Here is a 62918-nt window from a genome sequence, read left to right as displayed (position 1 = left end):
CACCCCATCCAAGGTCTCCAGCTCTGGGAATTGGAACAACCAGGCCGCCTGGAGCTCCGAGGGCAAAATGGAAACTTGGCCAAGGGATGCCCAAGTTCTCTGACAAAGCTCTGGATCCAGGGGACCAGCTAATCCCCAACGCAAAAGGCGCCGGAGTGCAACTCTGGCCACTGGCCAGCGCCTCTTCTCTCCTCCCCATCTCTCCGGGACAGGGGAAGGGACGGGGCGGCATCCTGCAACTTTGGAGGCCCCGATGGCGCGCAAGGCCGCGTTCACACACCCCTGACACACATACTCACCTACTGGAAAACTCACAAGCACACCCCAGCCCCAGGCTGTCAGGCCTTAGGAAAGGGCCGCCGCTCACCCGGTGCCTGGCGCTGGCTTCGGAAAGGGAACGCGCACGCACACACAGGCCCACGGTCCCTGCGCTCACATTCGGGGCCACACGCGCATTCCGACACGCGAGGATGCCGCGCGCCACTGCGCCCCTCCCCGACCGCGCCGTGACTACCCGGCTAGTGCGCGGCCCGGGCTCCTCGGCGCCGAAGGACGCTCCTCGCCCGAGGCGCCGGTCAGAGCAGGGTCCAGGAGCCCCGCCCGAAGGCTTTTGTTCCTCCTGGGTCCCTTCCAGCTGCTCCCCGGCACCTGTCCCCGCCGCTCCGGTCCCCGCGACTGTCCCCCTTCCCCACCAGCGCACACACCCAGCGGGGCACTCGAGGTTGGCCGAAGGGGCTATCGGGGTCACGCAAGACGTTAGCTCCCTACCCTTCCCGGACCGCGGCGAACTTCGGCCCCAGAAGCCCGCGGGCCCCAAGCGTCCCCAGCGGGAACCCCCTCTCCCACCCGCCCCACCACCGCGCGCTGGGACCGTGGGACCCGAGAAGTCGCCACTCACCAGCTGGAAAGTGCAGAGGAAGATGAGCGTGCAGCGGCCGGAACAGCAGCCCATGGTGTCCGCGCTGTCCCGGATGCCGCCTCCCCAATTCTGGACCCCGAGCCACCCGCGCGCCGGATGCGGGGCGCCTCGGCCAGCCGCCCCTGCCGCCCCCCCATTCCCGGCCAGCCCCGCGCTCCCTGGCCCCACCCCGAGGCGGCCCCGACCCCGCCCCACAGACTCCAGACCAAGGCCAGCCCGGTCCCACCCCGCACCCCCCGCCCTGGCCAGTCCCGGGTGCGCCCCGCCCCTCAGCCCCGGGCTTTCCCCCCCCCCCCCCCCGCCCCAACCTCCTGGCCCAGCTCCGCCTCTCCGAGTAACAGCTGCGCCGCCACTCTCTCCTTCCCTCGGGGGCTTCGCGCCAGTTGGGGAGGGACGCGGGACCCCCTTCTTAAAGCGGCGATGGCGCGGCTCCTCAGGAGGCTTGGAGCGGCTACCGGCGGCGCAGCGACCGGACTGCAGGATCCAAGCGCTGCGAGCCTGTCCCAGACAAGTCTGACAAAAGCAGCAGCCCTCCCCTCCTCTGCCTGTCACCTCCCACTAGGCACCTCCTGCGTCTGCCCCCGTCGACCTCCTCCCTCGTGAAGCCCCAGGTGCACCCGTCCCCCAGGTTCCTGGACAGGGTTCAGAACTCAGAGGTCCCCTTCCAGGTTTGAGGACTCAGGAGTAGGAGGAGGGGTGGGATGGTCTACCAAGAGCTCACCAGCCCAGAGGCTGTGGCGAGACCTGGAGACCAAGTCTGCTCTGTGTCAGGGGCAGGGAAGGGTCAGGCCTGAGGGGTAGGGACCGTGGGGAGCCCCAGCATTGTGGGCAGCCTTGAGCATAGGTCTGTGTGTTGGAGGGAGGGCTGGGGGACAGCCCTGCTGTGTGAAGGTGTGGAGGTGGGACTGAGCAGGGCCTCGGGGGCAGATGGGAGAAGGGAGGCCAGGGAGGTGGGATGCAGAGGCTTTGTGCCCCTTCTGGGTTGAATTTTATCCTTCAGTTGTAGGGAGCCGCTAGGGTTCTAGACCAGTGTGAGCCATAATCAAGCCGGTCCTCAGGAAGCCAATCCTATGCTGGGAGCCAGGAGGCGGTCCCTGAGCAGAGCACACAGGGTGTGGGGACTAGCGTCAGCCTCCAGGGCAGCACAGCAGGCGACACTTCAGCCTTGGGCCATTGCTCTTGGCTCCTGCAGTCCAGGGCCCAGGGTCCCAGCCCCATGGTGATGGCGTCCCAGGCTGAGCAGCTCCAGCCTGCAAAGGGGCGTCTGGAGCGCTCTCACTGCATACGCTCCGCTCCTAGGAGATCTGAGCACCCCATTGTCGCCAGCCCCTTCACAGGGCGGCCAACTGAAATCAGTTTCCCATGATGACCTCAGTTCCTGACCCCACTCCTGGGATTTACAGACCACCAAGAGTTTTCACCTATATGACATTGGTTAACAGTCCCACAGTCCACCAGACAGAAGAGCAAGGCCACGTTCTAGATCTCTAGCAAATTAGAGAGAAAGCCACACCAGATCTCCAGCCCAGGCTCTACTGAGAGGTGCAGCTCTCAGACCCCCATAAATAGGAAAGGTTGGGAGGAAAAGTTTGGTGGAAGGGGGGAGTGTTCTCAGATGGAGGGGTTTGCTGATGGGAGGGAGGGAGGGAGCATGCAGGATGGGGCACAGGGAGGTCCCTGGAGATCACTCAGGACAGCCTTAGTGGGGCTGGGCCAGGGGAGCAGAAAGGGCCTCTGAAGGACCCCCCCCATGGGAAGTCCAGTTCCTGACGGGATGACTCAGCAGGCTTTGGGGGGGGGGGGCTACAGTGACAAGACCACGCATGGGAAACTTGGACTCACTGCCCAAGGTCTTTGATCTTCTTTGCAAGTCTTGACCTTTCAAACACACCTAATGAAGGGACTTCCTAGGAAGATGTTCATAGAAGATTATCCAGTGAAGTGAAAAGAATAGGTGGGAAAATAGTACGTGCATGGGGCCTCTCAAAATCAGCATCGCAGACATGAGGGGACAGTGACTCTGTGCTATGGGGTCCTGGGCACTGTGGGAGTCCAGCAGCGTCCCTGGGCTCTTCCCACTAGATACCATGTTATCCCCACTGGTCGTGACAATCAAAAATGTTTCCAGACACGGACAAATGTCTCCTGGGACAGCCCTCACTGCTGTAAAATGTGGTCTCAATTTCATCACAAGGAAAGTGCCGTGTGTGCTCCTGGGGGTGGGATGGTAGGTCTGGTCACCAGCTGACAGCGTGTGAGCTCTTGGTTCCTTGGCTTCCTGGAATATCTCTCCCGGATATGTTCTCCCATCTGCACCAAGATGTGTGGGCGATGGCTGTCACTGTCCCGTCTGCAGGCAGGAGATGGGACAGCCCGAGGCCACACAGGACGCAGGAAGGATCTGTACTTCCTAACAAGCACCTGGAAGGGAAATGCAAGTCAAAGCCGCAAGGAGACAGCACTTCACACCCACCAGGGCGGCTGGAATCCACCCTTGCCCGTGCTGCTGGGGATGTGAGTGGGTACAGCCTCGTGGAACACTGCGTGGCAAGCTCCTGGAAAGGCTGACTGTATAGTTACCATAGGAACCCGCAATTCCAGGCACATGCCCAGAGGAAACAAAACAGCCAGAGGAAAGCTGGGCACCCGTGCTTGTAGCAGCGCCATTTGTAAGAGCCCAAAGAGGAAACGACCTAAGTGTCCCTGAACAGGTTAGCAGGCCCTTCAAAGTGTGGTCTCTCCTGCAACGGAGTATTACTCGGGTATCCGTAGGAATCAAGTCCTGATGCACGCGATACTGTGCACAAACACCTAAACGTCACACCAAGTGCAACCAGTCACCGCGACTCTCTGCTCTTCCTCCTGGAATCAAACGCCAGGCGAGGATGCAACGGGGCCAGCCTCCTCCTGCTGGCGCCACAGACTATCAGAGTTGGCAGCCATCACCTGTTCCAGAAGCCCAAGTCCTCGGTGGAGGGGCGGGGGTCCAACCAGAGCAACTGTGGCAGTGAGCTCTGACGTCGGGGTCAGCGCAGGATTGATGGCGTGCACCTGCCACGGTGGGGTGCACGCCGCATTGGCAGGGCAGTGGGACCCCCAGGGTGCAGAGTCACCCGCTTCACGCATAAGAAGGCTGTGACGTGCCCAGGTCACACGTGGGCAGCACAGCAGTGTTGAGACCCAGCCTCAGGGCGGTGAGCCTTCGCTCCTCACTCCATGTGCTTCTGGCTGAGCATTACGGTTCTGGAAAGCTGAGTGGCGCCAAGCCTCGTTCTGCATAGACTCCCGGAGGAGAAGCCACCAGTCAGAGCCCCCCACCTGCCTCACCCCTGCCGGATTCCGGGCAGCTGGAAAGTGCAATATGGTGAGTCGTAAGCAAAGCAGAGATGGGCTGTCTCCAGGACCCCCTCCAGCCTGTGCAAAGGGTAAGGGGCTGGGGGTAGCCAGGAGCCTGACACCCACCCAAAGGACTCAGTCATCGGAACAAGGCTGGGAATGTCATCACCACCCTGCCGCTGGGGGCTGCAGGGGGTGGGGGCAGAGCTAGGACAACGGGGGGGGGGGATGCCCCTGATTTGCAGGGGTGAGAACCGGATGCTCCAACGTGTGTGAGGCTGTTTCTTCCTGGGGGGTGTCTCCAGGTAGCGGGCCGCGGGTGTCTCCAGGTATTGGGCTGTGGGTGTCTCTAGGTAGCGGGCTGCGGGTGTCTCCGGGTAGCGGGCTGCAGGACACCAGTGCTCTTCAGGCTAGGACTGTATGTGTCCTTCCCTTTCCCTCCCCAGTAAGCCTGGCGTACTCACTTGCATAGGGCAGCTCTAACAATCTACTACAAACTCGAGGGCTTCGAACAGCAGGAATGTATTCTCACACAGATCTGGAGGCCAAAAGTCCAAAGTCAAGGTGTCAGTAGGGTCGTGTTCCCTCCAGAGTCTCTACGGGGAATCCAGCCTGGACTTCTGCTCTCGTGGCTGCTGGCAGCCCTGGGCTTGTGGCCATGTCCCTCCACCTCTGTCCTCAGGTGGCATTTCCTCTATGTCTCTGCCCTGCATGTCCCTTATAAGGGTACTTGTGACACCATGAAGGTCCCCCCAGGGAACCCAAGAAATCTCGTATCGGGGTCCCTAATTCAGTCACAGCTACAAAGGTCACACTCATGGGTTCCAGGCATCAGGAACATATCCTTTGGGGGCTACCAGTCGACGGCTCCACTTGGAGAGGCTGGGTGAGGTTCTGGGTGCTCTCCTGGACCCCTCCTACCCAGCGGAGCTTGGCCCTCCCTGCACCAGGAACCACAGGAAAAGCGCCCGCGCCTGGGGCCTGCGCTGGGTCGGCTCACAGCGGCCGGGGGAGCCTCTTCTCTATCAGGACATGTGATGTTTCCACGCGCCCGACGCACGGCCATTGCCGTGCACACAAACATCTTCAGATGAAACTGGGAGAAACTTCTAACCATCGACAAACACTCCCAGAGAGACAGAGGCCGATCCCCAAAACCACACGGAGGGTCAGCTTGGCCCCTTCCTCCTGACTTTACCTCCTGACCTCCTGACCGGATCAAAGGCAGCCCAGTGGGAGGTGGTGTTGACTCTGTTCTTCCTTCAGAGGTAACATTGGCTGGTTTCCAGTTGACCGCAGAAGAGCAAAGAGAAGGAACCCCTTTCTTGTGCCCAGAGCCCGTCCTGAAAGGAAAGCACCCCCACTCCTCCAACAGCATGTGATGTGTTTCCTGTGTGGGCGGGCTTGTGTCCCGAACCTCAGGGGAGCCCAAGACGCATGCGCCTGGGAGCCTTCTTGGGGTGTCTATGGTGGCCAAAGGCTCTCCCAGGGGACCTTCACCCCCGGATGTCCCCGGGCCACGTTCCTGCTCCCTGGTCCCTGGGAAGTAGATGCAGTCATGCCCCCTCCAAACCACAGGATCCTCGGAATTTCGGATCTAGCCAGACACCACCACCCCCAAATCAGTGTGGCCCTTCCTCCCGACCCCATAGCACACAGCATGTCCCCCTCGCCGCTCCCCTCAAACCCCACTTCCAGCCCTGCCTGGGGCCTTTTCTTTTTTTTTTAAAGATTTTATTTATTTATTTGACAGAGATAGAGACAGCTAGCGAGAGAGGGAACACAAGCAGGGGGAGTGGGAGAGGAAGAAGCAGGCTCCCAGCAGAGGAGCCTGATGTGGGGCTCGATCCTGTAATGCCGGGATCACGCCCTGAGCCAAAGGCAGACGCTTAACCGTTGTGCCACCCAGGCGCCCCGCCTGGGGCCTTTTCAAAGGCTAATTTTGTCTTGCTCTCCGAGGCAGACACTCTGGGGCCTGCTTTCCCAACAGCACCCCATGTCCTTTTGCGGGTGGCCTCTCCTCACAGCGGTCACACAGGTGGGGTCCTCCATGGAGTCACATGGCTGTGCACGCACAACCTTGGGGTACCAGCACAGGGGGAGACCTTGACAGGAGCCCTGGGGTGCAGTTTGGACCCTCCCATCTGGGCTGGGTCAGACACGGGGCGGCACGTGGCCGAGTGTGGCCAGTCAGACGCTCACCTGGGGCTGCAGGTCCTGAGCTGACCACAGGGGCCCTGCAGCCAGCAGCTGTGGGTCTGGGCACTGAACACGTTCCCAGGCTCCCTTTCCCTTCCTGGAAACCTCCCCCCGCCCAGAGCTTCAGGCGGTCCAGTGGGTTTCTGCTGCTGACAAGCACAGAGCCCTCCCCTCAGCGAGTCCCTACCCAAGACTCAGAGGCAAGAGCTGGGGCTGCAAGGACAGGAGCACATCTCTCCTGGAGCGGCTCTGAGCTCCCGGGCCTGACTCAGGGCCCTTGACTAACAAGATCACAGAGGTTTGCATACACAAACGGGGGGTCTCTCCCTGAAGGTGGCTGTTAATTCGGGAAACCCCCTTGCACACGCCCACCCCTCTCCACCACACCTCCGCTGACTTCCTCCTCCCCCCTCCCCATGCACTGACCCCCAGTCTCATGCTAGGGATCCCACCTCCTTCCCCTCCAGCCCCGACGGTCCAGGCCAACTTCCTGGCACCAGGTGTGGTGGGGACTGTGGCCCCGTTCTGGCTGAGCCTTCTGCTGCCCCAGCCTGCCTTCTCTGCACCTCGGGCCGGCCCAGCCTGTGTCCTGCACAGTTCCTCTGGCAGACGGCAGAAGCCCAAGACCGGGAGCTGGTGGACCTCTGTTTTTGGTGCTTTGCAGTCCCCGGGGTCCCGGTGCAGCCTCCCCTGGCAGGCCAGAGCCTCCCTGCCTGCCAGCTCCCAGCCTCTGGGAAGAGGGGACCGTAAACTGGAGCAAACTTGGAGAGGGCTTTTGCGGAGACGCAGGGTGGCCGCAGGAGGGGCTGGGGCTTGGGGTGCTCCTCCCTTGGCCGGAGGCAGGAGTGGGTTCTGGGCCGCACCAACCCCAGTCTGGAGCTCAGATCCCGGGGCTGCCTAGTTTGCCTTGTCTATCCCCCAGCGTGGCCCCAGCACTGCTCGTCCCACCGCTGCCGTCCCCGGGCCTGCGTGCCATCGTCACATGGTCACAGACCACTGTGGCTGTGCGGCTGGGCTCACGCGTGACTCGGGGACCCAGCCTGCCACTGTCTGCTCTGTCTACCGTGCTCTCTGGGGACCCCGGGGAGGTGACGCTTCCTGTTTCATGTGAGGAAGAGGAGCCTGGGTGAGCCGAGCTGCCGCCCGAGGTCGCACACACAGGGTGAGCCAGGGAGCAAGGGGCCAGCTCTGCCCCTTTCGAGCAGAGGGCTGCTGTCAGTAGCCTCCAGGTCTCCTGGCGCAGGACCCGCTCTCAGCTCCTCGGGCTACTCACCTGGTGAGCAGGCAGGGGAGGCCACACCCGTCAGCGCCCGGCTGCCACAGACGGAGTGGCAGCAAACCGGTTCAGGGCGTGTCTCTTGGGCGGGCAGGTGGTGGAGGCTACAGATGAGGCATCGGGCCCAGGAGCCCCTGACTCCCAGAGAAGTGCTCCTAGGAGGAGACGGCTCACTGCCCTCTCCAGGAGAGCCCAGGGCATGCGCACGCGTGTCTCCTTTGGGACCTCAGCATTCCTCTCAGCACCTGAGGGGTCGAAGAGGAAAAGCAGGGCAGAGGTGGGGGACTGGGGTTTCTTTCTTAAGCATTTGGCTCCTTGAACAAGCAAGAAAAACACAAGAAGGAAAGCAGGTCTACAAGCCTGTTTGTCTGTCCTCCCCTGAGGTCAGCAGCCTTCCTCCTCCTCTTGGTTTCCTGCGCGTGCTCTCTCCCTTCTCCCATCACTGTCCATCTCTGTCTGTCTGTCTCTCGCAGGGGAGGCTCTGGCATGGGGCACCTCAGCGTCACACGAAGCCAGTGTCTGGGGGCATCGGGGAGGACCCAGAAACGGCCCCCGGCTCCCCTCTCTTTGGCAGCACTGGCAACACTGGCAGCTAACACACTCTTCCTGCCTTAGTTTTATTTTGCTGGAGGAAGACACACCAGCGCCCCTGGAGAAGCCTCTGCTTCTGTCTCCCCCTGTCCCGGGTGTGATAAGTGACAGGAGGCCCCGCACTGAGGAGAGTCTGTCCCTTCTGCTCCAGAACCCTCGAGGAAGGGCCTAACGATGCCCCCATATTACAGATGGGGAAATGGAGGCTCAGGGGTGTCAAGCGACTTTCCCACAGCCCAGGAATGGCAGGGGCAGGATTCTACTCCAGGCCCGTGTAAGTCCGGCAGGAGGCTGGGGATCAGGGCTCCGTAGGCGCCTCCTCACCCCTGCCGCTAGCAGCTGGAAGGAGCAGCACGGGGCGCCTGGGAGGAGGCTGTGCCCCCCCCCCCGCCCCCGCAGGCTCCCTCTGTGATGGCTGGCACAGGCCTGGGAGCTAAGGACACAGGCTCTCAGGCCTCCCGACTGGCCAGGAGCACGCTCAGCGCCCCCGTCTTGATTGGGCTGCATTCGTGCTCCTGACCTGCACCTCACGGGTCCTGTTGGCCTGGGGGTCAGTGCGGGTCAGTTAGCGGCTCTGCGCCTCTCCTGGGGTGTCGCCCAGCCTGTGCTTCCTCCCCCTCCCAGGTCCCTGGTGCTGTTCCTGTTCTGCACACCAGCCCCTCGGGACTCCCTGGGTGCCCCAATCTGGACCACACCCCCTCTTCTTCCCCACCCTGGGCCTGACAATCCACCTGTCCCCCTGCACCTGTCTCTCTCCCCTCCAGCAGCAGCCTAGCCTTGAGAAAACAGAAGAGACAGGCCGAGCCCCGCCCAGCTGTCCCCAGCATTTGCACCATGCTAGCTGTCACCTCCTGGCTTCATGCTGCACCTGGACACACGGAGGGGGTCACAACACCGTGCCTCTACCTCTGCCCCAGGGAAGCTTGCCTGGTCCCCAGAAGGCACTGAGGCGGGCTGCACGGCAGTGCGGGTGCCTCGACTGGTCACTCCAATGTCTTACCTTCTGGCTCCCCAGCTCCTCAGACTTCTGGTCCCAGGGAACCCACCGCCCCCTGGGGCTCCAGGGCCAGAGCTTGGGGCTCAGATGTCACGGGTTGGCACAGACCATCCTCCAGGCCTCTGATTAGCTTAGAAGTGGACACATGACCCGAGCTAGTCCAATCAGCAAGAACGCCAGGCTTCTCGCTGGGATGCTGCCACAAAGCTGATGTGAACAGAGGGTTTGCAGCCTTAGAAGGTGCATCTTGGGACCTTGGGATAAAGAAGGAACTGCAGGGCAAAGACACAGGAAGAAACCTAGTTCTCGACAGAATTGTTGAGCTGTCGGATTGAGCCTTGCCTGAAAGCCAGTTTACCACTGGGCTTTTCCTCGCATGAATCAATAACTCCGCTTTGTTGTAAAGCCATTTGGAGTTGGATTTTCTGTATCTAGCAACTAGCATCTAGAAAGATTCCTGACTAAGATAGGCATGGGAGGGGCGAAGGCAGAGCGTGGGGGTCCTCGCTGTCTGGCTCCAGGATCTGAGCCATCAGGCGTGCAATCCGAGGAGCTGGCCCAGTCTCAACACATTCTTCGCTGTGATTCCTTAGCCAGTGTGGACAAGTGTGACGCGGGACAGCTGTAGGCTCCTTGGTGTTGGGAGTGGGATGGGAGCTCAGGGCTTTTAGGAACAGGTGCACCTCTGTGGCGACGTGCGCCTCTCAGATGAGCACAGCCATGTGTTCTGACGTCCCTTCTGTTTCCTTCTGCCCCCATCTCCAGCTCATCCTGTGCGCCCTTCAGGGCAATGCCCGGGAGTCGGATGGGGCGGGGCCCGCCAGGCTCTTCTCCCGTTGGGACTGAGTCCTGCCACGAGCAGCCCAGAGGCAGGAGCACGGCAGCCCCAAACCAAGCTCACGGTGTTCTCGCCAGATGCAGGACGAAGCTGTTTCAGGAAGGCCCTGGTGGTGGAGAACAGAGAACAAACACAGGGGTCCTCAGGAGGGAATGCGCACTGTCCAGCGCACCTATGCATGGCCTTGCCACCGGTAAGGACGTGAAGACCAACACGCAGGGACAACTCATGTGCACTTCTAGCAGGACAAAGGTGAGCAGCCCGATGAACACAGCGGGGAGACGGCATGAGGAATAGGCATGCTCGCGGCATGGCGCTTGGTACAAAGATCCTGGGAGCAACTGGGAAGAATCCACTAGAATTTACCCAGTGCTTGCACTTCCACAGATCGATGCCATAAAAATATGTACATGGCTGCAGAGAGGTCATTGTACACAGCTGTCCAGTAACCATGGGGTTGAAGCAAAATAGTAACAAAGCAACAGTGGTGATAACAGAACCCCCAGGTTGCAATACCGGCCAGTTAGGGAAATCCCACCGCAGATCTGGGGTTAGGAAGAGTGAGGGCCCTCAGAAAAGGCAGACGAGGGAAGAGTGCCCGGAGGGAGGTGGTGCATGTATGTTGATTTGGGAAACCCAGTCTGGGTAGGTCCACCCCAAACTTCTGGCCATGGCCACCTCTGGAGGGGCCTGTGCCGGGACCCAGGAGGCCCCGCATGGCACCCTGGGGCGGGGGGGTGCATCCTTCCGGCTCTGCGAGCCCCTGCCTGGCCACGTGGGTGAATGGGCCCCCCAGCCTCAGCCCGTTCCCGCCCACTGTGGCTTGCACCTGTTGTGATCTTGGCGGCAAAGTGGGACCAGCAGTTGGGCCTTAGGACCTTACCCCCAGCCGCCTCTGTGGGAGGGGCACTGGATGGCAGGGAGAGGAGGAGGGCGCGGGCTGGCTTGCCCAGACCACAAGACAGGCTGGGAGGGGCAAGGAAGGAGGGCACAGAGGAATGAGCAGGATTCCCACGAGCAGAGAGCAGGGAGGAAGGCCTGAGTTCCAGGACACGGGGGCAGGGCAGTCACCAGACCAGAGCCCAGGTTCCCGGGAGGCTGGGAATGCCAAGTCCAGATGGTTGGACTTTATTCTGGAAACTGACGATGCCCGGGCCGTACCTGGGCAGGAAACTATGAGTGAATTCCTGACGGCAGTGGACAAGCCCAGGAGCCAGAGGGCACGGTGGTTCTATGCCAGATAAACCTGGGCCTCGTCACGTGCCAGTGAGCACAAGCTGTGTGACCTCGTGTGAGTGTCTCTGAGCCTCTGCCTTCCCCCCGAATGGCTCCCACTCCTGGGGCCGGAAGGTAGCATTGCAGGGAAGTGGCCTGGCCTCTACAGGGAACGGTGTTGTGCCGCCAGTTTTCGAGCCCGGGAGAGGCCCACGGTGGTTTGGGGCTCTTCCTGTCTGTGGTCAGGGTGACCAGGTGTGACCGCCCAGGTTGAAGACAGTGACTGAGAGCATGGGAGAGGTAAGAGAGAGAAAGGAGAAACCGCGTGCCTCCCCTTTGCCTCCACTGCAGGTGCTCGCATCGGCCACAGCGAATGCCAGCCCCCAATACGCACCCCACGGTGTGGCCCCCCGCACGACCCAGTAGCGTCTCCGGGGAGCAGCGCACAGGCTGCTCCTCACACCCAGCCCCAGTCCACAGTGTGTGGACTCAGTGTGTATGAGCCCACAGTGATCCTGGCCCCAGGCCCTCCTGCTGGGAACCCCTACACCCTTTCAGCCTCGGCGATGTTTCCTCAAACAGTTCTCGGAGCTAAGGATGCGCGATTTGTCTTGGAACCTGAGGCCCCGTGTCCTCAAGGTGGGCTCGACAGCTCGCTGGAGGCCAGTGAGGGCCTGCGGGCCCAGAGGTTTCCTGACGGGTGTGGGAAACACCATGGGCCCTGAGCTGAGCCCAACGCTGGAGGTTTGCAGGATGAGTCCAAAGTCCAGAGTGACACTGAGGGCTCTGCTGACATCTGAGGGCAGCCCCCCCCCCCCCTGCGGGTGGCCCTGGAGCTCCGGGCAACTGATGGCCTAGAATGTCATTACAAGATGCCCATTGATCCCGCCCTGCCCCAAGGCTCCTGGCCCTCCTGCCAGCTGCTGAACCTTTGAGGACAGACAGGGAGCGAGCTTCCCAGGAGGCCTGCGCAGGCGGAGGGCAGGGGCGCTGCCCGCTGGCTGGCGCGGGAGCGCGCGGTGGGAGCGCGCGCCGCCCCACACCGCCTCCCGGCGGCCGCGTGGGAGAACCGCCGGGTCCGCGCTTGGTTTCCCGCACACGGACGCGTGGGTGTGGACCCTGGACGCGCGGCCGAGAAGCGCTCCGAGGGAAGGTGAGGCAGCCTTTATTTCTCGCCGTGACCTGGAGCCCTGGGCGAGCTGCTACTGGGGTGCGCCTGCGTGTGGAGCCTGCACCCTTGCTCATTGGGCGACGTTCCAGTGCGGCTGACCCTGAGGCCTCGGGGCGGCATCCGCCAGCGGCCACCACGGGCCGGGGTCAGGGACTGTGTCGCAGCCTCTGCAGCCATGCAAAGCGGACACAGCAGGACCTGCCTCTCCAGGAAGCCCTGGTTATGGCCCCGACCTGGGACACTCCCCCAAACCGCACCTGCCGTTGCTTTGCTGATGGGCGACTAGGTACCATGAACCCGAGCCTAGCGCCGTCAGGCACCGACCCACAGACGCAATACCTGCACACACGTATGCACCACCCACACGCACACATGGACGTGGGTACAAGCACACACATGCACCACTCACAGACACACATGGACGTGGGTACAAGCACACACATGCACCACTCACACGCACACATGGACGTGCGTACAAGCACACACATGAACCACTCACACACACACATGGACATGCACACAAGCACACACATGCACTACTCACACGCACACATGGACGTGGACACAAGCACACACGTATGCACCACTCACGCGCACACATGGACGTGCGTACAAGCACACACATGCACGACTCACAGACACACATGGACGTGCGTACAAGCACACACATGCACCACTCACACGCACACATGGACGTGGACACAAGCACACACGTATGCACCACTCACGCGCACACATGGACATGCGTACAAGCACACACATGAACCACTCACACACACACATGGACATGCGTACAAGCACACACATGAACCACTCACACGCACACATGGACGTGCACACAAGCACACACATGCACCACTCACACGCACACATGGACGTGCACACAAGCACACACATGCACCACTCACATGCACACATGGACGTGCACACAAGCACACGTATGCACCACTCACATGCACACATGGACATGTGTACAAGCACACACATGCACCACTGACACGCACACATGGACGTGCACACAAGCACACACATGCACAAGCACACGTAAGTGTGCACGGCCACATCACATCCTTGAATGCACACACACGTGCACACACATACACACACCCCTACACGCATAAGCACACACAGCAATACACACATCACATGAACATGCATGCACGATACACCAATGTGCAAACCCACTCACAGATGTGTGCACTTACACACGTGCACACACATGGCCCTCACTAGCCCTGTGGAGCACCAGCTGTTTCCTCGGACTCTGCCACCCCTGCCAGCTGCAGGCTGGACCCCCTGGCCCCAGCTGGTGCCGGGGTGTCCCGATCCGAAGACATGTCTGGTTACCCAGTGTGGATGCCCAGCTTCACACACCTGCCTTCTTCTGCTTTGAGGAGGGTGTTACAGAAGCTGGGTGCAAACCTTGGCTCCATTAAACTGCCTTTTGGCCCTTGGGCAAATTGCTTCTTTGTTCTGCACCTCAGTTTCTTCATCTGAACAAGGGGTTCATATCAGAGCATACTTGGGTGGCTGTGCAGCTTAACAAGTTCTATCCCCCTTATCAAGCCCACAGCCTGACTTCTGGGAAGTGTCCAGGAAGTGTGGGCTCTTGGCCTGAAAGGGAATTGCAGACTTTTTTTCAGCAGCAGGGAAACAGGAAAAGTGGTGATTTGACGCAGCTCCTGCAGTGACTTCACAGGTGACCCGCCCTCCTGCCTGGCATGCAGTGGCCTCTTTTCTGCCTACCTTGTGTGGCCACGCTGGCGCCAAGAGCCCTGCAGCTTTGTGTGGCCGTTCCCCGTGCAGCTTTCATTTTGCTGCCCCAGGAATTCCCTTCAGTTCTATTCCTGTCCAGAACTTCCCTGCCCCGGGGAGGAAACCACAAATAAGATCATGTTACTGTAACTGAAAATTAATGGACTGCTAGTGGTTCTAAAAGAAAAACAAATTATCTAAATAGTTTAGATGGAGTAGTAGAATATTTTCAATTTGTAGCTACATGTTCTGCACCATTCGCCACTCCACTGCCCAGGCTCTGCTATTATCGACGAGCATTTTCTCCTGCCTTTGGGATGCTGCAAGAGCCTTCAGATCGCAGAACGAGGCAAAAGCGGTGCAGATGCCATGAGGCGGTAGATTAGCCTTGTTCTCGGAAGGCCACCCCTCTGGCCTTGGCTGGGGATGAACCTTGCCTTGCTCTGGGGATGAACATAGCCCCAGGTCTCCCAGAGCTTAGGGCAGAGCGGGTGATTGACGCTCTTTGCTTTGCGATCAAGAAACTGAACCTTCAGCCTTCACTAGTTGTTTGGTCTGGTGGGTGCCAAATGCTGGCTCTAGTTCTGCCCTTTCCAGGAGGGTCTTCCCTTCTCCTCTCCTCCTTTTCAACATGCTCTCACCCCTCACAGCCCACCTCCTCCAAGAAGCCCTCTATACATCCAGCACACAGCCTACAGTTCCGACCCCAGGCTCTTGTGCTGAGATCTAGTCTCAGCTTGCCACTGTGCAGACCCTAGCGGTGCGCGTTGTTTCTGTGAATGCCAGGGGCTCCTTCCTGAGGGTTCCCTCCGGCTGCAAGAGTGTGCTCATGCTCAGCCAGGCACAGGGCAGGCTGGGAGTGCTGGCAAGTTAAGGTAAGCACCCAGGGCAGCTTTCAGCCAACCATGGAGGGAAACGCCGTGGGACCCCACCATGTGCCCACCAGAATGGCTGCCGAGAAAGGACTGACTATCCCAAGTGTCGACAAAGACGTGGAACAATTGGAACCCTGGAAGTGTGGGTGGAAGTAGAAAACGGCACAACCATTCCGGAAGACTGTTTGGCAGTTTTGTAACACGTTCAAAGTACACCTACCCATCCCCCAGCAGTTTTACTTCCAGGTGATTAAACGAGAGACATAAAAGATATGCCCACAAAAAGACTGGTACATGAATTTCAAGGCAGCTTTATTCGTAACACCAAAAACTTAAAAATGACTCAGGGTCTAACAAGATGGTCACTGCGTCGAGTGGACTACCCTTCGGCAGTTACAAGGAGCGACGTGCCGACGGCTACAGCAGGGCTGACTCTGACAACATGATGCTGAGCAGAGACTGGGTAGGTCCCGACCCGTAGGATTCCACTGGTTGGAAGGGCCTGGGGTAGATCACACAGCGACGGGGGTGGATCTGCGAACCACTGTGCGATCCGAGAGACGCCGTTCGAGAAAGAGCACGTACGGCGGTTACATAGCAAACTCCTAGCAGACACGACGAGGGTGTGGAGTGGCAGCCTCGCTGGGACGGCGCCCCACTAACCGACCGCGCCGGTGCCGGTGCCGGTGCTGATGCCGGAGGTGTGCGCTCGTCACGTCACTCAACTGCACACTTTGTTACCGTAAATTCTACCCCAATAAAAACGTTTATACGTAATCATTCCGGAAGTTACACGGGCGAAGAACACAATGTCCCGAAAGCACAAAGCAAACCGCACGTTGCTCGCGACCCCCCGCCCCCGAGGCAACCCCTTTTAACAGCGGTCTTTGCTGTAGGCGTCCTCAGGGACTCGGGCTGCCCCGAGGGTCGGGGTCCTGGGCCGCAGCGAGGTCGGGCCCTGGTCACGGCCGGGCGGGGGGGGGGGGGGTGTTTGTCCCTCCCCTCGCTGGGTCCCCTCCACCGCACGCCAGGACTCGGCTTGCTCCCCCGGCCCTGGGAGCCCAGCCCCCGCCGCGCCTTCCTAATCAGCCCGCGGTGACCAAGCCGCCCCGGAGTCGTCCCCACGGAAGCCGGGCGCGTCTTCCGTGCCCACCGCTGCGGACGGGCCACGGACCGGCCCTGGCAACACAGCCAGCCCTGCCCCGCGGACCGCGCCCGCCCCGCGCCCGCCGCGTCCCCATGGCGACAGGGGCGCGGCCGCGCTCCGGCCCCGCGAGCGAAGGCGGAAGTCCCGCCCCACCGCCCCGCCCCCGGCTTCCCGTGATGCCCCGCGAGGCGCAACGTAGCCGGAAGCTGGTGGCGGCAGGGCGGGCGGGCGGGCGGCGCGCGTCCCCGAAGCAGCTTGCGGCGCGCCCGAGCCCGGCCGACCCCGGCGGACCCCGGCGGACTCCGGCGCGCGGGATCGAGCCCGGACCCCGCCCGGTAAGCGCGTGGCCCTAGGCTCACGGTCCGCTTGGGCGGACGCCCCCGCCCGGACCCCCGGCCAGCCGCCCTTCTCCTCGGAAGCCGCCCCCACCTCGGTCCCTGGAACCCTCCCGCAGCCGCGGCCCCGCGCACCCCGCCGCTCCAGGGGAAGGGGCGCAGCGTCCAGACGGACAGCCCGGGGCTGCAGGCTGAGGGGCTTCCGCCCTGGGAAGCGAGGGTTCCGTCCGGCGGGTGCGGGGGAGGCCGGTGTGGTCAGGAGCGGCAGCCTCGGCCTCGCCTGGTGCCGTGGACCACCCCCTCGGGGACGGAGGGGGAGCCGCCCGGGAGGGGCTCGAACGGCCCTTTTCTGTTTCCGTCTGCCTTGTTAAAGGCTCCACCGCAGACCACCAACGCTGGGAAACGATGGTGCTCTTTCGGGGCAGGCCTGACCCTCCTGCCGCTCTCTGGCCGTGACAGTGCGCCGGTGGTGATGGCCCAGGGGTGCTAAGCTTTCAGGCTTGCTCTGGCATTGGTGTCCAGGACCCCACTCCGCCCAGGTTCACAGCAGATCCGTGCGTCCGGGGAGAAGGGGCTGTGCTTAGGCACAGGTGCCCTGGGTGCTTCTGGTGGTTTCAGTCTGTCCTGGTCACTCTCACAGCCCTGGAGACTCCGCCCGTGCCCTTCCCTCATTCCTTTTAATTAATTTCAGATACGGACAAAGTCCCAACTTCAGGACCAAGCATTCTGCAGTTAACAAATAGCTTGCTTGGTGAACTAAGAAAACGTGTGCTCCTTTGGTTCAGCGTTTACTGAGGTTATATGTCCACTTGCAGAAAGCTGTATTTTACCATCTTGGTTTCAAGCTTTAAACAGTTCTTGGATGATTTTTCAAGATAAAGCGTACTTGTGGTTTTGAAAGTTAGGACGAGTTTTCATGTATCAAAGTTATCATTTCAGAGAGTTGAAGGATGCTCACATCCAAAACCGGTCCCCAAGGGGAGTTCCTTTAAAATCCAGGTCATTTCCTTTTCACACGTTGCTTTGCTACTAGTTCTGCAAACATTTAGTCTGTCTAATTTTATTTTACACAATTAGAAATTTAGAGCATGTTCAACCCAGTTCTGACTTTTGTTTGCTGGTGCCCTTTTGACCAGAATGTGAACCTCTGAAGGAAGGCACAGTTCTTTGGAAAGAGCACAGGGCTGAGAAGGGAGACCTGAGCGGGCAGGTATGCGTGTCAGCCCCGCACACCGGCCCACAAGGGGCTCTCCAGTGGCTGCCATGAGACGAATGTGTGCAAAGGGCTTTGTGAATTCAGATCCAGCCCGATGTCTCTCAGCGTGTTTACCTGTTGGTGCCTTTCACATGCAGTGGTGTAGACGCTCAGCGTGATGAAAGTATCCCACTTGAACGAGTCTGACCAGGAGGTGTTTGCCCTCGAGATCCAGTGGTTTTGGTAGACTGTCAAACATAGCACAGAAAACTGCAGACCGCAGAGGAGCCGCAGGTGAACTCTGGGTTTTGTCCATCAGTTATAGAAAACCGAAAACCAGTGTGTGTTATTTCCTTCAGCTAGCTTCAACGTGGGCTCTGGTGAGCACAGGAGTCCTGGCTTTCCAGATTTAGAAAGTTTGGTTGTGTAGAGTCAGGATTTGCACCCGTGACTTATCTCTGCGTACTGAGATTACAGGCGAGGTACGGCGCAGAGATGCTCCTGGAATGTTCACGCTGCACGCCAATGGAAAGCTCCAGGTTCACTATCCGCAGAGAAGCTGGCCACATGGAGCGTCCAGCAGCCGGACGGGTGTCCGGTTCTGAGCCACCTACAGGGTCCCCACGTGTCCTGCAGTGGGTGCGTGTTGCCGTGAGAGTTAAGGGCAGCAGCTCACAGCCCCGTTCACGAGTGAGGAAAGGACGAGCTTCAGAGGGGCACGTGCACATTTGTGCGTTGGTGGTGGAAGAGGTGGCCTGAGGCCCAGGGCCAAGTGGTGGCAGTGTGTGTTGGACCGTGGGATTGCTTTATGTCCAGCACTGTGCTGGCTCCCACCCGCTTCCTCCAGCTTGAATCTACGGCATCGGTTTTCCTGGTCGTGAATCCAGTGGGCTGTTGGTTGAACGTGAGCTTTGCCAAAGCTAGGAGCTCTGTAAAGACAGAAACGGTTTTTCTCTTTAGCCTGAGTTAAGGACTGTGGTGCCACAGCAGTGTCCCTGTGAGGCATGGTGGCAGGTGCTCCCTGCTGTGCTCGCGCTGTCTGTCACCTGCGCGGTCCGTGATGGCCCTGCGGGGGACCTCCCTGTAGACCCTCCCACAGGCCGGCCTCTGCGTGTATCAGTCAGCGCTACCGCTTTGGCCCCACGCCACAGGCTGGAGAGTGGAAGGAAAGCTCACAGAGAACTGGGGTTCCCTGCCTTCAAAGGTTATTATTAGTTCAGATCTGAGGTGTTGGCCTTTCAGGTGGGCGGTCAGATTGAGCGGCCAGTCTGTGTGCGTTGTACAAAGACCACCCCTTGCCATGGGTTTCCTCACGAGAAGGGACGTTTTATAAGTGATGCGGTGTGGGTCGTACATCATGCTTAGGCAAAGCGGACGCCAGTAATTATGTTCTTTTTAATAATCGCGGTGCCTTCAGCCAGAAACATCCAGGCGGCTCTGGGTTTTTCTTAGCGTGTGGAGGACAGATTCCTTCTGTAGGTGGTTTCCTGATGCTGCCTGTAGTGAGCGGTGGCCCCATAGCTTCCAGGCAGCTTTGTGGGATCTCTCTGAAGCTGTGTGTTGTAGGCTTTTGCGCTCATTGGTTTTCTTGTAAAGTAGGCTGCTTGTAAGTTTTAAAACTTTGTGTTTCTCCTTTGCAGCAGCATGGCCAGCCCCCGAACGAGGAAAGTTCTGAAGGAAGTCCGAGTGCAGGATGAAAACAATGTAAGTGTCTGTTCTGCTCTGGTGCTTTGAGGTTTAGCGAACCTTTCAGAGCTTTCCCTGTTACTGTTATTCTTGGGCCAGCCTCTCCTCTGCTCCCTCTTGGGGCCACCTGTCGGGTCTTTGGGGTTCTTGGGCGCCAAATGCCAGGTGAGTCGCACGTGACCCTCTTTGCAGGTGTGTTTTGAGTGTGGTGCATTCAACCCTCAGTGGGTGAGTGTGACCTATGGCATCTGGATCTGCCTGGAGTGCTCGGGGAAGCATCGCGGGCTCGGGGTGCACCTCAGGTCAGTGCCCTGCCCCTCGTGCCTCGAGGGCCTCCTTTCGGGTGTGCGTTGATGGGGTAACGTGTGCCACCTTGCCAGCTCTGCACGCCCTCGAGGGGTCACGGCCAGGTGCCTCTGTCATGGGACGTGCATGCACCAGATTCACGACCTGGTTGGGGTGGGGGCTCTTGGACACTCAGTGCTAATAAGCAGGTTGGCGCTGTGGTTTCTAGCTTCGTGCGCTCCGTGACCATGGACAAGTGGAAGGACGTAGAGCTGGAGAAGATGAAAGCTGGAGGGAATGCAAAATTCCGGGAGTTCCTGGAGTCTCAGGAGGACTATGACCCCTGCTGGTCCCTGCAGGACAAGTACAACAGCAAGGCTGCGGCCCTCTTCAGGGACAGGGTAGGGACCAGCTGAGCGGCGGTGCTGAGGCTCTGCCCGTTGGCTGCTTTGGTGGCTCTGGGAGCTGGCATTCTCCCGTGGTGTCTGACACGCCTGCAGAGGCTGTGGGCCGTCTGTCCCACCCGGGGGAAAGCAGGTGGCGTGTTGTTAGCAGGGGTGAACAACAGGCCTTCCTCCCCATCCTCAGGGAGAGTGTCGCGTGTCAGCACCTCTGTACGTGGTGGCTGAAATTCTGCCAAGGATGCAGCACGTCATTTGGGGTTGGAGCCACTGACCAAGAATTCGCCAGTGCCGCTGTTCATTGCGGTCAGAGTGAGACCCTTTCTTGGTGTTGACATGGGGCAGAGAGCCCCCAGCCCGTGGCTGCTGAGCCTGAGAGGGACAGCCAACAGGACGCACTAGAGCGGGTCACATCACTGATCGCTCCTGACAGTCCCGGGCTGTCTAATGCCTGTGTCCCCTTGGCAGGTAGCCACGCTGGCTGAAGGCCGAGAATGGTCTCTGGAGTCATCGCCTGCCCAGAACTGGACCCCACCCCAGCCCAAGACACTACCGTCCACTGCCCACCGGTAGCTACTTCCCTGGCCTCTTGTCTGGCTCCAGACTGTTCTGGGCCTGAGCCTATCTTAGCCACAGCTCAGGACCCCCATACCGGTGTGGGAACAGCTCCGATTGTGAGTTGCTCCCGAGAGTCAGTGGGAAAAACAAGTCTGTAGGTCGTTGAAGTAATACAAGCTCTTAGTAAAAATGCAGCCCGTAAGCTGTGTCTAAGGTGGAAGGAGTACCTCCCCATTCCTCACGAGCCCGTTCGGTGAAAGTCCTCCCGGGCACGTACCTGTGACGCACGTACGTCTCTGTAGGAAACGTCCTGGCTGAGTGTTGTTTCCATCCTTTGTCCTCTGCGAGGATTGCCCACCCCTCAGGGTGCAGGTGTGATGCGGATAAGCTGATCCCCGTGGCAGACGTCCTGCATCCTCTTGCATGCCAGAGGCTGGTGTTCGGAGTGACTGGTCCAGAGAAGGCTCCCTGTTTGCAGCATGGGTGCCCAGGGACCCCCACCCCACCCCCGCATGGTGCATTTTATGCGGACAGTCCTTGGACCACTGTCCGATGCGGTGCTTCAGCCTCTGCCTCTCCAGCCTCCCTGCTGCCTCCCTGCCAGCGCGGGTGGGCGTGGAGCTGCTGTCAGGGGCCCTTTGGGGCTGGACTGTGCCCGCTTGTTGCCAGCCTGAGCCTCCTTTCAGGCAGACTTGGAGGCCAGCTGGCCTTAGGAGGAGCCCAGGTGTGACCAGATGGATGTGACAGCATAGGGGCCCACACAGTTCCCTCAGGCACCTGCCCATCCTCTGTTGGCCTCACTGACCACTCCGTCTCCCTTTCAGAGCCTCCGGCCACCCGCAGAACTCGACCTCCTCCTCAGACAAGGCATTTGAAGACTGGCTTAATGACGACCTTGGCTCCTATCAGGGGTGAGGCCACAGGCAGCAGGAGTCGGGTCCCTCAGGGCTGGGGTCTGCGGCTTTCTGTGTGCAGGGCGTGCAGCGTTCGCACGCATCACGTGGGTGCTGGTTGTGGCATGCCTGGGCCAGCCCCAGTTTAAAGAGTGGTTTGGAGCGGAGAGAAAACCTAATACTGAGAAGGAGAAAAGAGTAGTTTTCCTTCTTGGAGCCAGCCTGACCTATAAGCAAGTTTTGTTCCCGGAGCGGTCAGGTGAAGTCATTCTGATGCTTGTACTAACTGGTGGTTGGCTTTGGGTCTTGCCCGGGTTCCCTGGCTAAATGCAGCAGGAGGGTCTTCTCCAGTGAGCAGAGGAGGGCCTGACCCGTGTGCCCCTTTGCCTGGGGTTGGGGCGCCTCCTGCCTTGAGGCTTTCAGGAGCAGCGGGGCTGCAGCTTCTTGTCTCCCTGTCAGGGCCCAGGAGAACCGCTACGTGGGATTTGGGAACACAGTTCCGCCTCCAAAGAGGGAGGAGGACTTCCTCAGCAGCGCCGTGTCGTCCCTGTGCTCGGTAAGGACTGCACCCCGCTCTGCAGGCCCGTAGCTGGCCGGCCGCCTGTGGGACGCCTCCCCTTTCCCCCAGTGAACTTGTCTCTACGACCAGGCTTATTCATTCCGGTCCTGGCCTGTGTAGTTGCTTATTTACTTTGCTAAAGAATGTAGATTTCCAATTAACCGGTGCTTTTCCTCCATGCACAACGTTCTGTATGGCGCCTCCCCAGCCCTCTTCTCCTGCAAGAGCGCTGGGCACAGAGGATCCCGGCGCTCCGCCCACCAGCCCCACACCAGCGAGCTCGAAGCTGCAGGGGCTGTGGCACCCTCCGGGGATGGCGCGCTCTCGGCCCTGCGCTGGTGTTCCCACCCGCTCGCAGCTGCTGCAGGTCAAACCATCGTTTTCCCAGGAAACCGTGTCTTTAGATGTTCATTCATTGTAGCTTTGTGATGGTGACTACAGACCCCCGCGGGGGGTCTCTGGGTACTGCATGCGTGGAAAGGCGAGGAGACGTCCTCCACGCTAACAGGACAGGGTCTTTGGTGCACTGACGGGGTTGCAGCGAGTGCTGAAGGAGCAGACGTGATGGGTGAAAACACAGGAAGCACCCGGGAGCGGCCACGTGTCTGCCGTCACTGTAGGGTCCTGCGTCCCGGGTGCGGCGGGAGATCTGAGCGCCACCGTCCGCTGTCCTCTTCTGATCTGTGTACACGTGTTGTTTCCAAAGTGATGGAACTTCTGTCAGAAATTATGGCTGCGGGGCGCCTGGGTGGCGCAGTCGTTAAGCGTCTGCCTTCAGCTCAGGGCGTGATCCCAGCTTTCTGGGATCGAGCCCCACATCAGGCTCCTCCGCTGGGAGCCTGCTTCTTCCTCTCCCACTCCCCCTGCTTGTGTTCGCTTTCTCACTGGCTGTCTCTGTCAAATAAGTAAAATATTAAAAAAAAAAAAAAGAAATCATGGCTGCGATTCCAGAGCCGCAAGCGATGGCGGCCGCGAGAAGACCTGCTGGGGCCGTGGGCAGCCAGGTTCCCTTCTGCAGGGAGGAAGGGCATGCCTTCAGCCCAAGGCCTGTTGCCTGAGAGTTTATCTTTACAGAGACATGTCCCACCGAATGTAACGTGTTTGTGTTTGTGTCCCTCTCGTGTGGGTCTTTAGTTCCCCGAAGAAGCTGAATGTGGTTGTCTCCTGAGTGTCCTCTTCCTTGAGGGGAAGAGGCTCTGTTGGGAAGTTGGGGTTTGAGTGAGATGTGTATGTCTCTAAATAGTTTCACTTGGCTTTGGGGGCTTAGGGGAAGACCTCGAACTTAGAACAGGTCTGCCTGCAGACTGGGTGCCAGGCCCCGACTCCTTTGAGGGGAGGTAGGAGAGGCCGAGGGCAAAGGGAAGAACAGGCACGTGTGTGCAGTGGAGGTCCAGATGGTCAGGTGGAGCGCGGCATAGATGCATGCAGTGCCCCGGCTGCCATGGCGGCCAGGGGTCTGGTGCATGGCATTCAGGTGTGCCCATGGCAAGAGTGCCCATTCTTTGTGGAAAGCGGGGTTGCAGCTGTTGAAAGGGACCTCGGAGGTGGCCTTCCTGCAGAGCTTGGGTGCGGAATCCATCAGCCCTTCACTGAGTGGTGGATGGCATGGCAGACAGAGCCTGCCTGGACGGTCGCCTATGGAACCTCAACGTGGCCTCTCTGTTGCTTCTTTGCAGGGCTGGAGCAGTTTTACCACCGGAGCAAGCAAGTTTGCCTCGGCTGCTAAGGAGGGTGTGAGTAGCCCATCCCGGCACCCCGCCTGCAGGGCCCACACAGCCTGTGCTGGTCTGGGGTCTGGGGGTAAAGAAGGGTCTTGAAGGGGCTCTGATGAGGGGTGGAGGGTGTTCCCAGCCCCAGGGCTCCCTCCCAGGCCCAGGCCATGCACCGTGGGCCCCAGGCCCATGAGGCTGCAGCAGATCTCAGGGCCCCGCCATTTGCTGCTTCAGTGGCGAGCCTCTGCGTGTCGGAGATGAGCTGTGGGCAGAGGGGCACCACTCTAGAAGAAAGGTGTGCCATCCTGAGGTGCGGCACATGGTGAGCCCCGCAGGCTGAGTGGTCCTGCCAGCCCTCCAGTTTCTGCTGCTGTGCACGGAGCAGGGTTCGGGCCTCTCCTTTGCCTGCTCCTCTGCCCGAGCAAGGGAGCGTTGGGGATTTAGTCAGGACACACAGGTGGGGAGTGGGCATGACCTTGGAAAGGGACAGGCCGGAACCGTGTCTGGGGACATCACCCTGGAGGGGAGATTGTCGGGGGCGTCCAGTAGGTTTCCTGGCCAGCATGGCCTTGGTGAGGAAGGTCACCTAGAGAAGGGAGATCCAGGGCAGGCGCGAGGGGCTGCCTGGCAAGCAGGCCCAGGACAGGAACATTTGGAGGGCCACACGGGCGCTTGCAGCTCCACAAGCAACAGGAGCCACGGGGCTGGCTCTGGGCCGGAACGGAGGCGTGTGGACACCTCTCCGTGCTCCCCTTGGCCACGGTGCCCTGCATCCTCCACATCTGGCTTGGAAGGAGCCTGGCCTCGAGGGGCACCAGGCCCTGTGGCACCATTGCTCTGGCACGTGGCCTCTGCTGCTTCTCTCCGGGCCTCGTCCCTGGAGGGCCACATCCAGGAGGTCCAGGCGCTTTCAGTGGGAGTATCTGTGGCCAGGCCTTTTTTCCCTTTGTTTATGAGAGTGTTGGGGGTGCTTTGCTAAGGTGAGCTGTGGGATGGGCCCCACTGGGCACCAAGCAGGTAGCATGGTCTGGGCCATGGGAAAGCCCACAGATGACGGGGCTGGGGTGGCTGCCCCCTACCCTGGACCTGCTCCCCCAAGGCCTGTGTGCCACATGGCTGCCCCTCCATTGGGGGGCTGGCCTAGTGGGCAGCTTTGTGGGGCCCCCTCGGAGCTGCTGTGAGGTGGGTGGCTGTCAAGAGACAGGCCTAGGACTGAGTGTGGGTTGAGCCCTGGGGACATGCAGCTGGGGGTCTGGCATCAGGACCGGTGATCCGAAAGCTCTTGTGTTTCTCCTCAGGCAACCAAATTTGGATCTCAAGCAAGTCAGAAGGTAACAAAGGAAGCTTCTGCGTTTCATGCTGTTAAAATTTCTAGTTCTGTCCTGTCGGTGTCCGGATACTGCCCATCTGCCCTCCCCGGGGCCTGTGCTTGGGAGGGGGGGCGTTTCTGTGTGTATCCCTTCAGGTGCCTGTGGGTTAGCGGGGGGGGGGGGGGGTAAGAAGCCACGCCTGTCAGGGCCCGTGGGGCTGAAGTCACCCGGACAGGCTCCTGTGGGGCTTTCTGCCTGCACCCATGGGTGGAAGGAAGCCTGCTGTTGCTGGGGCCGCAGGTTGGAGAGGGCAGGCTGTCCCTCTTTCCCGGTTAGTTTCTCTAGCGGGCGGTGGTTTGGGGTGTTGGCATTTGTCTTTTCCTTCAAATCTTGGCCGGTAGCTCTGGCAGTCCCCAGGTGGCGGCAGGACTCTGGACCGCCTGTGCCCTGGTGTTGGGGGTCAGGACTCAGGCCGGAGGCAGGGCGGATGGTGTTCGAGCATGGCCTGTCCCTCTTTTGGGCTCCTGACTTGTTCCTTCGTGTGGTTCTGGAGGTTGTACGTTGGGAGTAGAAAGCCGTGTGGTTCCATGGCAGTAAGTGGGTACTCAAGGTTACTTTTGAGGACGCCTGCTGGGGTGATGCCATGAGAACGAGGTGACTGACCTGTCAGCAGGTGCTTCCTGGTTGCCCAACGCTGCTCCTACTGCCCATGCTCGCTTGCTCTCTCACTTTCTCACTCTCTCCCCCCTCCGCCCCAACCCTCTCCCTTGCTGTCTGGGTAAAGTTTTGGGGCTCCAAGCAGCAGCCCGAGCTGGTAAGGCCCCAAGTCTGTTCTCGTGCATGCCTTTCCCCGTCTCTGTGCTGACCACGTGCTTTGCCCTGAGCTTCCTTGGACCGTGGCTTGTGTGTGTCCTCGCTTACGTGCGCTCACCCCCAGAGCTCCTCACCAGCCTGCTGGGCTTCTGTCTGGGCCCATCCATACTGTTCAGGGACCTGAGACCCCAGTGGGAGGGCTGGGGTCCAGAACCGGGGGGACTGCTCCTGATGGGGTGCCAGGAGCTACTTGGCAGGATTTTCATTTTACGGCTTCACCTTGAGCTAAGTAAGCAGAAGGAGGGCTATTCCAGTGGCAAGGTGCTGACAGGTGTGTGGTTACCCCGTTCATCGAGGCTGCTGCCTGGTGCTCTTTTTAGTTGCTGCCCCACCCACCTCAGCTTGTCCGATGGCTCCATCCCCTTCCCTCTGAGTCAGGTGCCTGCTGGAGGGCAGGTGGGCTTACACCCCCTCCAGTGACCAAGAGTGCAGCTGCCTACACCCCAGCCAAGGGGGTTAGCATGCGACCTGCTGCCAGCACGCGGCTGTTCTCATGGGATGGGACTGTGTGGGCTCTGACGGGAAGACCCTCGGTGGCCACTGGATTTGCTGCCACTCTGGGCCTCTTCCCTCTAGAGCAGGTAGGCCTGGGGCAGTGGTCTCTGGCTGCCCCACGGCCAGGGTGCCTGGGGGTCACTTCCACGCAACTGCTTCAGGTGCCGTGGCTGCCATGAGAGTGGGGGGTGTCCTGGGTGCTGGAGGGCCGCTCACCATCTGCTGCCTTCCCTTGTGGCCAAGCTCGCAGCCACTGCTGACCAGCGTCCTGGGGGACATGCTGCCCGGGCTCACCTAACTTCCTCTCATCATACAGGCTTCAGAGCTGGGCCACAGTCTGAACGAGAACGTCCTCAAACCTGCCCAGGAGAAGGTAACACCGTCCGACACCATGTGTCCCTCTCCTCCGTCCCCACCCCCGTAGGCCCTCGTTCCAGGGGAGCAGCTGGTGCTGGAGGGCTTTGTTCGGCAGCTCCGGCTCCCTCCAGTGTCCCATGTCCCAGGGGCCCCTACCCCCTCTCCTCATGAGGCCTGTTCCTCAAGGTGGGGCTGGGTGTGGACAGCATGGGGGTGACTGACTGAGCCACGGAGGACCCCCCAGCAGGCTGGGACCTCGGGGCAGTGCCAACCTGGCCTCAGCAGGCTGTGGCTGACACAGAGCCTCCCCCCCCCCCCCGGCAGGGTGCCATGTTACAGCAGCCTGACTGAAGTTAGCTGCCCCCGCGCCCTCTCGCTCTGGGGGGAGAGGGTCACACACGGCTGCTTCCACGGGTCTTTTCGGTGTGTGCTATCCTTTGTCAGAGACGGGCGATGGTGGGTGTTCTGCTGACAGCACTGTTTTAACCATGCAGGTGAAAGAGGGAAAGATTTTTGAGGATGTGTCCAGTGGGGTCTCTCAGTTGGCGTCCAAGGTAGGGCAGGCCCCGCCTGGCGCTCAGGTGCGGCTGGAAGTCAGTCTGCACGTTCTGGGCGCCTGGGCCGAGAGCAGCAAGGGCCTAGGCTGTCTGCGCCCCTGTGCACTCCTGCGGCCTGAGTGCGCTCTGAGCAGTGAGGAGGCTCAGCGAGACACTCTGGTCCCGGCGCCGGAGAAATATGGAGACAGCTTGGCGGGGGGTCTGTCACGTCCGCTAACTGTCGCTTCTTTTTCTTCTGCCCTCGTTCTGCTGCCGCTGTCCTTCCCCGGTGAGTGCGACCTTCCTGACGTGCTGGGGGACGGCCGCCGTCTTCCTCCAGGCGGGTTTGGGTGTTCGCAGCCCCCGCTTCCCAGCCCGCCACTCTCTGCACGGGGATGCCTACAGGGGCTTCGCGTACATGCTGTCTTCTTGAGCTCCTGAGCACTAGGGCCTCTCGCCACTGCGTGTGCACGCAGGGAGGGAGAAGCATGTGCAGGCCGCGGGTCTGAGCCCAGCCGTGCTGTTCACATCTCAGCTTTGCCAGGACTTTGAGCGGGACACCATGTCTGTGCCGTGTGTGAGAACCCACCCTGAGCTGCCACCTCCCGTCCCCTTCTAGGTCCAGGGGGTTGGCAGTAGGGGATGGCGGGACGTCACCACCTTTTTTTCTGGGAGAGCAGAGGACCCGTCGGACAGGTATGCCGCTTCTCTGGGTTTCCTCCCACACGGTCTCTGGGAGGCAGTTGGCATCCCTGTTAGGGGACAGGCATTTCATCCCCCAGGGGCGCAGGGGTCACAGCAGCCCCCAGATCCCTAGAGACACCGACCCTGTGGTAACTGCTGCTGCCCAGGGCAGGGAGGGAGGAGGCCTCCCGAGGAGGGGCTCCAGAGCTGATCCCCATCTCCAGTCTGGGGCATTGGGGTCGGTGGGGCCCCTCAGTGGCCCTCTCCCCTCACTCACCATCTGCTCAGGGCTTGCGTCCTGGCCTCTCTGCTGGAAGCCCAGTCTGGCTGGGTTTGCCATTCTCCAGCCACAGAGTAGGCGGGGTGGGGAGACTGGCCCTGGTAGTGCCACTCCTGGATGGGGGCACATTTCCCGTGCTCATGGGCACAGGGCCACATATCTTCCTGACATGCCATCTGGTGGTACAGGCCGTGCGGCTGTGCTCATTGGGGTACAGCTCTGCTGAGGGGCTCTGCAGGGCCCCTCTGTCTTGACAGCGTGGGGAATGCTGACGCACTCAGGGCTCCCCTTTTGCCTCGGTTACTGCAGAAAACCTTTTCCTTCATGACGCGCTCCTTTTCGGGTGGGACTGACCTAGCCAGGCTCTGGCAGCAGGAGGCCCTGGTGCTTCCAGCGGGTTCTGTGCCCTAGGCTCCAAGGTGGAGCTGCACAAAGGCCGAGTAAACGCATCTCCCAGGCCCCTTGGGCGTCGGGATCTGGGTGGGGCCTCCGCAATCTGGGGGAGGATGCCAAGGGACGGCTTGGTGGCTCAGGCCATTGTTCAGTCTCCCTCTGTCTTCCCAAGACCCCTGGAGGGCCAGAGCTACCAAAACAGCGGTGGGGACCACCCCCAGAACCGTGCCGTGGACCAGAGCTTCTGGGAGACCTTTGGGAGTGCTGACCCTGTCAAGGGCCACAGGTCCCCGAGCAGCGACAGCTGGACGTGCGCAGACGCCTCGGCCGAGAAGAGGAGCTCGGACAGCTGGGATGTGTGGGGCTCGGGCTCCACGTCTAACAATAAGAACAGCGACCACAGCGACCTTGGGGAGGCCTGGGGGGGCAGTGGGGAGGGCAGGGCCAAGACCGCCAGAAAGGCTGCGCAGCCCACCGCGCCAGTAGACGAGGGTTGGGACAACCAGGACTGGTAGGCCCGCTGCGCCCCGGCCCGGGCAGCTGCGGCAACCACCGCATCTGCACTTTGCCCTCACATCTCCTCCTGTCTGACCCCAGAAACCAGCCGTGGCGTGAAGACAGCACCTCGGGTGGGAGCCGGGGTGGTGCCGGCCCTGCAAGGCCGTGGTGCGGCAGAGGCCACGTGCTGCCTTGCAGCCCATGTCCCGGCTCTCCTGTGGTTCTCAGGCCGCCCGTGGAAACCTGGCCGGGGTGACGTGGAGGGCAGAGTCTGCTCCTGGGAGGCGGGCTGCGCCATCGTCCCCATAACACCCTCTCTAATAAACCGTCCCGAGTGGCTGCCTCACGGCCTGTGCCGTGTCATGTGTGAGGCCTGTGTGCTCTGAAGTGTTGGGTCCCGGCTTGTTCTGGGCCAGCCTTCCTGCGGGGGGGATGTGGTGCAGCCGTCTGCCCAGCTCCCCTCCCTCCCTGGCCCTGCTTCACTGCCGGTGCTGCGCTCCTGCATCGCCTCTCCGGGCCTCCACACGTGGCCACACACAGCCCTGAGGCCTCTGGCGCGACCCCCAACACGTGGGCCGTTTGTCAGCGCTCGTGCCCGTCTGAGCTGAGGCAGCAGGCCCAGGATGCCGCGGACGGCCAAGGAATAGGGACGTGAAAGCAGAGCGTATGGAGGGGAAAGGCATGCCAGTGTGTGCCCTCTGAGCCCGGGTCTGGGGGCACGTGGCAGCAGGGTGGGCTCCCCGGGGCTCATTGAGGAGCCGTGTGGCGTCCAGGCCTTCCCAGCAGTCTGGAGTGAGGAGTGCGTTTCTGTTGGGCTAGATTGCCGCCACTGTGTCCCTGCTAGCGCCTAGCTGTTCCCACAGTGGTGTCCTCTGTGCTGTGCTCCCGGGGATCAGCTCACCGTGACGTGTGGATCTCCTCGTGTGCCTTGAGCCCCCCCCCCAAGCCATTGCCCCCTCGTCGGTGGTCACAGTCTGGTACTGACGAGGTGCCTGTCTCCCGTCAGTCTGACAGGCCTACACGTGAGCCACGGCTGTGGGGGTCCTCTGTCCCCACACCCTCTTCCTCTGGCTCTTGGGTTGTTGTCAGCTGCCCTTTGACCAGGCACTGCGTGTGCCTGGGTCCTTATGGATTGGTGCAGGATATGTGCACTGCGGGCTCCGGCTGCTGCCGGCCATTCGCGTCCCAGGGTGTCCCAGCGCGGGCGCGAGCCACAGGAGCCAGCAGCAGTCTGGCGTGTCCGGGCTGTATTCACTGCGGGGCCGCCCCGGGACAGCCCGCTAGCCCGCAGCTGTCCCATGAGGAAGACACTGCCGGGGGACAGGGGCACCCTGTGTGCAGCGCCTGTGTGTTTGTTGCGTGAGGGTCGCAGACAGAGCCAGCTGCCTGCCGGCCCTAAGGTGAGGGGAAGCCCCTGGGGCAGATGGAGAGCCAAACCCACGGTCAGCCTGCCAGTCCGGGGCCAAGCGTCCCAGGGTGACGGTGCGCGGGAGAAGAACGAGTGTCAGGCGTCCGCACTGTCAGGACCAGGGCTTGGTTTCCATGCTGGGCCCTCACCCATCGGGATGGGAGCTCGCGGACGTGCCTGCAGCTCTAGAGGCTTCAGCGCTGCTCAGGCTGCTGTTCTGTCCTGTAATTTCTCGTCTGGGAGGTCCCGTTACATTGGAAGTGAGTCACCCTTTGGTCTGTGAGTCCCCTTCGATGCCAAGTGCAGTAATTAGAATAGCGTTGACTTTTTAGATGTGTGCTGGCAGGGGGCACCGTGCTCTCCAGGCCCTCATGGCGCGCTGGGACGTGGCGGTCCGAGACCCCTCATGGGCAAAGACGGGTGCTCTTGTGCAGGTGTAGTCCCAGGTGGGGCCCAGGATGGGGTGCTGGGGCTCCCGGCCCTGCTGCGTGCAGGGGCCCGAGGATCTCCCTGGGGATCTCCTGTACAGGGGTCACTGGCACAGAGCAATACAGTGATCTGGGTGAGCACCCAGAAGGCCACTTCCAACATGGTTGCAGGTGGCATGGGGCTCCCAGAGGTGCAGGTGGGAGGGCAGGGCGGTCTCCAATGGGTGTCTGCTTGGGACCCGGGGCCAGTGGCATTTCGCCTGGCTCTGGCAGAAATGCTTAGAAGCCTTGCGCTCTCCATCTGAGCCTGTATCCTAAAGGCACAGGACGGGGAAGCGGTCAGAGGCAGGCAGAGCCAGGGGACACTGAGTGCAGCATCCAGAATTGAAGCCTTCTTCCTGTGTAGTCTCCCATGGTCATGCTGTCTGGGGAGGCGGGGCTGGGTCCTGCTCCGGGCAGTCCCAAGGGCCAGTCCCTGGCTGAAATCCAGGGGTCCTCACCCACCTGTGCTGGCTGGCCAGCCCTCTGCCTCTCAACTTGGGGGGAGACTGGGCCAGTGGCCATGAGGCTGCCCTCAACACCTCTGGCCGTCAGCATGCAGTCCCACCCAGACCCCGGCTCTAGGACGCTGGGCTGACCAGGGACTGGTGTGCCCACCACCAGGCGAGGCCCCCTGGTTGCCGCAGAGCCCTTGCTGAAGATGCTGGGACTGACCAGCAGGTGCACTTGGCCAGCCCCACTTAGCTTCCTTCTCTTTCTAGACTTCCACAGGACCGTTCTGCACTTCCTCTCGGCCATGTCCCTAACACAGGTCTGCTTTTGCCACCCAGTTCAGTCGTCCAGCAGGCCTCCTTGCCTACAAGCCCCAGTGCTGCGTCTGTCTGGGGACCTCACACCCAGAGCTGGGGCCTTCCCGGGCCCCTACCCTCTGCATGGTCTTGTGTGCACCCCCTGTCCCAGCAGCCCCTGCTGGGTCTGACCCAACTGATATGGTCAGGGCTGGCTCAGCCCTCGCAGTCCTCGCAGCTGGGGGAGTGGGACCTGTGCTCGGGGTGGGCTCAGGGTCTACCTGCACGCTGGAGTGAGGGCCCATGACAGGTGACGGGCCAGCCAGCACATGGTGCCGTCCTGTCCTTTCTCAGTGACCCGGGGCAGCCCTGACACTGCTAACTGGTCTCTGGGGCTTCAGGGGGGTCACAGGTGATGAGCTCCTGCTCTGTGCAGGACTGCAGGGTGGGCATACAGGTGAGGGGTGGACAGGGTCCAGCCAGAGGTGCTGAGGAGTTGATTGGCTTGTATGTGTGGAGGGTGGTGCCTCGGTGGGGTGCGTGTGAGTGCATATGTGGTCCCGAGTGCCCACGAACCACGGATGGACACGGTGTGGCCAGTGCATGATTGTCTGTGGCTGCTGGGCCTAGCATCTTCTGCGGGTCTGCACTCAAGCGTGTGGGGCTTGGCTGCGGTGTGGGTCCCAGGACTGGGCAGGTGCCCAGCACCCTGGATATTGCGTCTGTCAGCACTGATGACCTGGTGTCCAGCTGTGGGTCCTCAGGCTCAGGCAGCTCCCGGGCTATGGCAAATCAAAGAGCTCCACTGGCCCATGGCCTAAGGCCCTCCTAGCCACAGGAGCACTGCCTGCCCAGGAGAGAAGCTGGGCTCGCAAAGTGGTCAGGATGCGGGGGTGGGGGTGGGGGAGCCAGAGGGGCACTCAACCACCTGGGCAAAGCCATCTTGGTTTCCTGGCCCAGGCCTGGGACCATGCACCCCCACCCCCCAGCAATGTTCCCAGGTTTGGGGCTGGTGGACCGGCAGGGTCGAGGCAGTGTCCTCCCCGTGGCCAAGAGTGCGTGGAGGGGGTTGAGCCCCCATGGGAGTCGGGTAAGGGCCCCCCCTCCCCCAGCAGCGTCCAGACCCTGACCTTGCCCCCTGAATGCTGCCAGCCTCCGGTGAATACCATGTCTCAGACTGTGGTCTCCCAGCCCAAGAGCCCCGTGCTGCGCCCGCCCCCAAAGTGCCTCTGTCTCCGGAAGCTGGACCCAGCTCAGGCTGCCAGCCCTGCTGGGCTCCTGGTAGTCAGCTCCCCTCACCCCTCAGCTGCCTGGGTGGGTGGTCCCAGGACAGGTGGGTCCAGGGGTGGGGCTGCAGCGGGGTCTGGTTTGGTCAGTGTCTGCACCCAAGCAGTAGGACTGGGGCTTCGGGCCTGGGGCTGTCCTGGTGGCTGGGAGGGGCCACTCTTGGCTGGCCCTTCAGACCCGGGAGGGCCTTGGAGAAGCCAGTAGTGCAGGGGAGGCTTCCAGCAGGGGCCAGTGTGGGCCTGGGCACCGGGGCCAATGCTGGGAGAGTAGGGAGGAAGTGGTGTGTCCGCTCCGCCCTACCCCCCAGAGGCACCTGGGTCCACAGGTGGTGGCCCTGGTCCCTGAGGTGCCTGCCCCACGGTCCCCTCTTTGGGGCAGACCCCGTAGAGAGAGGGATAAAGGTGTTTGGCTGGTGCACCCCCCCCCCCTGCCATGGGATTCCTGCCCTGTGGCAATGGGTCCTTCATGCTAGGACTCTGTACCCGCACTCTTGGGCTGTAGCTGGGAGGGGGGGAGAGCCTGGGGAGGGGAGGAGGCCAGGGGTGGGCCAGGGGGTGGGCTGAGGCGGTGACGTCGGAGGGACAGGGACCTTCATAAGCCCTGGCCTCTTGTGTCTGCGGCAGGACCAGAGGGGTATGAGTACGTGGGGACCCAGGAACACCACCCTTGCCCAGAAGAAGGTTAGTGACTTGCCTGTGGTCCTGGGCGGCTGGGTGGACAAGGAGGGCTACCCGGGGTCTGCCCAGGTCTGTGATGGGAGGATGATTTCGCCTTTTCAGAAGGGCTTGGGGCATCGAGGGCAGACTGCGCAGAGGGCTCCGGTCCACAACCATGACCTCTGTGCCCCTGGGAGGGGTCCCACTGAGTCAGGTTTCTGGAGAGCAGAGGGGTCTGGCTTCAGAATGTGATTTAGGAGGGGACTCTGGGGACCTGGAGGGTGCAGAGCCCGTGCACTGCCCTGCAGCCCTCTGCAGCCCCGAGGACGCCCACAAGCTCAGCAGCTCTCCGCGGTGGGGCTGGCCACCACCTCCCTGGGTGTGGCTGGGGTCCTGAGGTTCTGGGCTGTGTGTCCCTTCCACAGGGTCAGCAGAGGCGGCCCCCCAGGCTGTGTGCAGCTTAGGAATGAACGGTGACCCCAGAGGGCTCCTTCGGGACCCCAACCTCCAAGGGCCTCTCAGCCCTGCTGATCTGGGGCCAGTGCTCAACCAGGACGCACTCCCCTGGGGCTGGCAGAGGGGCAGGTCCACGGCCCTGAGGGGCTGTGCTCAGACGCCCCTCGGGCTGCAAACAGGGTTTGCCCCTACCCGGCTTCATTCCCTCCCCAGGCCCCTAGGCCCTGGCAGCAGCTGTCCCAGTCTGTTCTAAGAACTAGTGAGTGACCGGGCCAGCAGTCAGGGCCTCTTGCCGGCCTGTGAGAATGTTCTGAGGGCGGGTGCCAGACCCGAGGCTGTGACCGGGCCAGACACATCCGGGGGTGGGCAGGGGAAAGGCAGCTGACCTCTCACCTCGCCTGGGGCAGCACGTGCTCAGGCCCTGCGGGACACAGGTCCACTGGGCAGGGCATGGAGCCGCTGTGGGCTGCAGTAGTCCCCGATCACTACATGTGGGGTGCCCGGTGTGGGTGGAGAAGCTCAGCAGTGGTTGGACAGACAGATGGACGGACGGAATGTGGCTGAAAGGCCTCTCTTCACACAGGCAGTGCGCCATGAGCGCCCTCGTGTGCCCCCACCTCGGGCTCTGCCTCTGGCTGTGGCTGGGTGTTGCCCTGGGACGCGGCCAGGGGCAAGGTAAGGACATGGAGGTGCTTCCTGGGAATGTGGCGCCAGTCAGCCCCGACCCCACCGCGGGCCATCCCTGCCCGGGGCACAGGCCTCACTCGCGGGGGGCCTCTGCCTGCTGCTCCCGACGCTGCCCAGGAGCTGTTGTTCTGAGCGGAACGCGTGAGACCACCTGTGTTCTCTGCCCAAAGTGCCACCCTCAGCTTTTTGCTGAACCTTCGGCCTCGCGGTCGGTCCCGCGCTGGGGATGCCGCTGTGTGCTCTCCGACAGTTACTAACACTCGCATCTGGTCCCGTCTTACGTTTGTGCTGTGTGTTGAGTTATTTCAGGACACCCCTTCAGTGTAGAACTTCCAAACAGCCCAAATCTAGAGTCCCTTTCCTCTTATCCGCCCAAGAAGAGCACCGTTCTCTGCCGTCTGCTGCGCTTCTGGCCCTTTCCCTGCTCACTTTCAGGCCCCGGGAGAGTGCAGGGCTGTCCGGCCGCCTCCGCTGCGCCGTGTGGCCAGTCTGACCGCCTTGTACCGCGTATTTATGGTGCTTCTCTTTGGGGGTCACACTCCTCACCAGTCTCTGGAATACCCCAGAAGGGATGCAGCCGCAGAATGTGGCGGGGGTCCTTGCTGAGCTGACCACGAGGGGGGCCAGCTTGGACTGATTCTGGGAAGGCCGGGCTGCGGTGGCTGCGCCCTGGCTTGCCCCCAGCCCGGGTGGCTCCCAGCAAGTCCCGCGGGCGGGAGACCTCGTCTCCTCGCTGTTTGAAGCTGCGTGTTGGGGGCGATGGCCAGAGGCTCGCTGTGTTTGACCCACCATCTCTGTTGAGGACATGTGCATGGAGGAGGGGCACGGCCGCGGCCACACCACACCGCGGCACGGGTCTGATAACTGTGCTTCCTCACTTCTGGTTTGGCAGGCACACTGGCCACGGTCACCAGGGCATGTCCCTGGTCCCCGGGGCTCTGTGTCACACCACGGTGGGGCCAAGTCACTAGTGAGCCCACAGACACCTTGAGCTCTGGATTCAGCAGGATGGATGGGCCATCCCCACAGGTCCCTGCGGACTCTGGGCAGACCTGGGTCTCCCGGTCCCTAGGACGGCAGGGTGGGTGGGGGCCCGCATGTCCGGGCTGCCTTCCCCAGGGGTAGGTGGGGGGGCTTCCCACCAGCAGGTCCCCGCTGTCTGCCCCATGCCCCACCAAGGCCCCCTGACGTGCAGATCCCAAAGGCAGCTGGGAATGTCTCCCCCAGCATGTCAGAGGCACCGCGAGAGACAGAGGGCTCTTCATGAGCAGGACTTGGGGGGGTCCTGTTCACAAATGGCTTTTCATAGCTCCCCCATCAGACATTCCTGCCTTTCAGCCTGGTGCTCCCGGGAGCAGCCGGGCACATCCGGAGGCCCAGTCCAGCTGCTTCTCCCTCTGAACCATTATCATTGTGTCTGCCCTGGGCGCCCCCCACCCCTGCCCTCCTCCCGTGCCCCAGCTCTCAGTGGGACAGCCAGAAGAAGCCCATCTCTGTCCCACTTTTCCAAAAATAGCCACCCCTGCCCCGGAAGCTTCCCCAGAAGGCCAGGCTGTGTCCCATTCCTCAGTCCTCCACTGCCCCTCCTCCTCCCAGGATGGCCATGGCACCCCAACAGGGCTGTGTGGACTGTGCTGGGAAATGAGGGAGCTCCAGGCCCCGGGGCTGTTCCTACTGATCCTGGATGCAGCCTGGGCCTTGGTCGGCAGGGCGGGGGACACCCCTAGCAGAGCCAGGCAGGCCTCTCTGGGTGGGGCAGTCTCCTCACTGGACCTACCAGGTGGTCCTGGCACCTGGGACCCTTGGAGGGCCCGGTCCCCCTTCAGCCCCAGATGGGGCTTCAGGTTCCCCAGTGTCTCCCCAGTGGGTGGGGCTGGGCCCCCAGCTGCTGGGTGCTCTCCAGTGGTCAGTCCTGACCACCTGGTCGTGTCTCCCCAGCGGGCAGCCACCTGACGCTGGCAGTGCTGCCTGAGGACCGGCTGCAGATGAAGTGGAGGGGGTCGGAGGGGAGCAGCCTCGGCTACCTGCTGCAGGTGAAGCCCATGGCAGGTAAGGGGCCAGTGCCTCCCCCGCCTCTGTGAGGGCCGGCGGGACCAGCGGCTGGCGTGCTGGTCTGCCCAGCTCCTCCATCCCAGCAGCCCTGTGTCTGTGGGGGGAGCTACGGTGGGAACGGGCAGCAGGAGAAAGGCCTGTACAGTTCCCACTGCTGCACCCCCGCATCCAGCTCATGCAGCATGTGCTCAGTGAGTGTCTCTAGAAGAAACAAGGACTCTGTCCTGGGGCTTGGGTCCCTTTCAGAGCTGTGCATGCCAGCGAGCGGGCATCCGATGGGCAGGATGAGCTCACGTTTTACAGGAGGTAGGCCGAGACCTCTGCGAAGGCTCAGCTGCAGAGCACCCCCAGCGTGATGCTGGCTGCTCGTCTTAAAAACTTTTCAGCAGTCAGGGCGCCTGGGAGCCTCAGCTGGCCAAGCGTCTGACTCGAGTTTGGCTCAGGCTGTGATCTCAGCGTCATGAATGAGTTCAAGCCCCGTGTCGGGCTCCGCTGGGTGTGGAGTCTGCTTGAGATTCTTTCCTTCTCCTTCTGCCGCTCCCCCCCTCAAAAAAAGGAAAATGTAAACTTTTCAAAAATTGAGGTTTGACACCCACAGAAAAGCCCCCAAACATGAGTGTGTAATTGCAGAAATTGACACAAAGCGAATGAGCCTGAGCTCCCCTCCCAGAGTGGAAAGTTGTACCCCAGCCCCACTCAGGCCCCTTCCCCTTCCCCATCTCCATCCTCCCTGCCCCCAAGAAGAACCCCCTTTCTGACTTGGGGGCAGTTTTCTGATATTTTAATGAAGCTAAATTTACTTACCCTGTTTTTCAAATCTTCTGTTCTTGTTGATTTTTTTGGGTCTACTTATGTTATTAGCCACCGAGGGAAGCATTTTAAATCCCCTGCTGTGCTAGAAACGTCTTCCTCCACTTGTCTCACCAAACTTTGCTTTGTATTTGTGGAGGCCGTGTTTCAGGGGCACGTGAGTCTAGAATTATCCTATCTTCCTACCAGACTAAAGCTTTCCTGCCATGGATTGTTCCCCATTCTCTCTTGTCAGGTTTCCATTATGCCCCCTCTGAGGCGAGCGCTGCTGGCTCCGCCAGGCAGTGCCTACACGACACCATCCACTCGCCTCTCTCACCCATCACCGCAGATGCACCTTCTAGGGAGCACATGATCGTGGTATTTTTGTCCAACGTGAATATCTTTGCCTTTTAACAGAAACATTTTTATCCATTTACATTTAATGAAATTGCTGACATATTTGGGTTTAAATCTATCATTTTCCTATTTGTTTTCTTTTTGTTATACTTGCAATATTTTTCTCTTCTTGTTCTCTTTGAAACTCAATTTTTATGGAAAAATTCAAACAAGAGAGCATAGTGTAATGAAGCTTCATGTTCCCACGATATAGCTTTGACAGTTATCAACATATGACCAGTATTGTGTGATCTCTCTCTCCAATCCCTTCTATATATTGCATTATTTTAAAACAAATCCAGGACATCATATAATCATATAATTCTGTCTATAAATATTTTAGTAGTTTTCTCTAAAAGGAAGCACTCAGAAATAACTCCAGTACCATTAGCATGCCTAAAAAGTGAAAATATTTCAGAGCTACCATTAAATATTTTGTGTTCTCATTTTCCAACTTGTCTGATAAATATTTTTTACACTTAATTTCTTTGAATTGGGATCCCAACAGAATCCACACACTTTATGTGGTTCCTAGGTCTCAAGTAATCGTCAATTTACTTTTTTTAAAGATTTTATATATTTGAGAGAGAGAGAGCACAAGCAGGGAGAGCAGCAGGCAGAGGGATAAGCAGGCTCCACACTGAGCATGGAGCCCAATGCGGGACTTGATCCCAGGACCCTGAGGTCATGACCTGAGCCGAAGGCTGATTCTTCACCGACAGAACCACCCAGGCACCCCAGTAATCTCAAATTTAAAACAGCTTCGTCTTTCCCCTTTTCTTTAATGTTTATTTGTTGAAGAAAGAAGATTGCTGGTCTTGTGGAACATCTGACATTCTGTGTTTTGCTGATGGTGTCACCATGGTGCCACATAGACCCTTCCTCTCCCCCTGTGTCTCCTGTAGATTGGCACTTCCATCCCAGAAGCTGGTCAGATTCCGGTTTGGTTATAGTTTGTTGGCAAGAATTCTTTATAAGTGATTGTGCGATTTCTATTGTGCCACAAATGGAGATACACAATGTTTGGTGTCTCCTTTTTTAGAAGTTAAGACTGATGAGGTATGAGGTATGAGATGATCAAACACTTTTTACTCCAGGTCCCCAGCAGCTTGGTAGTTATGGTTCCTTCACTCGTGTAGTGATCACCCTGGACATTAACTTGTCAACAGGTTGGATATGGCAGTTGTATCACCTTTCCCCAGGTAGAGATAAGGCTTCCAATAATCACAATTGCGTTTTTCCCCTTTTCATGCATGTTAATTCTACATCTTCATTAAATCTCAAAATGCATGTTAAGTATTGTAGTTGTATTAATTCAATATTAAGTTAGACTGACTCACATATTCACCCTTTATCTTTATTCCTTCCATAGTCTCTCAGTCTGGGATTTTTTTTTCCTCCCTGAAAACACTCTAGTGACTCCTGCAGTCTGGGTCTGCTGGATGCCAGTTCTCTGGGGTTTTGTTTTGTTGTCTGTCTGAAACATCTTCATTCTTGAAAGGTGCCATTTCTATGGTATAGAATCTTGAGTTGGCACTTGCTTTCAACACTTTGAAGAATCTTTCTATTGTCATTTGGCTTCTGTTGTTTTTCTTGAGAACTCAACCATCAAACCAGTTGTTGCTCCATGAGCCGTGAGTCCACTCTCTCCTCCTGACTGCTCTGCAACGCTTCCCTCTGTTTCATTCTCAGCACATTTAGTCTGATGTTCTCGGTGTCCACCTCTTTTTATCTCACTTCAGACTCTTGGTGCTCTGAGTCTGCATCTTACTCTCTTACAGTTTTGGAAAATTCTTTAGCCATGTCTCCTTAAATATGGCTTGTGCCGTGTTTCCTCTCTCTTCTCTTCATGGGACTCTACTTACACACATGTGGACCCTCTCCCTGTTCCAGTGCCTCTGACTCTTTCTTCTATATTTTTAATTCCTTTATTCTCCATTCTTTTTTTTTTTTTTTTTTTTTTAAAGATTTTTTTATTTATTTATGTGACAGAGAGACAGCCAGCGAGAGAGGGAACACAGCAGGGGGAGTGGGAGAGGAAGAAGCAGGCTCCCAGCAGAGGAGCCCGATGTGGGACTCGATCCCGGAACGCCGGGATCACGCCCTGAGCCGAAGGCAGATGCTTTAACGACTGCGCCACCCAGGCGCCCCTATTCTCCATTCTTTTAAAAAAATATTTTATTTATTTATTTGACACAGAGAGCAAGAGAGAGAGTACAAGCAAGGGGGCGGGGCAGAGGCAGAGGGAGAAGCAGACTCCCCACCGAGCAGGGAGGACGCAGGGCTCGATCCCAGGACCCTGGGATCACAAACCGAGCCGAAGGCAGATGCTTCACTGACAGAGGCCCCAGGCACCCTATTACTCCATTCTTAATTTTGTGTTTTCTATTCTGACCTGTATTCCACTATTCATCTCTTCGTTTATGTGTAAGACGCTATTAAGTCATTCTTTCAATTCCTAACTTCAGTTTTTTGTTTTTCCATTGTAGAATTTCCATTTGGAAAATGTCTATTTAGTTTTTACATTCTGTAATTTCCTTTTTATTGTTTCTAGTTTGATACCCAAATTCATAGGCTTATCTCTAAATCTTTAAACTAATTAGCATAACTAATTTAAAGCCCCTTAACTCCACTGTCTGGAAAATCAGTGGGTCTCTTCCTATTGCCTGTTGTTTCTCTTAACTTTCTATCACTTCCTCTTGTTCCTTTTACACCTGGTTGCCCTTCATTGAGTGCCGGCCATTGTGAAAACTTACAGAAATAATTTATGACCTTATGTAACATTGTCTAACTTCAGAAAAAATTTGTTTGTTTCTGACAGATGCAACATGAACTAGCAGTTTTGGGGAATCTTTTTAAATTTTAGAGGTTGAGAGTGTTTCCCACTCTGCGACACACCCACCCGCACGTGCATGCACACTCCCACACATGTGCATAGACACACACATGCCCACCTTGGTGGCCTCAATCTCTCTCCCCACCCCCACCCCAGGGGACGCGGAACAGGAGGTGATGCTGACCACCAAGACCCCCAAGGCCACAGTGGGGGGCTTGAGCCCCTCCAAGGGCTACACCGTGCAGATCTTCGAGCTCACCAGCTCAGGGAATACCCTGCTGGCACAGAGGGAGTTTGTGAGTAAGTCCATAATCCTGCATAAGGAACCCAGCCTCAGAGTGGGGGTGTGTGTGGAAAGGAGCTGTGGCTCCCCACACCCCCCCCAGGCCCTGCTGCCACCCTGGGGTGGGGGATCCTGACAGCCCCTTGCATCTCTCTGCAGTTGAGGATTTGAAGAGTCACTCTGTGAGCAGGAGCAGTCGGAAGCCACTGGAGGCAGCCGTGGAGCCCACGCCCTCCCACGTGGGGAGCCCAGACCCTGGGCCCCGAGTTGCCTGGTCCCCAAGCCAAGACCTGCCTACTCTTGGTGGTGCAGAGGGGGGTGAGGGTAGGTCACCTTCCACATCTCACGTTTTCTCTTCACGTGGCAAGGACGCTCTTCCTCACGTTTGACCTTACACTCCAGCTTCTCCTTGAACGTGCCGCTCTCCTGCACTCACCCAGGCTCACGAGGGCAGGTCCCCCACTGAGGGTGCACTTGGGGCCCTAGTGCCCCTTGCTGCCCAGCCTGAGTGTGGCAGGTGAGAGGTGACACAGCTGTGACCTCCACAGGACTGCCTGGCAAGGAGCAGCGCCCACCGAGGGGCTCGGGGCGCAAGGCCCCTTCCCAACCTACTGCAGACCTGGAGAGGCAAAGCCAGGCCAGGGGCTCCACGGGAACGATGGAGAAGTTAGGTAAAACAACCAGGGCACCAGCCTCTGCAGGCTTTCAGGGTTGGGGTGAGGGGTGGCTGCTCTGTGACCCGGGGCAGGGCAGACAGGTGTGGCGTTTCTGTCAGCCGTGCCTCCTTCACCAGACCGAGGATGTCCCTGACTTTGTCTTCCCATCAATCACACTTGGGATGAAAAGAGGAATCTCTTTCCTCAGATGGACATGTCCCCTCTCTCACTCTCACTGTCTCCCAGTAGACTTGGGCTCTGCCAGAATGGTCTCCCCAATGACACTGTGCCTTGAGGGCAGGGCTGTGCCCCTCATTACACGGGGGTCTCCTTGCACTCACCCTACCCAGGAGTCCTCACGAGGAGCCTGTCCTTGGTCTGGGGCTCGGCCTAGAGGTACTGACTGTCTAGACTCTCAGGGAGCCCCAGACCGGGCAGTGGCTTTGTCTCCCAAGAGCTCCTAGGTCATCAGGACAAGCCACCACCCCAGCCAGCAAAGCCTCAGCCAGAGCTGCCAACCATGCTGACACCCCCCAGTTGACACCCCCTTGGGCTAGCCTCTGCCCACCGGCCCGCACATCGATGACCGTACACAGGGACAAGCCCTGCAGAGGCCACTGGAAGGCAGAGGCGCTGGGGTACCTGGAGGTCTCACTCATTAACCCACCCTGGGGGCACTCAGAGGGCTGACATGCAGGGTTTTCTGAGTCTGTTGAGGGCCCCCAAGACCTGGCTACCTGCCACACTTGAGGTCAGAGCCCCGTGGCCCCTCACCGTCTACCAGCCTCAGGGAAGGAGATCCAGGGGGCTAGAGCCCGGCCTGGAGCAGTTGCAGGGGGGTGTGTGTGTCCTGTAGTGGTGTGGGCCTGGCCCAGCCCCTCACCCCCTCCACCCCCCACAGCCAGCCCCCACTTCTGCTGCACACCCCCCACACCCGTGGATATGATCTTCCTGGTGGACGGGTCCTGGAGTATTGGCCACAGTCATTTCCAGCAGGTCAAAGATTTCCTGGCCAGCGTCATCGAGCCCTTTGAAATTGGGCCAAATAAAGTCCAAGTCGGTGGGTACCAGCCACCCGCCCTACCCCCAGGCATCCCCACAAGTCCTACCAGCACCCAGGGGAGACACAACTCTGAGAAACGGGAAGTCTGGGAGGAGGCGCAGAGCCTCTGGGGAAACCGAAGGACAGCCCTGCCGATCGGTGTCACCTGCTGCCAACAGGCTGACCCCCTGCCAGGCCGGGCAGGTGGGGGCCCCCCTCAGGGGCTGGGGAAATGTTCTGGTGACTGTCCATGTGCAAACGTGTGCCCTCCCTGGGGTCCTGGTGAGGCCGTGTGTGGGACGGATGGCTCAGCACCCAGCACCTGCCCCTGCCAGGCCTGACTCAGTACAGTGGAGACCCCCAGACCGAGTGGGACCTCAACGCCTTCCGCACCAAGGAGGAGGTGCTGGCAGCCGTCCACAGCCTCCGCTACAAAGGGGGAAACACATTCACAGGTGTGCCTGGGCCCCCAGCGCCCCCACCCTTGGGGTCTGTCCAGGTCTTGGTCCTGAAGCCCCGGCTCCATCCCGCGGGTCAGCCTCCCAGACTTGAAAACTTGTGTGTAAATCAAGCGAGTGCCATGTGGGTGCTGAGCCTGATTCACACCTTCGTAAAGAGCAAATCTCCCCTTAATATCTTTGATGGAAACGGGGCTTTCCGTCAGGCAGTCTTGCTAGAAGTGAGTGGCTCCTCCAGTGGGTAGAAGCTTCCGGGAGGGGCCGCCCATGGAAGCAGCCCCTGAGGAGCGTCTCCCGCAGGCAGACCCCTGGGTCCCATGGTGGTCCCTGCCTCTGCAGCCCCCAGCCTGGCAGGGACAGGACTGACTAGGTGGGCACTGCGCTGGGGTCAGTGGCCAGTGGAGTGGCATCAGGCAGGGAGGGTGCCGGGAGGGGCACATGGGGCCGCACGCCCTTTATTCTCGATTACCCAAGGCCTGGCCCTGACTCACGTGCGGGAGCAGAACCTGAAGCCCGGAGCGGGGCCCCGTCCAGAGGCGGCCAAGGTGGTGATCCTAGTGACGGACGGCAAGTCCCAGGACGATGCCCGTGCTGCTGGCCGCGTCCTCAAGGACCTGGGTGTTGCCATCTTTGCTGTGGGTGAGCAGCCCCCGGCCGTCAGCTGGGGTTCTCACAGCCGCTGGGGCAGTTTGCACTCCCACTTCCCGCCCCGGGCTGGAGGTCCGGTGGTGTCTGTGCCACAGGGAGGACCTGTCCCCGCTCCGAGGAGCTGGGAGCACCCGCGGGCGCTCGGAGGGGGCACACAATGTGGGGCTTCTGAGCAGAGCGCCGAGTTCACAGTGCCGTGTGTGAATGGCCCCCTCTGGGTGTGCCCCACGCACGGTGCTGCAGGCGCCAGGCGCCCCCATGACCTCATTCTGCTCGCTTCACTGGCCACTTCTTATCTCTGTCCCTTGGGAAGGGAACTACAGACTTGGGAGGCTCCTGGGAGGAGAGAAGCTCCTTGGTGCCCCAGATCCCCCTGTTCAGGCTCTGTCCCAGGCGCCGGGTTCATGGGTAGGTCTGGGGGTGTGCGTGTGACTCCGACGAAAGCACACTGGCCTCCCCTCCGGCCCCAAGCCCCATAGAGACCCAAGCAGACTCGGCGCAGTCTACAAGGGGCCTTTGGGAGCCCAGCCGCACCTGTACCAGCACCCCGCTGCCGTCTCCCGGGGGCCTGTCAGGTGACGCGGTTCTGGGGCCCTCGGGATCTTGGGTACGGGCCTTGGGAAGGCCCCCTCAGGCCGCTGGGTGACTCAGGCCCGGGGCCCGTGGTCGTGCTTGTAAGACGCGACAACAGTGCTGGGTGGGTGGGGTCTGGTGCGTCCTCACCGCCGTACCCTGTGAGCAGGCGTGAAGAACGCGGACGAGGCCGAGCTGCAGCTCCTAGCATCCCCGCCGCTGGACATCACCGTCCACAACGTGCAGGACTTCCCCCAGCTCGGCACCTTGGCCGGCTTGCTCAGCCGTCTCATCTGCCAGAAGGTCCAGGCCGGGAGCCAGGGCCCGGGTGCGCAGGGTCACCCTCGCTGGCTGCGGCCCTGCCTGGCCCTGCCTGCCCATCTGGGCAAAGGGGGAGGGTGGTCGTAGCCCCTGGATGGGACGCCCTGAGCTCCCTTCCCCTCGGCTCTCAGGCCTCTGAGGGTGTCTGCAGCCTGGGGGACACCTGTCCCTCCTGGACATGGCCGCTGGGGAGAGCTGGTGGAGCTGCTAATGCAGGCTGCCCACTGGCCATTGACCGTCCTCCTTCCCTCCCACAGTTACACCGGCAGCAGCCACCCCAGCCCTGGACACCGTCTTCACTCCCACCAGCCTAGTCTTGACCCAGGTGACCTCCTCCAGTGTCCACCTGTCCTGGACTCCAGCCCCCCAGCTGCCGCCCAAGTATCTGATCACGTGGCGGCCTTCCAAGGGTGGCACCCCACGGGAGGTGAGAGGTGGCTGTCTGCCTGCCCCGGGCAGAGTCAGGGCCGCAGGTGACCCAGCCATCATGGAGGAGGAAGGACATGGTGAGGGTGCCCGGAGACCGAGGGGAGAAGATGGAGCACGTGTGTTCATGCCTTTGCCGGCTGGTCCGTGGCCAAGGTCACTGTGGGAAGCGAGGACTGACCTCAGCCCCACCGGGGTTGATCGTGTCCCCGCACTGCACCCCTGTGCCCCGCACCCCTGCGCCCACCCCGCCGGCTCCACTGTGGCTCCTGTTCCAGGTGCTGGTGGAGGGGCCCACCTCGTCCGTGGAGCTTCACAACCTGACCGCGGGCACCGAGTACTTGGTGTCTGTGTTCCCTGTCTGCGAGGCCGGGGTCGGCAAGAGCCTGCGGGGCCTTGTGACCACAGGTGGGTGGGGTGGAGCCGGCCGGGGTTTCCCCGGCTGCCCTACCCAGAGCCTCCCCTTGGAGCCTCCCGCCAGCAGGGGTGTGCAGAGGCCGCTGGGTCTCAGCCCACCTGCTGTGTGACCAAGGCCCAGTCGCTGGGCCTCTCTGACCCTCAGTGTCCTCTTTTGAGCTGCTTTTGTGGAGCTCCTGCCCTCTCTGGCCTGCCACGAGCCCCCTTTAACCGCTTCTTTAGACGTAATTCACATGGTGTACAACTCACCTGTTCAGTGTGAGACTCGGCGATCGTTAGTGTCTCTGCCGTCGACTGTGGAGTTTCACCCTCACCTGGAGGGAAGCCCTGCGCCCAAGCTGTCCCCCCGGCGCCCCCGAGCTGTCCCTCCACCCCCCAGCCCCCCGCAGTCCCCAGTCTGCCTCTGTCTGTGCGGATTTGCTATTTCTGGACTATATGATACGTGGCTTCTCCTTGGGGTTTCTAACCGGGGGGCCCGGCACCCCACCCTCAGGGCAGGTGGCCTTAGAAACCCACAAGGTGGCCGTGTGTCCCCGGAGCTGTCAGCTGGAAACCTGGCCCCAAGTGAAGTCTGGGGACAGACTCAGAATGGTCTGTGGGGTGCCCCCACCCTCCCACCTCTGTCTCCACTGAGACCCACCAGGGTCTGCACTTACCTGGGCCCTTTGTCATCTGAGCGAGGGTCCTCCTGCTGTGTGTGGGCGCTTCCTCAAGGTGCTGCATTCCTAAAGTGTCCCCCCTCCCCCAGCGCCTCTGCCTGCGCCCCAGGCACTGACCCTGGCTGCAGTGACACCCAGAACCATCCGCCTCGCCTGGCGGCCCTCCGCGGGGGCCACATACTACCTGGTGCGATGCTCGCCAGCCCCCCCCAGGGGCCAGGAGGAGGGCAGAGAGGTTCGAGGCCAGCTGGGAGGGGAGGCAGACCGGGTGGGCAGTGCCGCAGGCAGGGGCCAGCTCGAGTGCCACGCCCCTGCAGGTGCGAGTGGGGCAGCCAGAGGTGCTGCTGGACGGCCTGGAGCCTGGCACGGACTATGACATCTGGGTGCAGAGCTTGCAAGGGACAGAGGCCAGCGAGGCCCGGGGCATCCATGCCAGGACTGGTGAGTGCCCCGCCCCCATGGGCTGCCGCCCAATGGGCAAATGCCCCGCTCTGGCTCCCCCGAGGCTTCCACCAGGTGGAGGGCCCCTCAGACCCTTCTGGTGGCCCCTGGCCAGTTGGGGAGAGGGCGCTGGCTGGTCCCTGAGGCCCGGTGTGTTCCGCAGCCACCCTGGTGCCCCCCAGACATCTCGGCTTCTCGGATGTGACTCACGACTCAGCCCGCGTGTTCTGGGAGGGCCTCCTGAGGCCCGTGAGCCTGTTCAGGGTCAGCTTTGTCTCCAGGGAGGGCGGCCACTCGGGGCAGGTGAGAGCAGCCCCTGCCCAGGGGCCGCTGGGGGACCTGGGGTTCAACGGGGACGAGTTGAACACGGGGGGCCCAGCGCCCACAGCACCCTGCACCCTGCTTTCATGGTGGCTGGGTGTTGGCGGAGCCCCTGGGCACCAGCCTTGGCCTGGTGTAGGGGAGCGCTGAGCAGCAGGCTCCATCCGGCCTCTGGGGGCCTCAGTCTTGCCCAGGGGCGGGCAAGGGACAGGTGTGAAGCAAGGAATCAGACAGACACACACAAAGTACATCCGTGATGCAGGGTGGGGCCCAGGGCTTGTAAGCTGGGCTCCTTGAGGGAGGGGGTGGGGGCGGGCGAGGGCCCAGGAGGCCCCACCTGTGTGGGGGGTTCCGCCCTCCAGTGCACGTCCGGGGCCGGGGTCTCCTTCCTGCCAGGGGCTGAGCGTTCCCTGGCCTGGGGAGCTGGCTCCAGGCCTCACGCATGTGTCTGTCCGCCTCGCAGGTCGAGGCCCCTGGGAACGCCACAGCAGCCACTCTGGGCCCTCTCTCCTCCTCCACCACATACTCTGTCCGCGTCACCTGCCTCTACCCCACGGGCGGTTCCTCCACCCTGACCGGCCGCCTGACCACACGTGAGGGCGCTGAGGTTGGGGTGGGGGTCCCCAGGCCGGCTTCATCCCTCCCCGATGGATGGTTCGAGCTAACATGTTGGCCTAGATGCCTGTTGTGTGCAGTGCTGAGCTGGGTGGGCATATATACCCAGGCACGTGCGATGTGGGGCGTAGCCCTGACCCAGGGCACCGAATGCTGAGCAGAGGACGGGGCCGGGCACCTCCAGAAGCAGGGCCCCTACCCAGCCTGCAGCCTGGCCCTGGGAAAGGGGAGCAATGTGGGCACGGCTGTTGTTTGGGGTCCCCTCTGCTCCCCGAGTGTGGTCCCGCAGCAGTGAAACCTGCATGCACACGTGGGGTGTCTCTGGCGAGTCACCCAGGGCGGGGGCGTGTGGGGCCCCCTCTGAGCCTCAGAGGGATGCAGTGGCCACGTCCTCAGGGCCGTTGCTTGACCAGACCCTGCTGCCCCAGCCTCAGTGTCCCTGCTGTGTCTCCCAGGAAAAGTCCCCAGCCCGAGCCAGCTCTCAGTGAAAGAGCTCCCTGGGGATGAGGTCCAGCTGGAGTGGGCGGCCGCTGCGGACTCTGGAGTGCTCGTCTACCAGATCAAGTGGACACCCCTGGGAGACGGGAAGGCCCGTGAGGTGCGGGGTGGGGAGAGGGAAGGCCACCTTCCTGCTCCCCAACTCCAGGAGAGCTCAGACCCTACAGCTTCATCCCAGGGGCACCCGCCTTCCCATGGCCTGTGGGCAGAGCCCTGTGGGAGGACACCTGTCCACAGGGCACACACCTGTCCCTCCTCTCCACAGATCTCTGTCCCAGGGAACCTGGGCATGGCGGTCCTGCCTGGCCTCCGAAGCCACTTGGAGTATGAGATCACCATCCTGGCCTACTACAGGGATGGGGCCCGCAGTGACCCAGTGTCCCTCCGCTACACCCCCCGTAGGTGACCCCTGCTCTGCCCCTCAGCTGCGTGAGGACCAGGAGCAGCCCAGAGGGATCCGAAACTCTCCCAGCTCCCGGGGCCCAGGACCCCAGACTCCCAGAACCGTTGACAGCTCCTTGAGTCCTTGACCATCTGGCCTGACCGCTGGGTCCACAGGCTCTCCCCGAGCCCTCCCAGCAAGGTGTTCCTCCTGGGGTGGCCGAGGTTTCAAGTCACCGGGTATCCTCAGGACTGTCCTGGGGCTGACATGTGCCAGTGGCTCCGTCCATGCCAAGGCTAGGGGGCAGCAGGACGTGGTGGGAGACGTGTTGGCCTTACTCCAGCCCGCCCTCTCTGAGCCCCTGGGTGCTGCCTGCCTCACAGCACACCGGAGCCCGCCCTCCAACCTGGCCCTGGCTCCCGAGTCACCCAGCAGCCTGCGGGTCAGCTGGACGCCCCCAAGTGGCCATGTCCTCCACTACCGGCTCACCTACGTGCTGGCCTCGGGCTCAGGACCCGAGAAGTCGGTGGGTCTTGGTGGAGCAGGGAGGCCATGCCCCTCATGGGCCCCTAGTCCCGGGCGCAGTGGGGGAGACACAGCCCACCCTGTCCACTGAGGGGGGCAGCTCTTCCGTGGCAAGACACACAAATGAGACCAGAGATGCCCAAATGAGCAAAGGTGCTCCAGGCAGGGGGAGGCTTAGGTGACTGTGCCCCCCCCCCCCCAGATCTCTGTTCCAGGACCCAGGAGCCACGTGACACTGCCTGACCTGCTGGCAGCCACCAAATACAGGGTCCTGGTCTCAGCAGTCTACGGAGCAGGGGAGAGTATGGCAGTGTCTGCCACAGGCCGGACGGGTGAGTGGGCATCAAGACCCCAGACCCAGCCAGGCTCCAGACCTCAGACCCTCACACCCAACCAGACCCCAGAGCCCAGCCAGGCCCCAGCCAGACCCTCAGGCCCCAGCCAGACCCCAGACCTCAGCCAGATCCCAGACCCTCACGCCCAGCCAGACCCCAGACCCCAGCCAGACCCCAGCCCCTCACAGCCAGCCAGACCCCAGACCCTCACAGCCAGCCAGACCCCAGCCCCTCACAGCCAGCCAGACACCAGACCCTCACAGCCAGCCAGACCCCAGACCCCAGGCAGGCCCTCAGGCCCAGCCAGACCCCAGGCCCTCACACCCACCCAGACCCCAGACCCTCACAGCCAGCCAGACCCCAGACCCTCACACCCAGCCAGACTCCAGACCCCAGCCAGACCCCAGCCCCTCACAGCCAGCCAGACCCCAGCCAGACCCCAGACCCTCACAGCCAGACAGGCCCCAACCAGACCCCAGACCCAGCCAGGTACACGGAAGCCTAGAACCTGGGGGCCCACTTAGCCGGGGTCCTGCCAGCAGGGCGTGCTGCCTGTCGTGCTCTGCACTTGGCCCAGCACTGCAGAGCTAGCAGAAGAGAGGTTGAGGTTTTCACTGAAACCGTCCCCAGTGTGCAGTGCAACCGCTAACCCAAGGGTTAGGACCGTATCACTCCAATAAAACGGGTGCAGGTTGGTGCGGCTGGAGGCTCCTGGATGGACCCTTGCCTGCAGGTGCTTAGAGCTGTGGGGTGGGCTCATAATTCTCCTACATCTGTGTCCAGGAGGTCAGGGCAGATGTCCAGCCTGGAGGGAGTCTCCAGCCAGCCGAATGCAGATCACAGACAGGGCAGGCGAGGGCCACAGGGAGACTACTTATGGAGGCCCAGGCTGGCCTCTCTTGATGCACCAAGTTCATGGTCAGGGCATCAGTGGTCCCTGGGGGACTGCCACCCACAGGCCAGGACCCAGCAGAGAGGATCACGCCGCTTCTGGTTTGTTGCTGTATGCTGGTTTTCTTGGAAAATCACAGACGCTTAGAGGCCATTCAGCTCGGCCATTCCAGCTTCCCTCGGTGTCCCTCCACGGGGTCATCTAGTTTGGGCTTGAGTGCCTCTGGGGATGGGGGCCTCCCTTCTCCGTGGGGCCTTTACCAGTCCATGGACAACTTCAGAGCACGTCCTGTGCACCTGGCCGTGGAGTAAAACTGCACGGCCAGGCCAGGTCAGTGCATGCCCCAGGTCAGCGTGTCCCCACAGCCAGGCATCTCTCTGGCCCTGCCACCTGGGGCACATTGGGTGGCCAGTGCTGTGTTGGGGAGCAGCACCCAGTGGGAGCACCCCTGGCCAGGCACTGTCTTCCAGGGGGTGGAAGTGCGGTCCCCGGGGGAACAGGACACACCCCTCGTCCCTTCCCCGTCCTGTCCCCGAGGTGTGGGAGCCACAGGCCTGGAGACCAGCAAGCATGTGTGGACGAGGATGTGGCTCCAATATACCGTGGACTTGAGGGCAGGGCACCTGGCCACGAGGGGCCCCAGGTGGGGGCGAGATGCCTCGCCACTGACCCTGACTCCCTTTGCCTCCCAGCAGCCTGCCCCGCCCTCAGCCCCGATGGCCCCCTCCCAGGTAGGCCCCCCATGTGACAGCTAGCTCCCTCCCCATCCCCCACCTGTCCCTCCTCCTCCTCCTGTCGTGTCCTCCTGGGAAAGGCGGCCTGGGACCCCCGCCCTCCATGAAGGGGCAGTGACAGCGCACCAGGGCCACGGGGTCATTAGAGGCGATTGGGCAGGACTCTCACCTTCACAGGGAGGTCCCCATGAGGCTGGCCAGGGCCTTTATTCTCGCGTCACTGTCGAGGTCACAGCTGGGACATGGTGCCGCAGAGGCAAGGCCAGGGCCCTGGGTCCTGCAGGCCTCCCGCTGGCTCTCTGCTAACTGGGAGCTGGGTGAGATGTCAAGGCTAGGGGTCACACGGTGACGGGGCTGACATGTGAGTGGGAGATCTGCCCGGAGCAGGGCAGTGCGGGGCCACTGGTGGGGCGGTGAGGCTTCTCCCATGTGCCCCTGCTCCTGCCCCAGGCCCATGGCCATGCTGAGCACCCAGTGAAGTAAGATCACATTCACTTTGCACCCTAACCCTTGAGCCCGCGGAGTCAGGGTGGGTGGTGAGACCAGCTGCTGGGCACCCTTGCTGCTACGGGGTGTGGGGTTGCATGTGTGGCATTGTGGGAGGCCCCTGGGCGTCTGACTCCCACCCCCCTGCAGGCTCCGAGTGGGCATCCGTCCGTGGTCTTCACGGTCACCATCCCCCCTTCTGTGCGTGTCCTGTGCTGCTCCCGTCCGCTCTCAGCTGACTCCTAGTGTCTTCTCTGTGCTCCTGCCCCTCCCTCCCTCACCTCGAGTCTCTGAGCACCCCTTCCTTGTTGCCATGACCCCCAGGCTTTGACCTCATGGCGGCCTTCGGCCTGGTGGAGAAGGAGTACGCTTCCATCCGTGGTGTTGCCATGGAGCACTCGGCGTTTGGCTGTGCCAGGACCTTCACGCTCTTCAAGGATGCTCAGCTGACCCGCCGGGCCAGGTGGGGGGCCGGGGGTGGCCTGGGGCCCCAGAGGGGGTAGCTGCAGGGGAGGGGGTGGCCATTTCCTCCCTGTGATGCCCCCCGATCTCCCTGGGGAGGCTGTGGTGGGTGCAAGCCCCCCAGAGCCGACCAGGTGACTCCCCTGGGCAGGTGGGGTTTTACAGATGAATGAATCTCATGTGGGTGGAATGAGGCCACGTGCAGGTCCTTTTCCCGCGTGGCCCCAGCACTGATCAGACTTGCAGACTTCCACACAGAAGCTTGTGTGCCCTGAGAAGTCCCACATCCTGGGTGCGCGTGGGTCAGGCAAATCCGCAAGCACGTGGGCGCTCTGAGACCAATTGCGAGCGAGGCTGTGTGGCTTCTGACAGCTCACGACCACCAGACCTTGTTTGTGGGGAGATCTTGACTCGAACGGGAACTGCGATAACCCTCCTTAAGTTAGGGTGTTGTATGTTATCAGCGCGGTCAGATGCTTGCGCTGGAAGTTTGAAAATAATGAAGCAGATCATTGCACAGCACTCCCCGCATGCTGCTAGGACTCAGGACTTTCTCCCCTGCAGGGGCGCGGCGGGCGTGGCTACGGCAGGTGCCGCTCTGCCCACCGCCATCCTCCCATCTGAACTTGTGGCTTCCTCCCCCGTCCTCTTCCTCCTGCCCACCCCGACCTGCTCCTGTTAACGTTTCTTGCAGGCGGCCACAGTCTCCCACACGTGTGGGTGGCTGAAGCCGGTCTCTTTCTCGGTGGCCCCTTCCTCCCGTCCCAGCTTGAATCTGGGGTTCCTTATTGGGGCGGGCTGCTCTGAGTGTCTGGAGCCCCGAGGTCTACCCTCCCTGGATGGCTGCTCTGCCATCCTAGTCTCTTTCCCGCAAGCGACAGGCTCTCCCAGGCCCTCATGCTGTCTACCCTCTGGAGCTCACGGTTCTGCTGGTGCGGCCCCCACTCCAGATGGGCTCACCCACCACAGGGGAGGTCACCCAGCACAGGTGCCCCCCCGCCGTGATAGCTGCCACAAGTGGGGCTCTGGGCTGCTAAGAGTAGAAGGGGTCCCTCCCTGTGATGGGGTCAGTGCACGTAAGAGCCACCAGGGAGACAATAGGAAAGGGAGAGGGCACTGAGGAAGAAGGAGCAGCCTGTGCCAAGGCCCTGGGGCCAGTTGGCTTAGAGAACCATAGGAGTGGGCAGGGCTGGGTCTTTTGGGCTCTCAGTTATCCTAAGAGTAAATGAAAGGCAGAGAGCGGGGCTGTCGGCCTTTAGGAACAATGTTATTGGGTGACCTGGCACCCTGTTCCCTGCCGTTCCCACACCTCAGCGCACCCCAGTGGGCACTGGCACGGACGCCCCCACCTGCCCACTCTGAGCACTCCAACACACTCGGGTCAGTGGGAACAACTCTCGAAGGCAGAGCTGCCTGTGGGCCTGTGGGCTCCGGACCCCAGGACACAGGCCCAGAGACCGTCCTGCCACGCCTCCGTGACCTGCCCCCGTCCACCCCCACAGAGCCCCTGGAGAATGGGAGCTTGGAGGACCCTGTCCAGGAGTGTCGTGAACACTGGCTGCGGTGGGGTGGCCTTCGGTCCCAGCCACAGAGCATGTCTTGTTGAACCCCCGCCAGCCTGGGGGCGCTTCTGTCCCTCACATACCCCACGTTACCATTGGGGAATGGAGGCTGGAGAGGCCCAGCTTGGTCGTGGCCCCCCGTGCTGCTGCCCCGTGGGTCTGGGGGACGGAGGGACTGCACCTCCTCCCAGCAGTTGCCCCCACCTGTGCTCCAACAGTGACCTCCAGCTGGCCGCCCCCCCGCCCGAGCATACGGTGGTCTTCCTGCTGCGCGTGCTGCCCGAGACTCCCCGCGAGACCTTCGCGCTATGGCAGATGACGGCCGAGGACTTCCAGCCCGTCCTGGGGGTCCTGCTGGACGGTCAGTCCGGAGGGAGGGTGGTGGGCCCGGGTCTGTGGGTCCTGAGGAGGTCTGTGGCCAGGCCAGGCCGGGGACGCCCCAGGCAGAGGGTGCTGGCCCCCCCGCTCAGCGAGAGGCAGGAGCTCCCAGCAGGAGCCACGTCCACCGCTTGGGCCCCTGAGGCTTGGGGTGCATTCGCATGCTGCCCTCCCGTGGGGCTGCCCCGTTCTGCTTGGGAGGTCTCACGTGCTCCTCACCCCTCCCCTGCAGCTGGCAGGAAGTCTCTGACCTACTTCAACCACGACCCCAGGGCCACCTTGCAAGAGGTCACTTTCGACCTGCCTGAAGTGAGGAGGATATTCTTTGGAAGCTTCCACAAGGTCCTGGAAGGTTCCTCAAAGACTGGCGTGCACCTCCCCCAAGACGCGCCCCCACTCCCCAAGTTCTGGAGCAGGTCCCCCCCAACAGGACCCACAAGATGTGCCTGCCTCCCAATGGCAGGCTGCCCTTCACACACAGCGGCTCTCCCTGCCCCGCCCCCACTCTCCCCAGCTTCCTTTGGGCTGTCTGAGCCTCCGCCCCGCAGTCCCCTCTGTGACAGATGTCTTCATTTGGCTCAAAGAGCAACCCAGCCCTTCCTGGGTCCCACAAATCCCTGGGAGGGATCTGCAACAGGTGTGATTTGGTCTGCTTTATAAAGGGGAAACTGAGGCCCCGTGAGGGAGCTGTCCCTTGAGGCCTGGGGTGGAGTCAGGATCTTGACCCCAGGTGAGGGCCCCTAGCTCCCCACTGTCTGTCCTGGCCTTGCGGGCACAAGCGGATGCCCACCCTGTCTGGGACGCAGGGCAACCTGTGCTGGTCTCCGGCAGGTGCACGTGGCCGTGGGCCGCTCCAAGGTCAGGCTCTACGTGGACTGCCAGAAGGTGGCCGAGAGGCCCGTTGGGGAGGCGGGCAGCCCACCTGCCGCGGGTTTCGTGATGCTGGGGAGGTTGGCCAAGGCCCGGGGCCCCCGGAGCAGCTCAGCCACAGTGAGCACGGGCCTTGTCCTGCCGGGCCGGGCCGGAGGGGGCCACGCACACCCGACCTTGTCCGGCTGACCCTGCCCCGCGTCGCAGTTCCAGCTCCAGACACTGCAGATCGTGTGCAGCGACTCCTGGGCAGAGGAGGACGTGTGCTGCGAACTCCCCGCGGCGGTAGGTGGACTGCCGCCTGCCGAGCCTCAGAGTGTGCGGGTAGACAGGACGTCCATCATCACCGTGCTGGGAGAGATCAGGACAGGCTTCCTGGAGGATGTGGCCTCTGGGCAGCGTGTCAGGGAGTCCCCAGCTGTGGGGGTGGCCACTGTCCTTTTTTTGTGGGCCCAGCTGGGGTGTATGCACCGGGCCAGGAAGGGGCTCAACCAGCAAAGCCAGAGGAACTGCCAGAGACCCAGGTGGCCTCTGCACCTGGCAGGTGTGGGCAGGGTTCCTCATGCTGTACCCACATTGGGCTTGGCCATGCTAGGGACTTGGGAGGGACTGGGCGATGGCCCGGGCAGGGCAGCCTGGGGGCGTGGCACCCAGGATGGGGTCCCTGTCCCTCATTCCCAGCCTCCCAGGCATCCTGGAACCCAGGTATCTGTGGCTGCTCTGAGCTCTAGGTCAGACAAGAACAGATAGGGGTCCAGTTAAAGAGTGGGGTCTCCTTTCTCCTAGAAGGATGGAGAGACCTGCCCTGCCTTCCCTTCTGCCTGCACCTGTTCCTCGCAGACCCCTGGGCCACCAGGGCCCCAAGGACCTCCGGTGAGTCCATCCTCTCCTCCCTGGGGTGGCAAGGGGCTCCCAGCAACATCCCGCTGCCACAGCACCAAGCAGCTGTCCCAGCCTGCCGCAAAGATAGGGCTCACCAGAGCCTCATGCGACCCCTCCCAGCAAGCCTCTCCCTCCCCCCAGCTGCCCTCCCCTGAGCCGACTCCTCTCTGGTGCAGGATCCAGCACATCCCCAATTCCCCATGGGGGTGCAGCACTGTGCTGATGGTGGCCAGCGGGTGTGACGTGGCCTGGCCATGAGTCACAGCCACGTGGGCAGCCTCTGTCCTGGGTAGTCTGGCTGTAGGGCCCTGGGAGGCGGTGCTCCAGGCCCTGGACCCCCACCATGGGGCGGGTCCTGCGGTGGGAGTGTCGTCGGTCAACAGGCACTGGCTCCGTGCTCGGTGGTCCACACCAGACAGGGGCCAGGAATTGAACCAGGACCTGCCAGAACAGGAGTCAGCTCTACCCAGAGGCTGTGGGAGGGAAGGACGGGCTAGGATTCTCTCGCCCCGGAAGACCCTTCCCCTTCTCCACCTAAACTTGGAGACTGCAGTCCAGGGCAATGCTGTGGGGCCCTCGGGTGGACGGCGCTGAGCCCTGACCGTGCCCTTGCAGGGCCTCCCTGGAAGGAACGGAGCCCCAGGAGAGCAGGGCTTCCCAGGGCCCAGGGTGAGTTGTGGGGAGTCCCGTGGGGCTGGACCCTAGCTTTCATGAGAATGCAGGAGTGAGCCCCACAACTAGAAGCAAGGTGCCCTCCCCAGGGAGGGGCCAGCTCCCCACCCCCCACCCCAGAAATCGCAAATCTCGTCCCGTCTCCGACCTTGAGCACTCTGACAGGTCAACTCTGTTGACGCCGTTTTCACTGGCAGTTCTCCTAAGGCAGGTCCAACACACTCTGGGGGTTGCTGGGGTTTCTCGTTGGACAAATGTCCTTTGAACCCTTTCCACTGGGTTGCTTTTCTTACTGATTCCTGGGAGCACTCTGCACGTTATGGAAGTCAGCCACGTATGTGTGTGGTGACCACGTTTGCCACGCCAGCGTTTGTGCGGAGCCGGCGTGGGAGCAGAGACGAGTGCATTTGGTTGTGTGATTGTCACGTCCACGTGTTCTTATTAGATTTAAAAACTCAAGTGTGGGTATTAAGTAAGACCTGCTGCTATGGACGCAGCCAAGCACGTTTTCTTCCTGGGGCTATTACTTTGGTGACTGATCTGTGTCTTCCTGACCCCGAACCGCTCTTGCATAAACTGGGTACTTCCCACCCATGCGATGTGCTGCTGGGCTCTGTCTGCCGATGTCTTACTGAGGATTTTCTCATTGATATTCACACATGAGAACGTCTGCAGTTTTCTTTATGGAGTTTGGTGTATTTATATGCTTAATTCACCAAGATTACTTGAAAACATGCTCTCATTTCCCCCCTCAATCTCAAACAGTGGAAGGAGTGGGTGCACCCTTTCCCTTAGGATTTGGGAGAACGCTCCAGCGAGGGCCAAGTCTGGCGCCTGGGCTTCAGAGCTCTGGGACTGGCCCATCCGGGTTGGGAAGGGAGAACAGGTTCCTGAGCTCTGTGACCTGGAGTGGTGGCCTCAGTCCATTCCTGGCTGTAGAGAGGGTTGCAGCAGGACCCCTCCCAGAGTGGGCAGTGAGGGTGAAGACGGCTGTGCACAAGCCCAGGTCTGGGTACCAAAGTCGGCTGGAGGGCCAGGAAGGCCACTGAGGACAGGATCGAGGGAGGGGCTGCAGGAGGGGCCCCCAGGCCTTCTCAGTCCCTCCGCCGCCTGCGTCTGCAGGGAGAGCCTGGGCCACCTGGACAGATGGGACCCGAGGGTCCCGGAGGTCAGCAGGGGTCTCCGGGGACCCAGGGCCGAACCGTGCAGGGACCCGTGGTAGGTGCTGCTTCCCCTCCGCCTCCTCCCTGCTGCCTGCCCCTTCTTCTAGGACAGACGAGCCACCAAGTCTCTTTCCTCTCCAGGGTCCGCCAGGAGTCAAAGGAGAGAAAGGGGACCATGGGCTCCCGGGCTTGCAGGTAGTGGGATCAGACCGCACTCAGGGCACATGGGTGGGGAAGGCTTGGCTGGGGACATGGGTCTCGGGAACCGGGCCTCCTCCTCTGCTTCAGACCTTGGCCTCAGCCTGGCCAGCCATCTCTGTTCCCTTCTAGGGCCATCCCGGTCAGCAGGGTGCCCCCGGGAAGGTCGGCCTCCAGGGACCAAAGGTGAGAGAGAAACGTGCTGCTGGAGGGTCTTGGACAGAGGTTGTGGGGGCGGTGGCCTGGCCAGCAGGGAGGGGGGTGTGGTCCCTGCCCCGGGCGGGGAGGCAGGCCCTGAGCTGGGCTGGCCTCACTGGCTCTCAGAGTGATGCACAGGTGTGTACCACCTGCCTGTCTGCTCATGGGGCCACATGGGCATCCGAGGGAGGGGTGTCGGGGGGACGTGTAGGGGTGCTAGGCCCCCTCCCCACCCCAGCTTGCCCCTTCCTTCACCCTCAGGGAATGCGAGGCCTGGAGGGGAGCGCTGGCCTGCCTGGACCTCCTGGCCCGAGGGTAGGCACCACCTGCCCTGCGAGGCTCCTCCCACCACCTCCTCAGGGCTGAACACAACACAGTCCACAGCTAGAGGGTGTGACGGGGGAGGCCTCTCCTCCTGTGCTGGAACCCTGTAGAGTTCCGCGGGGCGTGCGAGTGCCCTGTGCCCAGGAGCCTGCCACGGCACCGTGCGAGGGTCTTGCCCGCCTCCCCTGGGCAGGTTGGAGAGCCCCAGGCATCCCTGTGCGAGATCCACGTGGTGGGAAAGTGCCCGGGCTCCCCGGTCAGCCTAGGGAGGGAGGCTGGCTGCAGGACGTGACCTGGGCCCCCTTCTCCTTCTCGGCTGCCTCACTCAGAAGCACCTTCCCTCCCCAGCCAGCGGAGTCCATGCTGCTCTGAGTGGGGAGGCCCAGGGTGGCCTCGGCTGGGAGCCTCTCCCATGAGAGGTCGGTCCTGGCCAGGGCCGGGGGCAGGGGGAGGACCGTGGTCACACTCAGGACAGCTGGAACAGAGCCAGGGGATGTTTTAGTGAAGAATCAGTGTGGAGGGGTGGGGCAGGCGGGGCTCTGCCCTGGGCACAAGGCCTGGATCAGCCCTGCGGTGGGCCCAGCCCGTGGGAGGCAGGGACAAGTGAAGGGATCTGGTCTTGGTCCAAGGCCACAGGGACCCAGACCCCAGGGAGCCAGGGCTGGAGGGAGGAGGAGCCACGTTCTCGGGGGGGGGGGGGGGGGTGCTGCAGCCAACCCCCCCCCCCCGCCCGGCACCCCTGCAGGGCTTCCAAGGCATGGCAGGAGCCAGGGGCACCGGCGGGGAGAGAGGACCCCCAGGGGCCGTAGGGCCCACAGTAAGTCCCCTTCCCAGCTACCAGCCAGTCCCTCAGCAAACACAGCAGGGGGGAGGCGGGGAGCAAAGGTGAGCAAGCGCCTCCCTCCTAGCTGATCAGGTCCGTAAAGCCAGGCCTGCAGAGAGCTGAGGCTTGGGGCTCACCAGGAGCAGAGGGAGCTGTCGGGTGTGGGGCTGTGGGCTCCAGGGTGTGGGGACAGACCCAGGCCTACAAGCACAGGAGGGGCTCCAGCTGGGGAGGGAGAGGAAGGCAGGCCCGGGGGCGGGGAAGCGCTCTGCAGAGGCCTGGTGGCTTCCGGGCCTGCCCAGCTTGCCTGCTTGCTGGTGGACTTCAGTCCAGCTCCCTAGGATCAGGCCCTGCCCTGCCCGGTCTTCCTCCCCCCTGATGGGTGGGACCCCCGCCCTCCCTGAGAGCAGAGTCAGGAGACGACAACCCGGCCTGGCATGCAGCCCTCACCCCTGCCCAGGGGGAGCCAGGATGGGTCCAGGCACGTCTCCCCTGCTGCCAGTTTACTTCCCTGTTGGCCCACGTTTCCCCTTTTCCTCCACTTCAGGGGCTGCCAGGACCCAAAGGGGATCGAGGAGAGAAGGTGAGTAGGCCCCTATCTGGGGGCCAGGCACTTCCTGGGGAGCGTGGGGAAGGCAGCGCTCCTCGTGCCGCTGGTCCCGGCACGTGGCCATGTGGCCCACCCTCCCTTGCAGGGCGAGCCCCAGTCCCTGGCCACCATCTACCAGCTCCTGAGCCAGGCCTGCGAGTCTGCCATCCAGAGTGAGTGGGGCAGCTTCCTCACGAGGGCCCCAGGACCTTCCGTGACCCCCCGCAGCCTCTGTGCTCACACCAGTCCGGGCCCGTCATCACTAGCAGGCCCAGCCTGGCCCGGCCATTCTCGTTGGCCATGCACCACAGAGTAAGGGGGAAAGCACGTGGGGAGCCCCCTGTACCCCACGACCCACCCTGCTGATGTCCCCTCCACCCCAACCCCCAGCTCATGTGCTGAAGTTCCACTCCTTCCTCCATGAGAGCGCCAGGCCCCCCAGGCCCATCTTGGAGGCCCCCGGGCTCCCCAGCACACTCAGTGAGGCCCGGCTCCCTGGACAAGGGGGAGATGAAGGCCCCCGCCCTGAGAAGAGAGGTACTGGCCCCATGGGGAGGGTCTAGTGGCCTGCAGCTCCTCCCCCATTACTGGGCTGGTGGTTCTTTCTGGCCCTGGCTCCCCACCCTCCCTGGGCCCCCAAGCCCACACAGAGGTCACTAAGGGCAGGACTGGATGCTGCCTGGCTTCCTGGGGTCCTCAAAGGGGTCCCTTCCCCATTCTCCCAGGAAGCCCAAGGTTAGGGCTATTTCCCGCCTTGCCGTCCCCTCCCTCCTGTCCTCCTTCCCACATGCTCACATGCTCAGATGCAGCGGGAGGCTTGGTCTAATGACCTTGTCCCGTGTCCCTCCATCTGACTGGGGTCGTGGCGCTGGTCACGGCTCAGGTGCTAAGACTGATGGGAGGCTGATTAGGGGAGAAAGAGCTCATGGGCCTGGGTGGGGGAGAAAGGAGAGGGGCTGGGTGGGGCTTGGGCACTGCGCTGTGGGCAGGGAGGGGTCCTGCCTTACCCCTCGGGCTGTGCATTGGGTTGAGTGAGAGGGCCTCACTCGGGGAACCCCCTGCCCACCTCGGCCCATCACAGTTCCCCAGACATGGCCTTTGGGATAAATACCCCCTTTGACAAGGCTGGCACGTGCTGTCATGAAGACCCCCACCGAGCCTCCCCCACTTATCCCCCACAATTGACCTTGGCTGCAGAGCCAACAGCTGCTGTCTGTTTGGGGCTCAGGCACCCACCTTCCCATCAGTCAGGAGAGGGTCCCCAAGAAGGGAAAGCATTGTCTCCTGCACTTCTTGGTTCGAGCACCCCGCTTCTGTTCAGGTGACCCCAGAGCCCTCAGTCACATGGGCAGCCGTCAGGGAAAAGGGAGCGAGCCTCCGGGACCCGTGGGAGGAACAGGTGAGCGCCCCCTGCGGGAAGGAGGAACTCCGAGGGGGCTGGGGGGGGGGCGGGTTGTGTGTGGACAGAGAGTGCAGGTGCCAAGGAGCAGGGCCTACAGCTGGTTGGGAGGAAGGCACAAGTGGGGGTCATGGGCCTTGAGGGCCTCACAAGCCCATGGGCAGATGTGGGGGAGCCCAGGGAGGCCCCAACCCGGGGTGAACCTGTCAGGAGGGGAGACCAGGTGTGCACCACAGCAGGCACCTGACCCAGGTGGGTAAAGGTGCCAGGGCAGGGGGCACGTGGGAGCAGATGCGTGCTGCAGGCTCATGGCCCCGCTGGACACACTGAGACCTGGGGGGCTCAGGTCCACGGTGCCAGGTGGGCTGGGCTGCTGCAGTCTGGCCGGGTGTCAGCTGCCGGCCACCTCCCTCTAGACCTGCCTGCCCTTCTGTCCTGCCAGGACGGCCCCTGTGCTGCCCACAGTGACCCTGCACCCCTCCCCAGACTCTGGGCACCGAGAGCGGCTATGCGGGCAGGAGGAGCGAGTCCGGAGCGACCTGGGAGCCACCTGGGAGCAGAAGGAGGGCAGTGGGGAGCCTTTCCTTTGTGCTGTTTTCCATGTGGAGAAACCACAGCCTGCTCGAGGGAGGGGCTGCGCACTACAGGGAGGGCGTCCCCGGGGCCAGAGTCCATCCCTGCCAAGGACAGTCCAAGCTCCCCACCCCTGGCCCTCAGAAGCTGCCATCCTTCCCTGGCTCCGAGGACCCCACCATCTCCTGTTCCCTCATGACTTCATGCCCCAGGACACGGTTTCTCAGCCACACTCTGAGCTCCGGGCGGGGGGAGGGGTGGCTTTGAGTGCAGGTGCCAGCCCTCCCTCAAACACCTGCTGATGGGCCTCCTGGGCCCAGCCAGGCATTGGGTTTGGGCGGTCTCATGGGGCTCCTCACCTCCCTAGCAGCAGCCCCCTCTCTAACATCGTAACGTCTGGCTCACTTCCCATGGGCTTGGGCCCCATGGGGACCCTGACCGGCTGGTCCCATGCCTTGTCACTGCCAGCCCCCCCTGCTCCCGCCCAACAGCCTGGACAGCGCAGTTGGTGCTGTAACCACCCCTTGGCTGTGCCCCACACTCACTCACCTAGAAACCTCACCAGCTGTGGGTCTGGGGCCGTACCTGCTGTGGCCTGTCGACACCACATCATGTTCTAGATACTAGGAAGGGTTTGGGGTGGGCCTCCTGCCGAAGCCAACAAAGCCTTCCAAGGTGACATTTGAGAAGAGACAGAAACAAGAGGGAGTGGAAGACAGTAGAAGGCTCTAGCAGGGACACAGCACGTGGGAGACCTGGACCATGGTCCCACCCAGAAATGGCAGGACACTGTAGGGGCTGGAGCGGCGAGGACAGAAAGCTGAGCCTAGGCCCAGGGGCAGGGTCCGCCCCACCAGACCTCGGGCAGCACAGTGGGGTGGGGTCTGGACGTTGACTTTGGAGGCCACTGGGGCTTCTGAGCCGAGAACTGATGGGACCTGGTGTCTGTTTTACACCA

At 61.4% G+C, this 62918-nt stretch overlaps 2 protein-coding genes across 8 annotated transcripts; both read left to right on the top strand.

Annotated features, from left to right (window-relative positions):
* The first annotated feature begins 16526 nt into the window (after nt 1-16526).
* On the top strand, nt 16527-29715 carry ARFGAP1 (ADP ribosylation factor GTPase activating protein 1). 7 transcript variants are annotated; one of them, XR_008959312.1, is made up of 13 exons: nt 16527-16654; nt 19490-19553; nt 19728-19837; nt 20050-20221; nt 20690-20790; nt 21604-21690; nt 22132-22228; nt 23908-23964; nt 25242-25274; nt 26938-26994; nt 27473-27854; nt 28134-28210; nt 29044-29083. XR_008959312.1 is itself a non-coding variant. In XM_057312441.1 (13 exons), exons 2-13 carry the CDS (start codon nt 19494-19496, stop codon nt 29384-29386), a joined length of 1254 nt encoding a protein of 417 aa, XP_057168424.1. In that variant the 5' UTR covers nt 16527-16654; nt 19493; the 3' UTR covers nt 29387-29715. The 7 variants fall into 7 exon arrangements, 6 of the variants coding, with proteins under 6 accessions (XP_057168424.1, XP_048078255.1, XP_026359675.1 ...); XM_057312441.1 differs by having other exon boundaries at nt 19493-19553; nt 27473-27532; nt 29044-29715; XM_048222298.2 differs by having other exon boundaries at nt 27473-27532; nt 28140-28210; nt 29044-29715.
* A 5264-nt stretch (nt 29716-34979) lies between these two features.
* Nucleotides 34980-62477, top strand: COL20A1 (collagen type XX alpha 1 chain). Its single transcript, XM_048222085.2, has 35 exons — nt 34980-35067; nt 37018-37128; nt 41312-41455; nt 41598-41741; nt 42996-43154; nt 43472-43591; nt 44069-44233; nt 44985-45143; nt 45406-45563; nt 45841-45970; nt 46728-46873; nt 46956-47079; nt 47243-47382; nt 47864-47993; nt 48471-48613; nt 48779-48911; nt 49279-49421; nt 49623-49752; nt 51343-51378; nt 52192-52330; nt 54110-54252; nt 54502-54611; nt 55101-55259; nt 55347-55424; nt 55926-56012; nt 56637-56690; nt 57998-58051; nt 58187-58240; nt 58514-58567; nt 59322-59393; nt 59947-59982; nt 60095-60143; nt 60379-60525; nt 61874-61957; nt 62452-62477. Exons 1-35 carry the CDS (start codon nt 34986-34988, stop codon nt 62475-62477), a joined length of 3843 nt encoding a protein of 1280 aa, XP_048078042.1. The 5' UTR covers nt 34980-34985.
* The last annotated feature ends 441 nt before the right edge of the window (nt 62478-62918 follow it).

This window comes from Ursus arctos, unplaced genomic scaffold (genome assembly GCF_023065955.2).
Source record: "Ursus arctos isolate Adak ecotype North America unplaced genomic scaffold, UrsArc2.0 scaffold_16, whole genome shotgun sequence".
In the NCBI taxonomy this organism is placed as follows: domain Eukaryota; kingdom Metazoa; phylum Chordata; class Mammalia; order Carnivora; family Ursidae; genus Ursus; species Ursus arctos.
Note: the sequence above shows the minus strand (reverse complement) of the source record. Positions and strands in the feature narration are given on the sequence as shown.

What these genes read in the sequence shown, in the direction of transcription:
- ARFGAP1 (XM_057312441.1), top strand. Translation starts at nt 19,494, where the DNA reads ATGGCCAGCCCCCGAACGAGGAAAGTTCTGAAGGAAGTCCGAGTGCAG. An exon ending in CGGCCCTCTTCAGGGACAGG is followed by an intron (nt 20,222 to 20,689) that starts GTAGGGACCAGC and finishes TCCCCTTGGCAG; the next exon opens with GTAGCCACGCTGGCTGAAGG. An exon ending in TCAAACCTGCCCAGGAGAAG is followed by an intron (nt 26,995 to 27,472) that starts GTAACACCGTCC and finishes TTAACCATGCAG; the next exon opens with GTGAAAGAGGGAAAGATTTT.
- COL20A1 (XM_048222085.2), top strand. Translation starts at nt 34,986, where the DNA reads ATGAGCGCCCTCGTGTGCCCCCACCTCGGGCTCTGCCTCTGGCTGTGG. An exon ending in GCCAGGAGGAGGGCAGAGAG is followed by an intron (nt 46,874 to 46,955) that starts GTTCGAGGCCAG and finishes ACGCCCCTGCAG; the next exon opens with GTGCGAGTGGGGCAGCCAGA. An exon ending in TCGGCCTCCAGGGACCAAAG is followed by an intron (nt 58,241 to 58,513) that starts GTGAGAGAGAAA and finishes CTTCACCCTCAG; the next exon opens with GGAATGCGAGGCCTGGAGGG.